A 72,089-nucleotide genomic window follows, 5' to 3' on the forward strand; every position below is an offset into this window, starting at 1 on the left:
CAGAGAGGGGATTTCTGTTGATCCGAGCAAGATCAAGGTTGTGCTTAATTGGTCGCGTCTGACGACGGTTGCTGAGATCCGTAGTTTTCTGGGTTTAGCAGGATATTATCGTCGCTTCATTCTGAACTTCTCATAGCTAGCTTGACCGTTGACGCAGCTTACCCGCAAGGGTGTGGATTTCGAGTGGTCCTCAGAGTGCGAGGAGAATTTTTGTGAGCTTCGATGGCTGTTGACTTCTGCGCCAGTATTGGCATTACCGTCAGGATCTTGGGGGTATGTAGTGTACACAAATGCTTCTCTTCAGGGGTTAGGTTGTGTTCTGACTCAGAATGGGCATGTGATCGCATACGCTTCTAGAAATTTGAAGTTACATGAAGACAATTATCCAGTTCATGATTTGGAGTTGGCAGCTATTGTGTTCGCTTTGAAGATCTGGCGTCATTATCTGTATGACAAGAAATTTGAGATCTTCACCGACCACAAGAGTCTCAAGTACTTGTTCACTCAGGCGGAGTTGAACATGAGGCAGAGACGTTGTATGGACTTGCTTAAGGACTATGATTGCGATATTAAATACCATCCGGGAGCTGCTAATCTCACCGCTGATGCCTTGAGTCGCAAGGTGCGACTATCCGCACTTCAGACTTGTTCGATGTCTAGTGCGATCGAGGATTGCTATTCTTCAGGGTATACCTTCAAGCACAAGAAAGGTATGCAGAGTATCCAGATGTTTGCGATATTATCTGAGCCAGCTTTGTATTCGCGAATTCGGGATGCTCAGATGTCTGAGTCAAAGACCCAGCGTTTGGCTCGTCTAGCCAACGAGGGTAGCACGTCTGGATTTCACTATCAGACAGATGGTTTTTTGTGTTTGTCTGGTAGACTTGTGATTCCGGATGATGAAGAGTTGCGAGAGGAGATCTTATCTCAGGAACATTGCACTAAGTTGAGTATTCATCCGGGGAGCAACAAGATGTACAAGGATCTACGTACTCGTTTTTGGTGGAAGGGGATGAAATGTAGCGTGTATCAGTATGTTTCGAAATGCTTGGTTTGTCAGCAGGTCAAGGCAGAACACCGACGACCTGGAGGTTTGCTTCACAGTCTGCCTATTCCTGAGTGGAAATGGGAGCTTATCACGATGGATTTTGTGACCTATTTGTCGGTATCCTCGAGGAACTGTGATGCTATCTGGGTTGTGGTGGACCGACTCACCAAGTCACCGCATTTCATTGCCTATAGCCGAGAGTACTCTGTGGATCGTATGGCGCGATTGTACATTCAGGAGATTGTTCGACTTCATGGAGTGCCTGTGAGCATTGTCAGCGATCGAGACCCCAGGTTTACTTCAAGGTTCTGTGGGAGTGTTCAGCGTGCGATGGGTACTACTCTCAGTCTGAGTACTGCCTATCATCCGAAGACAGATGGACAGTCAGAGCGTACTATCCGTACTTTGGAGGATATGCTTCGAGAGTGCACTATGGATTTTGGTTCAACTTGGCAGGATCATTTGTCATTGATTGAGTTCGCATACAACAACAGCTATCATAGTAGTATTGGGATGACACCTTTTGAGGCATTGTACAGGCGACGTTGTCATACTCCACTCTTCTGGGAAGAAGTGGGGAGAGACAGGTTGAGGGACTGGAGTTAGTCCAGCAGATAGCAGATGTTGTTGATCAGATCAAGAAATGGATTAAGACTGCACAGGATCGTCAGGCCAGCTATGCTAATACTAAACGGAGGCCTTCGCAGTTTGATGTTGGGGAGAAAGTGTTTCTGAGAGTTTCACCTTTCCGCAGGATTCTCAGATTTGGCCTCAAGGGCAAGTTGTGTAACGCCCTGTTTTTATCTTAAATGAGTTTATTTGAGTTAATCGGAGATTACAGAGTTCACGAGTTGACTTGATTTTGATCAGGGTCCTTTTTGCAAATTTTGGAAATTTCAGGGACTAAAATGCAAATATTGATTTTTATATATTATCTACACTTAGAATTGATTGGAAAAGTCTTCATCTTCTTCCTTAGCCAGTTCCTCTCCATTGTAGGCGCCCAAAACATCTTCCAAGCTTTGTGATTTTGATTTCCAGTCGATCCGTCCGTTAGAAATTATTTCTGAAGGCAGATTAGCGATCACTGCAGCGAGAGCTCCATTATATCGTAAGTTTTTCTACGATCGGATACATTCTAGTTTTTGGATGTTGTTAGAATCGTTCTAAATTCGTGTATGTTTTTTTCGACAGAGTTCTGATCGTTTATTATCTGTCGGTTTTGAAATAGAGCGACGTTCGGAATTGTTATGATTTTTGGAAGCCATTTTCGAAAATGTGGATTTTGAGATTTGTTGGGATTGCCTTGTTGTTGTTGTATTAGCATTGAATTGAGTTGTTATCGGTATTGAACTGCTATCTGCATTTCCGGTTTGTTCAGTTTATAGCCGTTATGTCGTCGGTTTGAGTTTTGGGGATTTCGAACCATTTTTGAGTTGTGATCTTGGCTTGTAAGTTGATCGTGGTTATTGATCATTTATTGGTATCTGAACAGATTCGTTTGGAGCTTGTCAAGCCCAAGATTAACAACATTTGTTCGTTTCAGAGATTTGGACGAAGAACGGTATAGAGAATTACCTTGAGCCTTGTTGTTGTTTAGATTGGTTAGACTTTGATAAAATCTTTTGTTGTAGCTTTCCAGAAGTTGGAACTACTGCCTTGAAAGGTAAAAGCAGTCATCGTAGCGGGATAGCATACTCGAACTGTTGGTTCTCGAGTTTCCCTTTTTAAATCACATATTGCATCGATACTTGTTCTAGCATGTGGAACTTGTATTTTGTTGATTGATTGAGTTTTGTTATGTGGCTTATGTTTATGTTTTTGTTATGCATTCATCTTGAGCCTACTTTGATTTCAGCGGGCAGAACCGCCCTTTTTGTTTAGACGTTTGGGAACTATGATTGAGTGGCCTAGGTTGTAGTATTTCGCCTAGTGCTAGCATACTCATTATGGTTGCTCAAAGTCTAGAGGAGTGGGATACGTGGCACCACCTCGATTGGGAGAGTCGGTGAGTCGTTACGTAATCTCATCCTCGGGATCCCAAAAGCAGAGCAGCACTCCCTTGTTTATCAGAATTGATATCCTGGTTTTAAAAACATGCATATCATTAGCTTCGACTTGAATATGTTGTTTTGATAGCATGTCGTATATTCATTACTTGTTATGTTATTTTTTTACTGGAAATGTCATTCTCACCGGTTTATCCAGCTGTTGCTTTGTTTTGTATGTGTACTTGGCAACAGGTGAGGCAGGACCAAGTCAGCGAAGGCCTGGTTAGCAACAAGAGGGAGAGCTAGTAGTGAGACTCGGTTTAGAAGTCGTGTCGGCATGTCTACCTAGTTGTATTTGAACATGTTTAGATATCGAACTTTGTTATGTTATTGTATTGTTTATGCGATCTGTTTTGAAAGTTTGTCGTTACAAATCCAATACTTTTGAGTGGTTGTGTAACCCTAGAATTTCATGTATTAGTTGGAGAACTTGTGATTGTAATGCATGATAAAATGTTGTTGGTTTTGGACTCAAGTTCTAGCATGATTTCTGCTGTTTTGCTCTGTTTCTGTCACCGCTCGATCCGCAAGATATTGCGGATCGAGCGAGGGCAAGCTGTGCAGTCCTCTGTTTCAAATTTTTGTGGCTCGCTCGATCTGCAAGATCTTGCGGATCGAGCGAGGGCTGGGTTTTCCGGGCAGTAGCTTTGGCAAAAGTTGCTCGCTCGATCCGCAAGATCATGCAGATCGAGCGAGGCACTATTTTCAAAAAAAAAATTCTTTTAATTGCTTTAACCTTTGGTTATTGTTTGTCTTAGTGTTGTTTAATCCCAAGATTAGATGTTTAGAATCGAGGTTTCACATTAAGTGGTATCAGAGAGTTAAGATTCTTGGTTGAACTAGAGTGAGCGGGGTAGATCGAGTCTGCGTGTATTGGCTCCTCGCATGTGTTTGAATTATTTTAACTGTGTACTTAATTCCATGCGAGCATGCTTTATTATTGAGAATTATTGAATTACATGATTATGTGATTTAATTTATAAAGCATGATCTACTTCAGATATAACTGTTTCTGTTATCGACTGGTATCCGGTATTCCAAGCGGTTGTAAGGGCACTGACAGTAGCGATTGAGATATCTTGTGTCCTAACCTTTGATTATCAGATGGGTCCTCGTCGAGTGATAAACAGAAACACACCGCCAGTTATTCCTATGACTGAGCAAGCTAGCACTGAAGTTGATCAGTTGGATGCTTCAGCGACTCCTATGGAAACCTTGCTGAAGAGGTTTCAGTCGTTCAATTCGCCGTTGTTGATGGGTTCAGAAAATCCAGTTGACTGCGAAAGTTGGTTGGATGATATGGATCAGTTGTTTGATTCCATTGACTACACCGATGACCACCGAATCAGGTTAGTAATTCATCAGCTGCGTGGTGGTGCTAAGAGCTGGTGGATCATGACAAAGAAAGCATTTGAGAGTAGAGGTACGGAAGTTACTTGGACTCTTTTTAAATCTGAGTTTTATAAGCGGTTTTTTCCTATCTCGTATCGTAAGGATAAGGGAGCAGATTTTGCAAATTTGAAGCAAGTGAATCTGAACATCGAAGAGTACGTCGCCAAGTTTGATAGTCTATTGCATTTTGTACCACTAATTGCCGGAGATGAAGAAGCTAAGGCAGATCAGTTCATAAATGGGTTGAACCCCGACGTCTTCACGCTGGTTAACACCAACAGGCCTAACAACTTTGCGGATGCCATGAATCACGCAAAGGGAGCAGAAGCAGGCTTGTGGAGGCAAAGAGGTAATCAGATGGCACCTCAGCAGCAGAGGCAGTATCGGAACCAACCGTCTTAGTATCAGAATCAACAATCTCAGCATCAGTACCAGCAGCAGAGGTATGAAGGTGGTAGCAGTGGGGGAAACAGAAAGGATCAGTACAAGGCAAGAGGTAAACAGTTCAAAAGGCAGGGGAACAGTTTGTCTAGTTCCAGTGGTTCCCGACAGTTTGGTTCAGGATAGAGCTCTGGATCATCATCCATGTACTGCAGCAAGTGTGGAGGAAGACACTCACTGGATTAGTGTGTGGGAGTCTTTGGCAATTGTAACACCTGTCAGCAACCGGGACACTTCTCTAAAGTGTGCCCACAGCGTAACAGAGATAGAGCTCAGAGTAGGAGTTCGTCTAGACCTGCAGCTCAGCCTTAGAGGCAGTCTTCTGCAGTTCACTCTTTCCAACCTCAGCAGCAGTAGAACAGACAGGGAGGTAGTACCAGTGAAAATCAGCCTCCGAGACATCAAGCACGAGTCTTTGCTCTGACAGAGGATCAGGCTCAAGCAGCACCTGACGATGTTATAGCAGGTAACTATTCGATTTTCGGTTATTCTGCTCATGTCTTGATAGATACAGGTGCTTCCCATTCCTTTATCTCTGAGAAATTTGTGCTATTGCATGCTTTGCCTACTGAGTTGTTGCCTACAGTAGTAGCTGCTACTTTACCTTTGGGTGGAGGAATTGTTTCTGTCCGATTAGTCAGGAACTGTGAACTGTGTTTTGAAGGAAATTTGTTAGAATTCGACTGTATTGTACTTGGACTGTCAGATTTTGATTGTATTATCGGTATAGATGCTTTAACCAAGTACAGGGCAACAGTCGATTGTTTTCTGAAAGTTGTCAGGTTCAGACCTGAAATGACAAACGAGTGAAAATTCTTTGGTAAGGGTTCTTGATCTAGAATTCCTTTGATTTCAGTGTTATCTATGACTCGTTTGCTACAGAAAGGTGCAGAAGGATTTTTGGTGTATGCAGTTGACGTACTGAAATCTAGCCCAGCTTTGGTAGATTTACCGATGGTTAGAGAATTTGCTGATGTGTTCCCAGAAGATGTTCCAGGTTTGCCACCTATTCGAGAAATCAAATTCAGCATTGACTTAGTGCCAGGTACTCAACCTATCTCAAAAGCTCCGTATCGTATGGCACTTATTGAATTGAGAGTGTTGAAGGAGCAGCTTGAGGATTTGATTTCCAAGGGGTACATCAGACCTAGTGTATCGCCTTTGGGTGCTCCTGTGCTTTTTGTTCGGAATAAGGATGGTTATATGCGGCTCTGTATCAACTGCAGGGTTCTTCTGTCCACTCTAAGATTGATCTGAGGTCAGGTTATAATCAGTTGAGAGTGCGAGAGGAAGACGTTCCTAAAACCGCATTCAGGACGAGGTATGGTCATTTTGAGTTTATAGGCATGCCGTTCGGTTTGACTAACGCTCCAGCGGTTTTTATGGGTTTGATGAACCGTATCTTTCAGCGTTATTTAGATGAGTTTGTCATTATCTTTATCGATGATATTCTTATCTACTCGAAGAACCGTACTGACCATGCAGAGCACTTGAGGACCGTATTGCAGATTTTGCGAGTTGAGCAGTTGTTTGCCAAGCTGTCTAAGTGTGAATTCTGGTTAGATCGAGTTGTCTTTCTTGGTCACATTATTTCTGAAGATGGGATTTCTGTCGATCCCAGCAAGATTGAAGCGGTTATGAATTGGCCTAGACCTACTTCAGTGCCGAAGATCCGAAGCTTCATGGGTTTAGCTAGTTATTACTGTCGTTTCATCAAGGGTTTCTCGTCTATTGCCAAGCCTATTACCCAGCTGACTCAGAAGAATGCGCCTTTTGTCTGGACTGCAGATTGTGAGGCTAGCTTTGTTGATCTGAAGAGGAGACTGACCAGTGCTCCGATTCTTTCTATTCCGAAGGGTACTAGAGGTTTCACAGTCTATTGTGATGCTTCTAACCGAGGCTTGGGTTGTGTTCTTATGCAGCATAAGCATGTGATAGCGTATGCATCGAGGCAGCTGAAACTGCACGAGACTCGTTATCTGGTTCATGATCTTGAACTAGCTGCGATCGTCTTTGCTCTAAAGATCTGGCGTCACTATCTTTATGGTGAGTCTTTCGAGATCTTTTCTGACCATAAGAGCCTTAAGTACTTGTTTTCACAGGCAGAACTGAATATGAGGCAGAGAAGATGGTTAGATCTGTTGAAGGATTTCGACTGTGAAATCAAGTATTATCCGGGAAAGTCAAATGCAGTTGCAGATGCCTTGAGCCGAAAGCCATGTTCTTTATCTCTTTCTACTATTGGTGTTTCTCAGTTGATCGATGATTGTTGCACTTCTGGTTTAGAGTTTGAAACAGATAGGGAGGCTATCAGAGTGTTTGCTATTCAAGCCGAGCCGGAGTTGTTTGTTGCAATCAGAGAAGCACAGAAGTCTGAGCCGAGCATTCAGGTTTCAGTAGAGAAAGTCAGATCGGGACATCAGTCTGAATTCCAGGTTAGAGATGATGTTTTGTTGGTGAATAACCGTATTGTTGTGCCTGATATTCCGGAATTGAGACAGCATATTCTCCGAGAGGCTCATTGCAGTCGGTTTAGCGATCATCCTGGAGGTCGTAAGATGTAAAACGATCTGAAGATTCAGTTTTGGTGGAAGAGAATGAAGAGCGACGTAGCGAGGTTTGTATCTCGGTGTTTGAATTGTCAGCAGGTAAAAGCAGAGCGGAAGCAACCCGGAGGTCTGTTGCACAGTCTATCTGTTCCTGAATGGAAATTGGATCACATTTCCATGGATTTCGTCATGAAGCTACCACGATCCGTTCGAGGATGCGATGCTATTTGGGTAGTGATCGACCAATTGACGAAGTCTGCTTGTTTTATTCCGTACAGGATGACGTATCGTCATGATCAGATGGCTGAGTTGTATGTTAGCAATATTGTGAGATTGCATGGTGTGCCGAAGTCGATCGTTTCAGACAGAGATCCTAGATTCACTTCGCACTTCTGGCATAGTCTTCAGGAGGCACTTGGTACTCGATTGCATCTGAGTACAGCTTATCATCCTCAGACGGATGGACAGTCAGAGCGGACTATCCAGACGTTAGAGGATATGCTGCAAGCGGTAGTGCTAGACTTTGGCACTAGTTGGCAGGATTCTTTGCCTCTTGTGAGTTTTCTTACAACAACAGCTTCCAAGCGAGTATCGGTATGGTGCCTTTTGAGGCATTGTATGGTAAGAAATTCCGATCTCCGTTGTTTTGGGATGACTTGTCCGAGTCACCAGATTTGGGACCGGATATGCTTAGAGATATGGCAGAGCAGGTTAAGATCATTCAGACCAGAATGAAGTCAGCTCAAGATACACAGGCGAAGTATGCGAATGTCAGACGTAGACCTCTGAGTTTCGAGCAGGGAGACCGCGTTTTCCTTAAGATTTCTCCATTCAAAGGCACCGTTAGATTCGGTAAGAGAGGGAATTTATCTTCGAGATTCATCGGGCCATACAAGATTCTCGAGAAGATAGGCGATCTTGCCTACAGGCTTGCACTTCCTCCGTCTTTATCTGGTATTCATGACGTTTTTCACGTCTCTATGCTGCGAAAGTATCATCCAGATACTTCTCATATCCTTCAGCCTGATGAAGCTGAGTTAGACGAGACTCTGAGCTACTTTGAGCGACCGATTCAGATCCTTGATCGGAAAGAGAAACAGCTCAGAACCAAGTTGATCCCGTTGGTGAAAGTGCAGTGGAGCCGTCACGGAGTCGAAGAAGCGACTTGGGAGACAGAGTCTGACATAAGACAGCATTTTCCAAAGATATTCGGATGACGTGAGTTCTTCTTACTGTCTTTAGTTCTTTATTCTATCTTATGAGTTGTGGTTCTCGTTGATTTCGAGGACGAAATCTCTTCTTAGTAGGGGAGAATTGTAACGCCCTATTTTTTATCTTAAATGAGTTTATTTGAGTTAATCGGATATTACAGAGTTCACGAGCCGACTTGATTTTGATCAGGGTCCTTTTTGCAAATTTTGAAAATTTCAGGGACTAAAATGCAAATATTGATTTTTATATATTATCTACACTTAGAATTGATTGGAAAAGTCTTCATCTTCTTCCTTATCCGGTTCCTCTCCATTGTAGGCGCCCAAAACATCTTCCAAGCTTTGTGATTTTGATTTCCAGTCGATCCGTCCGTTAGAAATTATTTCTGAAGGCAGATTAGCAATCACTGCAGCGAGAGCTCCATTATATCGTAAGTTTTTCTACGATCGGATACATTCTAGTTTTTGGATGTTGTTAGAATCGTTCTAAATTCGTGTATGTTGTTCTCGACAGAGTTCTGATCGTTTATTATCTGTCGGTTTTGAAATAGAGCGACGTTCGGAATTGTTATGATTTTTGGAAGCCATTTTCGAAAATGTGGGTTTTGAGATTTGTTGGGATTGCCTTGTTGTTGTTGTATTAGCATTGAATTGAGTTGTTATCGGTATTGAACTGCTGTCTGCGTTTTCGGTTTGTTCAGTTTATAGCCGTTATGCCGTCGGTTTGAGTTTTGGGGATTTCGAACCGTTTTTGAGTTGTGATCTTGGCTTGTAAGTTGATCATGGTTATTGATCATTTATTGGTATCTGAACAGATTCGTTTGGAGCTTGTCAAGCCCAAGATTAACAGCATTTGTTCGTTTCAGAGATTTGGACGAAGAACGGTATAGAGAATTACCTTGAGCCTTGTTGTTGTTTAGATTGGTTAGACTTTGATACAATCTTTTGTTGTAGCTTTTCAGAAGTTGGAAATACTGCCTTGAAAGGTAAAAGCAGTCATCGTAGCGTGATAGCATGCTCGGACTGTTGGTTCTCGAGTTTCCCTTTTTAAATCACATATTGCATCGATACTTGTTCTAGCATGTGGAACTTGTATTTTGTTGATTGATTGAGTTTTGTTAGGTGGCTTATGTTTATGTTTCTGTTATGCATTCATCTTGAGCCTACTTTGATTTCAGCGGGCAGAACCGCCCTTTTTGTTTAGACGTTTGGGAACTATGATTGAGTGGCCTAGGTTGTAGTATTTCGCCTAGTGCTAGCATACTCATTATGGTTGCTCAAAGTCTAGAGGAGTGGGATACGTGGCACCACCTTGATTGGGAGAGTCGGTGAGTCATTACGTAATCTCATCCTCAAGATCCCAAAAGCAGAGCAGCACTCCATTGTTTATCAGAATTGATATCCTGGTTTTAAAGACATGCATATCATTAGTTTCGACTTGAATATGTTGTTTTGATAGCATGTCGTATATTCATTACTTGTTATGTTGTTTTTTTACTGGAAATGTCATTCTCACCGGTTTATCCGGATGTTGCTTTGTTTTGTATGTGTACTTGGCAACAGGTGGGGCAAGACCAAGTCAGCGAAGGCCTGGTTAGCAACAAGAGGGAGAGCTAGTAGTGAGACTCGGTTTAGAAGTCGTGTCGGCATGTCTACCTAGTTGTATTTGAACATGTTTAGATATCGAACTTCGTTATGTTATTGTATTGTTTATGCGAACTGTTTTGAAAGTTTGTCGTTACAAATCCAATACTTTTGAGTGGTTGTGTAACCCTAGAATTTCATGTATTAGTTGGAGAACTTGTGATTGTAATGCATGATAAAATGTTGTTGGTTTTGGACTCAAGTTCTAGCATGATTTCTGCTGTTTTGCTCTGTTTCTGTCACCGCTCGATTCGCAAGATCTTGCGGATCGAGCGAGGGCAAGCTGTGCAGTCCTCTGTTTCAAATTTTTGTGGCTCGCTCGATCTGCAAGATCTTGCGGATCGAGCGAGGGCTGGGTTTTCCGGGCAGTAGCTTTGGCAAAAGTTGCTCGCTCGATCCGCAAGATCATGCGGATCGAGCGAGGCACTATTTTCAAAAAAAAAAAATTTCTTTTAATTGCTTTAACCTTTGGTTATTGTTTGTCTTAGTGTTGTTTAATCCCAAGATTAGATGTTTAGAATCGAGGTCTCACAAGTTGTCTCCCAGATTTATTGGTCCGTTTGAATTCTTGGAGAGCATTGGCGATCTGGCTTATCGTCTAGCCTTGCCACCGTATCTGTCTAGTATTCACGACGTGTTCCACGTATCTCTGTTGCAACAGTATGTGGCGGATCAGTCTCATATTCTGCAGCCATTTGAAGTTCAGGTGGATACGGATTTGAATTATGTAGAGAGACCTATTCGTATCTTGGATCGTAAGTATAAGGTCTTGCGGAATAAAGTTATTCCTCTGGTTTTAGTTCAGTGGCAGCGCAGAGGCACTGAAGAAGCCACTTGGGAGCTGGAAAGAAGGATGCGTTAAGAACATCCTGAGTTATTTTAATTTTGTTTTCGAGTTGTATTCATTTGTAAACTCTGTAAACGTTTAATTTGAATAAAGATGTTTTTGCACGTTGTTTCGCTTTCAGTACTTAAGATCTGATTTCGAGGATGAAATATCTTAAGTGGGGGAGAATGTAGTAGCCCGTAACCAAATCAAGAGATTAAAGAACTAATCTCAATTAGGAACCTTGAGTTCGGATGCTCCGAAGGGAAGATCGGACGATCCGAAGTCAGGATCGGAGGCTCCGAACGTGTTCGGACGCTTCGTCGGCAGGTTCGGACGGCCCGATCGGAGTCCAGTATTATGTCATTGCTTACGTCAGCAAGATGACGTCATTGCTGATGCATTGATGGGACTTCGGACGCTCCGAAGTCGAGTTCGGACGGCCCGAACGTGTTCGGAGGCTCCGAATCCAGTTCGGACGGCCCGAACTTCGTCTATAAATAGAGGTGCCGATATTCATTTTCAGACGAACTAATCATCTCTCTTCTCTCGGTCCCTTAGTCTTCCAGCTTAGATCTAGGGAATTCTAGGCGTCCCATTGGGAATCTGAAAGTGGCGTAGCGATCTAGGCGTCGTAGCGGAGCTGTGGCCTAGTTTTGAGGCAAGCGACAGCAACGGGCTGACGACGGACGCAGGTATAGCTTTTGCTTTCTAAAAATATTTATGAGTATTCAATAGCCTAGTTAAGGCTTTTAGAGCACTATAATGATATTAGTATCATTTGGCAGTGTAGTACAGATTATAGGCGTGGACCTAGAGCTGGTAGAGCTTGCCTAGTATTTAAGGTATGAAAGTACTGTTCGAGATATCCTGACTGAGTATGCATATATTATGTGACTGCATGATTTATATGACATGATTATATGCTGCATACATCTGCATCTTGAGCTATCTCTTTTGAGATGTCTGTTAGTAGGGTTTTACCCTATCCTGTTAGTGGATGGATTTCCATCGATTTGGGTCCGGAGTATCCACTGGTTTTCGGTATGTGAGCCACCTCTTGAAGCGACGGCACAGCGTGCTACATACCAGGGCACGGTCTGTCTTTGTTATCTGATTCTTGGCCTCTAGTCAGTAGGAGGTATACTTGCATGCATGTATACTCATACTCTCGTGCTGAGCATTTTATGATCACGTCTCGTACTTTGTGTATCTGGACACCCTATTTCATGGGGCAGGTTTGCGATTGGATGAGGCGGGTGGATCCAATAGGGGCTAGGCAGTGGATGGCCAGCTGGAGATTCGCCTAGGGTTTTTATTGTATTGGGTTGATACAACAATTAGATTTGGTTAGTTAACTATTTGGGTATTTACAGATTCCTTTTCTTGGGATTGTATATTGTTATTGCTTCCGCAGTTTTATTCTGTTTTACTGTTTAAGTTAATTGCATGCCTAAGTTTTTGATTAGTAGGTGATCTCGGTAAGGGTCACTACAGTGTCCGTGAACGTCGTCCGATCTGCCATCCTTCATGTACGCATTTCACCTGCGAAAATCAAAACAAAAACAGGGAAACCAAAGAACCAATAACAATAGCTAGCGTGAATAACAAAGATTCTGGGGCTCAGACGCTACGACTCTCCGATCCACCGGCAATCCACGGCGAAGACCACAAAGGTTCTCTTACGCCTATACCACGCCCACTGCCCCTACACATAGTAGGAACGCCCGAACGCCCCGAACGCACACGAACGAGAGAGAGTGCAGCAACACGCACAAAGCAAGGAAAAGGAGAGAAGACACCAAGTCACTAAAGAGGAAGCTCACAAAGAAACCTTCACTCTATCTTGCTCTCACCCAATCTCTCGGCCGCCTCACTCTCTCTCGGTGGCTTTCTCACTCAGTAGAAGGAGGCGCTCACTTAGCAGATTAGGAAAAGGAGATTTATATCAAGGTTTCAAATTGGGCTTGGGAAAACAGGGTATTAGTTTGGGCCATAGCCCAACAAGGAGATTTTAGTTGTGGCGAAGAGTTCACAACACAACACAACACAACACAACACAGAGTAAAATGTGGGGTGCAAAAAATGAGATATGGTGCATTAATCTGTTAATCAATATTTGTACTAATTGGCTACTGTTTGTACAATTTGTGTATCAGAGAAGCGAGAAGTGCGAAGGCAACTGAAGTGGGCTTTAGGAGTTTGACAAATTCAAATGTAGACACAAGTTCGGCCCAAAACCTGATATAAATGGGATACCTAGCTAGCTGTGTACTTTTTATGGACAACTACTTAACTAGCCACAGGGCCTAAAATGTTGTTTCTAATAGCATTTCTGATGTGTAAAGAACTTTTACGATTTGGTAGTCTCAAAGTTACTTCCGTCATTTCTCTGGTTCTTAAAAACAAATTAATCATTCACAAGTATCAATTATCTCCCTCATTTTATTCATCTTATGATTTTTATTTTCACTTCTTGGAATTCAAAAGTGAAAACTGTTTACTTTGTTGGGTTTATTTAAATCCGATCGATCATGATTATCATCATACAAATCCAAGGAACATTATAAAATTATATTATTTTCCCTGCAAAGCAAATAATGGAGCTAGCTAGGGCCAAGTGATTTCCAAGTCACGGAACCACAACAAATATATTGTGAAAAGTGACGTACATAAGCAAAGCAAAATGTACATTCCGTAAATGGAAGTAGAATACAAACTTGCATGTATTCAATTTCGATTAAGTTGCTTAACTTTCATTTCACGCACCTGTTAACTCAGTTTTCCATGAATATAGGTGGTTTCGGAAATTTAATTAATTTAAAAATTAGGGTGAGTTTGGATCCAAAAGCTTGTAGTTTAAAAAATCACAAATAAGTTAATTTTTTAAAGTGTTTTTATTTTATTTTATTTTATTTTATTTAAAAAAAAAAACTGAAGCGCTTTCACCATTCGGATAAATTTTGAATAGTGTTTTTTTTTTCAAAAAAACATTTAATAGAAGTACCAAGATTTATGGCTTTTAAGGGCTCGTTTGGATATAGAAGCTGGAAGCTTAAAAAAACGCTTAAATAAATTTAATTTTTCAAGTGTTTTTATGTAAAAAAAAAAACAATTTTAACGTTTGGATAAATGTTAAAAACAGTACTTTTATTAAAATTTTTAAATATTTAGAAGCAAAAGCCCATAAAAGCTAGAAATTTTAGTAAAAAAGCACTTATAACCAAACACAACAATTTTAAAAAAAGTACTTTTTTTAAAAAAAAAATGTTTTTATTCTCTCAACTTCTCAAACCAAACGGGTTCTAAATAAGTGTTTTTTAAAAACTGTTGTTTTAAGTACCTAAATTTTTTAAGAAAAGTTCCTTTGAATATATATATATATATATATATATATATATATATATATATATTTCTTTGATTAGCTTTCGTAACCGAGAACACTCTTGACATACACTTTGTAGGGGTGATTACGGTGCGCTTTGGCGGTTTTTCATAAGAAATTCAAACCGAATTGCCAATTGCGGTTCAGTTATATTTTATTTTTTTGTTGCGGTTTTATATGTAAAATCATTTTCATGGTTTTCGGCGGTTTTAAGCGATTGCGGTCGGTTCGCGGTTTTTTTTAATGATAGGTAAAATGAAAAAAAAAATTATTCAAATTATTAGAATAATGAATGAAAACTATAATAAACAAAATAAAACTAAATAAAATAACAATCAAGCGACAAAATAAAGTTAATAAACTATAATATGTTTAGGCAAGGTTGAAGATTAATATTTGGATAGAGAAGTAGTAAATAGATTATGAAGAAAGAAAGAGGGAAAAAATTTTTGAAGAAGAGTTGGGAGAGAAGAGAATGGAGGCGGCATAAGATCGAATCTATTGTGTATAATGTATATACAATGTGCTATAAATATAACCCTAGCTAAATACCATTATACACGGCGGTGCGGAACGGTTTGGGCCAAAAATTATAACCGAACCATGGCGGCGGGACGGTTTTTATTTTTTTAAAAAAATCGCGGTTATTTCAAAAAATGAGATACGACGATGCGGAGCGGTACGGGTGATCGGTTCGGGCGGTTTTTTTAAAAATGTGATCACCCCTAACACTCTGCATGTCCATAATACATATAATTCATCATAAATTTAAATTATATTTTTTAATATAAGATATTTTTAACATTTTATATTATTTAACTTTAATTATGGAAAGTAACGTGCGTGAACAATTTTCCATATTAGAACTACGGAAAAAACTTCAACAAAATGGGTTTCTTCCTAGATTAGTGGTATAGATTGAAAGATATATACAATTATTATTATTATTATTTATTATTATTATTATTATTATTATTATTATTATTTTACAGAATATACATAAAATAAAATATTTTTCATCCTATGGAGTTTCTTGAATACAACTAATATAATGGTTAATTATGATGACCTGATGATCACAAATGACTATAAAATTACGCCAATTGTTAGTGGTGGTGGAAAGGAGTTGCCCTATCCTTGCTAAACCTTCTTATCTCTATGTAATTTTGTTTCTAACAATCGAAAATGTACAAATGTATAAAAAATTAGAATCACCTGAAATTTTTTGCATGATATTTTCAAAATTATTTCCGGCCGTTATGTATGATTTATACAGAGTTATTTACACTAAATACCCCTGTGAAATATTGAAATATGCACATTTCTCTCATGTGAAATTTTAATTGGCATCTTTAACTTTGACCTTTTATAAAATTAACACACGCGCCCCTTCATATGAGCGATTATTGCGCACGCGCCCCTCATGCGATTGGGTCAATATTTTGATTTTATTTGGCACCAAATACTCCTGTGAAATATTAAAATTACATATTTGACCACTTGAGAGTATAATTTTTAAATTTATTCAACCCATAAGATGCAATTATAAAATATTTATCAAGAATTTATATTTTATGAATTTTATTTTTATTTTAAATTTATTATTATTAATTAATTTTTTTCTAAAAAAATATTATTACTTTATCTTGATAAATCATTTCGTGTTTCCAATTTCTCCATTAAATATGTATTCATAAACAAGGATTTAAATACCTAACGTACCAAAATATTGAACCAACATGATAAGTTCATGCATATTACTTTTTTAATTTAAGAATATATATGTGTGAACCAAAATCTAAATTTTTCGAGAATATGTATTGCACAATTTGCATTAAATAATAAAAAAATAAAGTAGTTATATAATGATAAAATTTACTAATAAAATATATTTTTTGTATAACTAATACTAAGATAAAATAACTAATATTTTTCTTAGTTATTTAATTAAAAATATTATTTTATTCAATTAAATATAAAATTAATAGTAAATTTTATCTATATATAGTCATTTTATTTTTTTATTATTTATTGCAAATTGTGCAATGCATCTTTTCAAAAATTTAGATTTTGGTTCGATATTATATAGTCCTAAATCGAAAAATTAATATGTTTGAACTTATCATTTTAATTAGTTTAATATTTGATACTTTTACGTATTTAAATCATTGTTTATGAATGCATATTTAATGAAAAGATGGAAGTACAAAGTAAATTTGATAAAATAATGATATCAAAATAAAGTAACAATATTTTTTTAGAAACAAATTAATTAATAATAATAAATTTAAAATAAAAAAATTCATAAAATGTTAATGTTTGATAAATATTTTAAAATTGGATCTTATGGATTGAAAAGATTTAAAAATTATACTCTCATGGGTCAAATATACAATTTTAATACTTCACAGAGGTATTTGGTGCCAAAAAAAATCAAAATATTTGTTCAGTCGCATGAAAAATGCGTGTGCAACAATCGCTCATATAAAGGGGCAGGTCAGGGTTAAAGATGCTTATTAAAATTTTAATAGGGGAAAAGTGTGCATTTTCAATATTTTACATGGATATTTGATGCAAATAACTCGATTTTATTACAATTAATATTGATCCATTTTAAGAATTTGTTATAATTTTCTCAAGATACGTAGTTGGCACTCATGCATTTGAACACATGTCCACACCGTCTCCAGTGCATTCCATTAAACCACCTTCTTTTTAAAAAATTTAAAATTAAAAAAAAAACTCAGATAATATTTAGACTACCGCTGATTTTAATGAGTGGTTTGTCTAGTGTACCATTAATCGAACAAAAGGTAATCCAATTCTTTTTATGTTTTGTTTTCCAATTTGAGTGAATTCCTTCGATCGATGTATCTTCCATCCAACAAATTATTTTATTCGATCGATATATCTTCCATCCTCCCCATACGCGCTAGCTAGCTATGATCTATGGTTCATAAATAAATAAATAAATATATATATATATATATATAATGTTTCAGCCAACAAATTGAAGTCATCGCCAATGGCACTCAGCAAACCATGCACACTCCTCATAGGTAACTCTGTCACATTCGATTGCCACCTTCATTTATTTTTATTATTATTAATATCGTTATTTGTTGTCGGGTTATTCATTTTGCTGTTGAGTCCGTCTCCTAACATGCATGTTTTTAATGATGGCTTGAATTCATACATAATGTTTGGTAGAGAGAAACAGACAGGCTTCTGTATAATTTATTTATTTGTTTAATTTGTTTTAGTTTCAAATATATATATATATATATATATATATAATATTGTACTGATACATGATGGAATATATATTTTGTGGTGGGTTTGGTTTTGAAATTAATGAAGTTGAAAGATTAAATTACGTACAGTGATAGCTGGAATGGAGAGATTTGCGTTCAAAGGGGTGGCTTCGAATTTGGTGTGCTACCTGACGGATGTTATGGAAATGAATAATTCATCGGCCGCAAAATATGTGAATAGTTGGGTTGGATTTACGTGGATGCTGCCACTCTTGGTGGCGACGCTGGCCGATTCCTACTGGGACAGATACGCCACTATTTTAGCTTCTTCGCTTCTCTATGCTGCGGTTAGTGCGGTATCAGTGTATATATATATATTTTATTTTTATTTTTTTTTTAATTCTAGAACTATGATGATTGTAGATCATGTAATTCGTTATTGATATTGATTTCTCCTACTAAAGATATGATAAATGGAACCAACACAATAATTATTAAGTGTTAAATGTTTATTAGGGGCTTGTAGCATTAACATCAAGAACATTAACATGGCCTTGGATTCATTCAAACAAACCAGGCTCAGTTTCATCCCTGTCCTTGTCTCTTTATATGATTTCACTCGGACAAGGGGGTTATAACCCTTCCCTGCAAGCTTTCGGAGCAGAGCAAAATGAAGATGAGTTATTTTGTACTAATAACGACGATCAAAATTCAGACAAGAAGAGCTTGTTTTTTCAATGGTGGTATTTTGGAGTTTGCTGTGGCAGCCTACTAGGCGTCGCGGTTATGTCTTACATCCAAGACACGTTTGGCTGGGGACTCGGATTCTCTATTCCTACTCTTGCTATGATGATTTCCATTCTCATGTTTCTTTGTGGCAACCGGTGCTATATGCACAAGCAGGGTAGGATCATGGATGGGAAGCTCGAAGACATTGTCGTTGGAGCTAAAGCTCTTTTCTCAAAGATGATCCGTTGTGGGAGGTGTTTGCCTAGTAAAGAGTACACTTTGGTTGAGTTAGAGTAAGCGATTTTATGAATTATTTTAAAACTTTTATTGCTTCTTTTTCTGGGATTTGCTGATGATAAAGTGCTAATGAGTAGATTTTGCGTTCTTAGACTTCAAGGTAAAGAACTCTGTAATGAAGACTCTGATCAAGAAGTTCAGGGCTTTAAGGAAAAACCAGATGAAAGCATGCAATTACTTGAAGCTGTGAATATAGTTCTGCGACTGCTGCCAGTTTGGTTAATGCTTCTAATGTTTGCTGTGATTTTCCAACAGCCGTCGACCTTTTTCACCAAACAGGGTATGTCAATGAAGAGAAACATCGGAACCGAATTCAAGATTCCCCCTGCTGCCCTGCAGAGTGCAATTACCATGGCTATAATACTTCTGATGCCCTTGTATGATACATACTTCATCCCTCTAGTACGTACATTGACAAGAAACGAAAAAGGGATCACCATATTCCAGAGAATTGGAATCGGGATGGTTTTGTCAGTTGTGGCAATGATAGTTGCTGCTATAACCGAGAAGAGGAGACTCGAGGTCAGTAAAAACAGGGAAACAGAATCTGAAGAGTTGCAATTCAGCATCTTTTGGCTGCTTCCTCAGTATATATTGTTGGGGATATCTGATATATTCACTGTTGTTGGGATGCAAGAGTTTTTCTACTGTGAGGTTCCCGCAAGAATGAGAACTGTGGGTATGGCTCTGAATACAAGTGTTTTCGGAGTAGGAAGTTTCTTGAGTGCACTTCTTATCTCTGTAATTGAGCATTTGACAATTTCTGGAGACGGAAAAAATAGCTGGTTCTCTGATGATATGGCCGAAGCTAGGTTGGATTATTACTACTGGTTCTTGGCACTGTCGAGTGCTATAAGTTTACTAAGTTTTGTGATTTTCTGTAAATTTTTCAGAAAATGAACATGAAATTGACCAGCGAATCTTTGTAGTTGTGGGTGTCTTCGAACAGAAGGATCGTTATATGTTATTACAACATAAGAAGCATGGTACAGGAAAAATACACATCAACCTCGTCTTTAGAACAAAAGGATCTCTAAAGCGACGGATAAATATAGATCATCTACGTGCATATTGTCGCATGCTCCAGGATCAATGTTTTGGCACACTATCTTTGCTTTAACCATACAACTATATTCAGGTGACCGTCCTATTCACACTCCTATACTCCCATCGGCACATTTCAATAATAAAAACTCCTAATGGTGGGGATGCAGATAAAAAACGAGCCAAAAAAAAAAAAAAAACCCGAGCCAAGCTGCCACAAAGATAGCGAATTGCCATGGACATGTAGACTTCAAAAAATTTGTAGAGAGCAAAATAACAATTTAAATACCAATATGAGCGATGAAAGACAGTTCAATTTACATTACTCCGTAACCTCATTAAAATTTAAAACAATCGGAAACACATTGATAATATGTTTAATGTTCCACGAGTATTCCTCTGAATGCTTCTTTTCTAAAACAAAATGCACAAGGACACATGGAAGTATAAATCTAAATAGTGACTTCGAAATTGAATCACCTCAAAGAGGAAGAGGATGACCGTTAACGACTGACTCTGAATTAGCCTTCTGCATCTCTATGCTCCTTGCCTCTTTAATCACCTCTCCGTCGACATCGTCATCCGAATCCAAAGTGAATTGAGACCGACAATCCATATGCATTTCTCCTCCATCTCCAAGTGGTTTATACCGCACAAACTCACGGCTAATCCCATTCTTCTTACAAATAAAGGAGTATACAGTAACAAGCAAAGTCACAAGAATGGCCAGATGACAGTTAAACTGTAATGTGGCTATTGCACGGCCACGATGGTACTCGGGGTGCCCTTTACATTTGATAGTATAATTTCCCCGACTCTTTGCGTGCAATGCACATCCATTTGCTATCAAATTGGAATGAAACGAAAAACCCATTTGCAGAATCCACATTCCTTGTAAAACCAACCCAATGCCACGGCTTAATCGAGGGTAAAGTGAATTAGGGTTCTTCAATTGAATGATAGTGGAAAACAAACATATTGCAATGGGCACCAGAAAAAGATCGTAGTACCGGTTTTCAATCCCACTCGGATCCTTACTCCGGCTATAAAACAGGAAGAACTCTTCTCCAAAAGCAAATGCATAGATTAGATTGAGTAAATCTGAGGGAAATCTAAACGAATCTCTAGCGTTGGTCAAAATTCCTAAACCAGAGTAAAGCAGAAGGACAATGGAAATTGTGATTACTTCGGACTGTAAGGCAAAACCCGTGTTATCTCCAGCCTTTTTAGCGTCGAATAATGAGATCAAAGAGTTAATTGTAACGAGGATAGAAAGAAAGGAGATCGATACGAAAGTTATCGTCGATGAAAACGTTGCCGTCTTCGTCGTGATACCTTGCAGCGGAGAGGGAGACGATTGGGATGAGGATGCCGATGCCGATGCCGATGAAGGGCTCTCTACAAAAGCTTCAGTGGCAGATAAGATCGAATCCCACGCGCCGACAAGAATGAACGCGCCGCCGGTTACTGTATAGGTGAACAATCCCATTCTTGACTTGTCGTCCCTACTGCATATACAGATAGATGTTAATGGAATGACTAAACAAGAACTTGTATGTTATAACTACCACTTTTAGGTGAACAATCCCATTCTGGACTCCTCGTGATAACTTGTATTCTCTTTGCTGGTTATTTTGGTTCGTGTGATGGCATAACTGAAGAATAGATAATTATAATGATAAAACAATGAAAAATGTGAATAATTAATGTAAAGTGACAAAATGTGTGTTGTTTGGTAGCGTTTTAAATTGAAGGATAAATTGTATGTATTCCAATACAATAATAAAAATACCCTTTTTGTATATTGATTTTCCCAACTTATTTTTGTATATATCCCACCTAATGCATATATTTGGAAATTTCATTATATAATACTCAACTACTCAACTAATTATTTAAATAAACATCAATTCATGTATATTAATAAAATAATAATATTACATAAAATTTTATTAATTAATTTACTTATAATATTTTTTCCATAATAACAATAATAAAAAATAATAATTTTATGGTAAAAAAATAACTATAACAAAAAAAAATTAATTATTAATAAATTATCTATTTATTATTCTTAATAATAATATAATATTAATTAATAATAATAATATTGTTAGTATTATTATTTATTATCAACATATTAATAATAATATTAATTGCTAATTACAATTATTACTATTAACTATATTGATTATTATTGAATATGTTGATAATACATAATAATACTAACAATATTATTATTAAGAATAATAAATAGATAAATTATTAATAATAAGAATAATAATATTGGTAATATATTTAATAAAAACCAATAGTTAAAATAAATATATTAATAGTCAATAATAAGATCAATAATATTAAAGTTAAGAAAATTATATAATATATATATATATATTGATTTTAAAAAAATAAAAATAATATTATATATATATACTGATTTAAAAAAACATTATCTTGATATAATAATGTTTAGTATAAATAGTTTCTTATTTTATGATTTAATTCTTATTGTTTCTTATCAAGTAAATAATTAAAAATATTGTTAGTATTATTATTTATTATTATTCTTAATTATAATATTAATTAATTAATAATAATATTGTTAGTATTATTATTTATTATTACACGTTATTCTTGTTATTATATTTCATTTATTTATTTATTATTAATAATAAATTTGTTCCGTATTATGAAATGATCATTTCACAGTAATTTATTTTTATTTATGATTACCATTATTTTCACTCTTATTCTTTATTTAATATTGTTTCATTCTTATTGTTAATACATAAATATTCGTAATTTTTTTATTATTATTAATTTTATTCTTCATATTATTCTTAGTTATATTATTTGAGAAAAAAATTAAAATAAAATAAAATTATGAACAATGTGGTTTATTGGTTAGAGAGAAAAGGGTATAATTGGAATTTTTGAAAGTGATAAAGACATGGATGACTTATACTAGGGTGTGAGAAGAGTTTACTAAACCAACCATAGTATCACTTTATCTTTTGCTCAAATGGATTGGGCTGTATTAGTAAAAATGTTACCAAACAATGGATAACAATATAACTCACCCACAATCTCACTTTATCATGGCTACCAAACACTGCCTAAATGTTAACAAAAAAGAAAAAAGAGTTTTACTCATATCAAAGTATCAACCCATCAACTATAACAAAATAGAATAGAATAGAATATAATAGATAATAAGTTTGAAGTGTTATGATCCAATTTGACTTTCTCCCGAGTCCAAACTCAGTGACTCAATCCATTTGATTCTCATATTATTTAGTTATTTATTTGAACATTTTATCAAGAGCCATAAATTTCTAAAAGCTCATAAGAGATTCAAGCTCATTAAACTCTCCGACTATCTATAAATAGCTCAGATCCTCTTATTTTTCAGGTACACTCTCTATATTCACATGCTCTAGTTCTCTAGAACTTTTATTGGGCAAATACTGACTTGAACGTCGGAGTGTCTTCGCAGGTCAACCTCCGGCACCACTCACTTTGCTTTGTTATGCAGGTAACAGCCCACGAAGTTTTTTATCTGGAACTGTTCAAGTATTAATCTGACCAACCGGATATCCACAAATTACCTAGATTTCTTCAATCGGGTAATATCAATTTTTGGCTACATCAGCTTGGAGCCGTCTGTGGGAACTTGTTCGCTGCATAATTGAGAATGCATATTTCATCCAGTTCGTGGCATCCCTTCAACGCCGAAGCACCGACAAGAGATCTTAAAGTGAAGGCTCCTCATCTCATGACCTCGGTAACAAAGACTCAAAGAAAACCGCATAAAAAACAAATGACAAAAATCCCAAAAGGACTAAGAAAAAGAAAACTCGCAAAGAAGGCGAACCAAGTAGCCTCATGGTTCGTGACCACTCCGAGGAAGACAAAGCCACCAATCCAACCCTAGGATATGGGTCTCGCACAGATATCAACGGAGAATATTCATCAGCAATTCTGCCTGCGTGTCGGAGTACCTCTATCAACGTCATCCTATCTGAAGCATTACCTACGGGAGTCAAAATCTCCAGCCTACATGAGTGTGATGGAACCAGTGACCCTCAAGATCATATTGACAAGTTCTATGCAAAAACAGATTTGTATGAAAAAACAGACGATGTATACTACAAAATATTCCGAACAACTTTATCAATACGAGCACTCTCATTGTTCAATAAGATGTCGTCTGGATCCATCGCCAACTTGGAGCAACTCACCAAACGCTTCGTCCAGTAATTCTCTATTAACAAGAAATACCCAAAAACAGTAGCATACATATTCACAATCATTCAGAAAGAAGGAGAAAGCTTGAGAGAATATGTTCGACAATTTACTCACGAAGTGCACGAACTCCTACACGTGAACCACGATTTGTTGTCTGGAATAATGCAGCAAAACTTGCACCCTGGAAGGTTCTAAGAATCTTGTAGTGACCCGTATCCAATATAAAGTGATTAAGGGATTAATCACAATTAATTAATTTAATTTGGAAGTAAACGTGATTAGAGAATTGGTAATCAAACTCAGAACGTCGAGTAATAGCCGGGGATTTTTCCTAAGTTCGGACGGTCAAAAGTAAGGGATCGGAGGGTCCGAACTAGGGAGGGTTCGGAAGCTAAGATCGGAGGATCGGAAGCTCCGAAGGAGTTCGAACGATCCGATCGGAGTACGGAGGCTCCGAACTGAAACGACTCGATCCTACTACTACTAATTTTTTTTATTAAAATAATAACTAAATATTTAATAATATATATTCATAAAATCGTGTATACATATATATTTATTAAATACATCCATAAATATTTTTAAACTTAAATAAATTTCCATAAAAATATTCTACGTAAAAAAATCTCAATATTTTGCATGCAAGTAAACATCCTTATAATAATCATAAATCCATGCATAAAAATGTCCAACCCACTCTATTAAAATCCTTCACCTAAAATCCATAAACTCATAAATAAATCATAAAACTTGTGCGAAAAATGTAATAATATTCAAAAATCACTGAAATAAAGACTAGAGCGTAGGAAAGGGCTTCGGGCCCCATAGGCTATCATAATCATAGTCGTATGGAAAGGCAATCAGGCCCCAGTATCCCGACCCACAGTCTCATGTCATATGAAAAGGGCTCCGGGCCTAGGCATCTCATTCCCAATCCTGTAGGTTGTCACACACCCACTTCAAGTCCCTTAAAATATTTTTCATGCCCAGCATCACACATATACATATATCATCATGCACATACATAAAAATTCTTCATGATTTTATTTTCATAAAAATATTGTCCGTAAATATATATTTAATTAATTAATAAAATAAATATAAAAATAATATTTTTTTCATAATTAAAAATATTAGTGTAATAATTAAACATATATTTACGGACCATGCATATTTTTAATGGCTTGGTTCAGGCTGCTGTTAACTCAGACTTAGGCCCAATAACTTCTAGACTGGCCCAATGGGCCCAAAACACCAAAAATGGCCCAATAATTTCCATGGGTCCTAGGCCCATAAAAATTAATGAACTTACTTAATTAAATATTTAAGCCCAAATAATTAAAACCCATGTAGCCCAGATAATTAAATTACTTAGACTAAGCCCATTAAACACTCTTAAACTAATAATTAATTTATTAATTTAAAAATAAAATACCCGAGCCCAACTAACACAACGCGGACCCAACTAACTTGACCCGTGACATATTAAACCTGACCCGGATCCGAAAACCCAAGTCCGGCCTGCCAAAACCCAAAAATTCAGAAACCTATGCGAGCAACCCCTTTACCCTCGACCACAGCCACTTCATGGCTTAGGCCGCCAGAATCCGGCCACCACACGATGGAGGGCCACCCCCCAAACCTAGCCCAAATCCAGGCGGTTCCAACGAGACCAACCCCAGCCCCTAACTACACCTAAGGACCCAAAAACAGCCCCTTCTTCCTCACCCTATAATCTGCTCGCGTGCAGAACACTACCCCCGAATTCAGGCCGTTCAGCCGCCCCGATTCGACCACCACTGGCTAGAGCACCACCTGAAATACCTTTCTCTCTGTCTTTCGGTTCTAACCCAACTAGAACTAGGCCTATACTCGCCCTGTGGACCAAGAACGAACCATTTTTCTAAAACTTCTCAATCTGCCACCTGCACAGCCCCAACCTTGATCCTGTTCGACCTGCTCTTTCCCAGCTCCTAACCCTACCTTGGTTCAACTTTAGGGACCCTAACACACCCTAGTATCATGAGCCAGCAGACCCTAGCCGATCCAGATCAGAAAACATGAGCATCATACATGAAAATAAGGAGCAGCTTGTAAACAATTACATAAAATTCATGCAAATAAATTATAGAACGTTAAATAAGAGATTTCATGATAAAATCGGAATATATAACCTAAATGGTGGCAAAGGAGAGAATTCAAACGTGCCTTGTATGTTTTTGAAGCCAAAAACGTGAATATGACGTGTACGGTGATCATCGGGACGAACTGGCTTCAAAACTTCGATTACATCTTCAAAGTGCTCATGTGTGATGTGAGTTTTCTGCTGAAAATGTGAGGGAGCTGGGGTAGATGGCGGCTAAGGTATTCAACGTGAAGAAGAAGATGAATTAAGGCTAATTATATAATATCTACTTATTTAATCATTAATTAAATTTTTAGGAAAATATATATCATGTTTAATATAAAATATAGCTCTTAAAATTAATTTATTTATGAGATATTTTCGTAATATATATTTATATAATTTTAAAAGCCCCTTAAAAGTTTTTAAAATAACTTATTTTAGTGAAAATTGGTTCCATATATTTATATAAACTACTATTTTTTGAAAATAATACCTTAAAATAATATTTTAAGGCTAAAAAAATTCTCATAAAAATATTTGGAATAAAATTTCTATACCTCGTTCATCCACGATCCTGTCTAAGTGATCGAAAAACATTATTTCTAAAAATTCCATAAATAAAATAAATGTGGGTTAAATGCTAAAAATAATATTTAAATCATGCACATAAATAACATAATTCACATAAAGTCATTTAACCCATTTTTCCAAAATTTTTATTTAATTATTTTCCTAGTTATGCATGCGAAATCACCTAAGAAAATTTTGGGCGTTACAACTCACCCCCCCTTAAATTGAATTTCGTCCTCGAAATTAAGTTACGTACCGAATAACTCCGGGTATTGAGTCTTCATGTCGGCCTCGGTCTCCCAAGTAGCTTCCTCATCGGAATGATTCAGCCACTGGAACTTGTCCATCGGAATAGACCGCGTCCTAAGCCTCCTTTCCTCACGAGCTAAGTCTCGAACGGGCCTCTCCTCAAATTCTAGCTCTGGCGTCAGCTGTAGAGGCTCGAAATCCAAAACATGCGACGGATTAGAAACATACCTCCGAAGCATAGATATGCGAAACACGTTGTGGACTGCCGTAAGGCTCGGTGGTAGTACCAAACGGTAGGCCAACGTGTCAATCCTCTCCAAAATCCCGAACGGACCAATATACCTCGGGTTGAGCTTGCCTCTCCTACCAAAACGCATCACGCCCTTCATAGACGAGAACTTCAAAAACACATGATCTCCCACGGCAAACTCAAGGTCTCGTCGATCAGCATAAATCTTCTGACGACTCTGTGCAGTCCTCATCCGCTCTCAAATATGAGTCACAATATCTGTTGTCTGCTGTACCAGCTCAGGTCCTAGAAGAACCCTCTCTCCAACCTCATCCCAATGAATAAGAGATCTACACCAACTCCCGTAGAGAGCCTTGTATCGAGCCATATCTCTAAACGTCTAAAAACTATTGTTATAGGTAAACTCCACTAAAGGCAATATCGACTCCCACGAGCCCTGGAAGTCGATCACACACGCCCTCAACATATCTTCAAGTGTCTAAATCACCCTCTCCATGTGACTATCTGTCTGAGGATGAAATGCAGCACTAAACAGTAACTTAGTCTCCAAAGTTGTATGCAGACTCATCAAAAATGCAGAAGTCAACCTCGGATCTCGGTCTGACATGATGGAAACTGGAATACTGTGAAGTCTGACTATCTCCTTGATATAAAGCTCTGCGAACTGAGACATAGTAAAAGTATCCCTCACTGGCAGAAAATGCGTAGATTTGGTGAGTGGATTGACAATCACCCAAATTGCTGTCGATCCTCTGGCACTCCTCGGCAGTCCAACTACAAAATCCATAGAGATATTCTCCCATTTCCACTCCAGAATGGGAAGTGGTCGTTGTAGCGATCCTACACGGATTCACTACCTAATCAGAGTAATAAAGTGCATGCAATAATATTAAAAGCATGAATAACGGATAACTCAAAATACAACAAATCTGATCGGAAGAATACAACCGACGATAAACCAAAAGTGTATAATACTTATACAACCAAATCGAAATTTCATAGGGTCACAGCCCTACCACTAAATCCATGCTGCCATCGGCACCGACCTCACTCTTGGTGCGAACCTCTGGGACCGTCTAGCCTCAAACCTTCCCTGCCACAAGGTATGCCAAGAACACAAAACACAGGGGCTTTAGCGACAACGCTCAATACGAAATCAATGATATATAAACAAATATGCATCACATAAATGACTTTAAAATCCTGGGTAAAACAGTCTGCTCAGAGCGCCACCGAATATACAACACCTTGCCAGAGAGCGACTCCACGGGGGTACTCGTATATTCACCCTAACACTATAGCGTCAATCCCACCATCGTGGTCACTCCTAGTAATAGCAAAACCAGGGGCTGAGCCTCCCAAAAACCTGATCCGAATCCAAAACAGGACACAAGGCTCACATATAAACTTACAATACCTGACTCGATTCCACGATAAGTTACAAGCACCCTATGGAAACTGTCAATGACTCACATCTAACAAGATGCAGTCCAGTATAAAACATGCATGTGCTAAAGCAGTAAATCACGGAAAACATATAGCACATACGAATGCAACATATAAGCATATATTTCATGCCGTCTTTCTTGGTTAGTACTTACATACCTCTAACACTGCGGATCGAAACCTAGCACACCGGTCTAGATCCCACGTATACAAGTCTGCTCTACTGCGACTACAATGCAAATACCCATGCATCAATATTTAAGCTCTAAAAGCCTTAACTAAGCTATTTCATACTCCTAAATATTTTTAGATAGCCAAAGCTATACATGCGTCCGTCGTCAGCCCTTTGCTGTCGCTTGCCTCAAAACTAGGCCACAGCTCCGCTACAACGCTTGGATCGCTCCGCTACTTTCGGATTCCCAATAGGACGCCTAGATTTCCCTAGATCTAAGTTAGAAGGAAAAATGAGAGAGTGAAGGAATTTGGTGCGCCTAGAAATGAACCTCGGCACCTCTATTTATAGACGGCGATCGGACCGTCCGATCCCTGATTGGAGCGTCCGATGTCCCATTTGCACGTAATCCATGATGTCACCTTGCTGACGTAGAGGATGACATAAGCCCTGGCCCTGATCGGACCGTCTGATGCTGCCGACAGAACGTCCGATCCTGATCGGAGCCTCCGATCTCCACTTCGGAGCGTCCGATTTACTCTGGCCCAATTGTTTACTTTTTTTAATTATTCCTCTTAATTACCTTAATTGGGTGCGGGTTACTATATTCTCCCCCACTTAAGAAATTTCGTCCTCGAAATTTTAAGTCTTGAGGAAAAACAAACGAGTTCCAAACAATGTTCTTTATTACAATTGAAAAATACAAAGTACAAATCTTTCTTACAAAGAAAAGTACAAAACATCAAAACAGTTCTGGATGCTCAGCTCGCATCCAGCTCTCCAGCTCCCAAGTAGCTTCTTTAGTTCTCCTACGCTGCCACTGCACCATCACTAGAGGTATGCGCTTGTTGCAAAGCACCTTGTCCTTCCTATCAAGAATCCTGAGAGGTCTTTCAACATAGGACAGATCCTGATCTAATTGCACCTCAGTCGGATGCAAGATGTGCGACTCATCTGCCACATACTGCCTCAGCAAGGATACGTGAAACACATCATGGATATTGGAAAGATACGGTGGCAAAGCTAGACGATAAGCCACGTCTCCAACTTTCTCAAGAATCTCGAACGGACCGATAAACCTTGGCGATAACTTGCCTTTGAGTCCAAATCTCATCACCTTCCGGAAAGGTGATACTCGCAGGAACACATGCTCTCCTACCTCAAAATGTAACGGTCTGCGGTGATTGTTAGCGTAGCTTGCCTGTCAATCCTTGGCTGCCTTAATTCTCTTACGGATCAACTCCACTGCATCGGTCATCTGCTGGATCATTTGTGGACCTTCGACTTGACGTTCGCCAACTTCGTCCCAAAACAAAGGCGTACGACAGTGGCGTCCATACAAATCCTCGAATGGTGTCATGCCAATGTTGCGATGGTAACTGTTGTTATAAGCAAACTCCACCAACGCCAAATGATCATGCCACGTGGATCCAAAATCCATCACTAATGCTCGAAGCATGTCCTCGAGAGTACGAATAGTCCTCTCACTATGCCCATCGGTCTCCGGGTGTTAAGCTGTACTCAGACTCAGAGTAGTGTCAAGAGCTCGCTGGAAGCTACCCCAAAACCTAGAGGTAAATCTCGGATCTCTGTCGCAGACAAGGCTCAATGGAATCCCATGCAGACGAACAACCTCTTGCACGTATAGACGTGCCATCCGATCAAAAGTAAAGTCCCTATTTTAAGATAAGAAATGCGCAAAATTTGACAATCGATCAACAACAACCCAAATAGCATCACAATTCCTGGAAGACATCGGCAAGTGGGTGATAAAATCCATCGTCACATACTCCCACTTCCACTCAGGAATATCTAAACTCTGAAGCAATCCACCGGGTCGTCGAAATTCTTCCTTGACCTGCTGACACACAAGGCACCAAGACACAAATTTATAAACACTGCGCTTCATCCTTTTCCACCTGAACCTAGTACGTACATCCTTGTACATTTTCATGCTACCTGGATGCACGGAGAATCTACTACAGTGAGCCTGTGACAAAATCTCCTCTCTCAGTGTGGAATCATCAGGAACTACCACACGTCCCGAGAGACACAATAGAACATCATTCTGCAAATGAAAACCAAAAGTATTTCCATCCTGAGTCAATCGGGATAAATTCCGCGTCTTCGGATCAATGGCCTGCGACTCACGTATACGCGTATACAACGCTGGTTTGGAAAGTACTGTCGCAACGCGCACCCCTTGTTGTTTCTTCTTATGTCGGAAAGTAAAACCCAAGTAACAACACTCCTCTACCACTCGTGAAACCGAGCTTGTACGAAGTGAACTCGCATACACTTTGCAGCTAAGAGAATCCGCAACTGGATTGGAAAAGCCTGGACGATACTTGATCTCGCAATCATAGTCCTTCAATAAGTACATCCAGCGTCGCTACCTCATGTTCAACTCTGCCTGAGTGAAAAAATATTTCAAACTCTTATGGTCAGTGAAGATCTCGAACATCTCACCGTACAAATAATGACGCCATATATTAAGAGCAAAGACAATGGCTGCAAGCTCCTAATTGTGTATGGGATAGTTCTCCTCATGAGTCTTCAATTTCCTAGAGGCATAGGCAATCACATGACCTCTCTGCGATAACACACATCCCAAACCCTGGAGAGAATCATCGGTGTGAACTACAAAGCCACCTGATCCAGACGGTAGAGCCAACACTGGAGCTGTAGTAAGACGGTATCGCAACTCGTGAAAACTCTCCTCGCACTCTTAATTTCAAACTAAAGACACATCCTTCTTTGTTAGATGCGTTAATGGCTTAGCAATCTGAGAAAAGTTCTCCATGAATCTACGGTAGTAACCGGCCATCCCAAGAAAACTACGAATCTCTGAGACTGTCGTCGGATGCGACCAATTCAAAATGTCTTCCGTCTTTATAGGATCAATAGAAACTCTGTCTCGTGAAATCACATGACCAAGGAAGATAACTCAGTCAATCCAGAAGTCACACTTGCTCAACTTAGCATACAACTGCCTCTCTCTCAGTATCTGCAATACTGTGCGGAGATGGAAATCGTGCTCGTCCATGCTGCGAGAATATTCAAGGATGTCGTCGATGAACACTACCATGAACTTATCCACAAAGTTTCGAAACACTCTGTTCATAAAATCCATGAAGACAACTGGAGCATTCATCAAAGCAAACGACATCACTAAGAATTCTTAGTGACCATACCGCGTACGAAATGCTGTCTTGGAGATATCCTCCTAACTGATGATATCCCAACCGCAGATCAATCCTCGAGTAAACGGAAGTACCCTGCAATTGATCAAATAGATCATCTATCCACGGAAGAGGATACTTATTCTTCACCATTGCTTGGTTAAGCTGTCGATAGTCTATGCAAAGACGCATCGACCCATCTTTCTTCTTAACAAAAAGGACTGGGGCTCCACATGGAGAAACACTCGGCCGAATGTAGCCCTTAACAAGAAGATCTTAAAGTTGCTTCTATAACTCTCTCATCTCAGAGGGTGCTAATCGGTATGGTGCTCTAGAAATCGGTGCTGTCCCAGGAATTAACTCAATGTCAAACTCAATCTCCCTCCCTGGTGGTAATCCTGGAATCTGTTCAGGAAAAAATTCGGGAAACTCACAGACTATGGGTATTTCTTGGATGTGTGGTCCCTCCAAGGAATCATCGATGGCTTAGAAAGGTTGCCTTCCCCGCCGGACTCTAAAGCATGCCTGGATTTCAGAGCAGAAACCACTGGCATCGGGGGTCGCACTCCCCCACCGTAAAAATACCATGCCTCGCCATCCTCGGGAAGAAACTAAACAAACCGCTGATAACAATCGACTATGGCTCTGTAAGTAGTCAGGAGATCAATCCCAATAATATAGTCGAAATACTCCATGGCTAAAACCATCAGGTTAGCACTAATCTGATTCCTCTCGAAGTAAAAAATGCAACCCACAACTAGACGCTTGGCCAAGACCACTTGACCCATCGGAGTCGATATTGTTAGCAACACGTCTAAAGGGATAAAAAGTAATCTATACCTCTTAGCAAAACGTGCTGAGATGAATGAGTGTGATGCACCAGTGTCAATCAATACATAAGCATAAATACCACACAAACTACTGGTACCTGCGATCATTCGATCACTGTCCGCCTCCGCCTGCTTCTGGTTCAGTGCAAAGACCTGCCCCTGAACACGTGGCCGTAAAAAAGAATGACCTCGAGAAGAAGTCTATCGCGGTGATGGCTGCGACTGCTGGCACTGCTACTGAGAGGGCTGCTGCTGATACTGCTGCTGCGGCTGCTGCACTGACGCCTGAGAGCCTATGGATCCGCTCGCTGCTCCCATCAGAGCAGGGCAGTCCCTCTTCATGTGGCCCTCCTGTCCACACTGAAAACATGCGCTGGTCAATCGAGGACACTGACCTGCAGGATGTCTCTGCCTGCACTGCTGACAAAGGTTCCACTTCTGACCACTAAATCAGTGTACTCCACCGGATCCAGAGGAGGAATAAGAAGAAGTGCCTTCCTCCTTCTTGAAATACTGACCTCTCGGCCCAAAAGAGCTAGTTGGTCTGGAAGAGGAAGAACCCATGGACCTGTTCCTTTAAATACTGTCCTCTGCCTGGTGACAATGTCTCACCAAGTCCTCATAGGTCAGATCGCCACCCACTGCAACCAACTGATGGATCTCAGGACTAAGACCCTGAAGAAAAAGAGTGTACTGCGTCGTAGAGCTACCAGCAAACTGCAAACAATAAGGGAGAATCTCGATGAACTTCTGCTGGTACTCGTCGATAATCATGAACCCCTGCCGCAAGCTCAACAACTTGCTAACCTTTGACTGCATTAAGGATGGAGGAAAATATAGATTCTCGAAAGCCGCCCAAAACTCCGTCCAAGTAGCAACTCCTCTGGCTGCTATGATCGGTGTAGAAATGTTTCTCCACCATTTCTTGGCATTGCCTTCCAGTAGGAAACCCACCGTCTCCATATTCTGCTCCTAAATACACTGATACTGTTGAAAGCAGTTCTCTAAGTGCTCAATCCAGTCCTTGGAAACTCTAGGTGTCTCGCCACCTATCAATGGCTTCGGACTCATCTAAAGGAATCGGTGCATACTGAAACGATCCCGATCCTCACGGTTCCTGCGCCGTTCCTGCCTACAACCATCTCAAACTCCCCATCGACCGCCTCCATTATCTTGACTCTCACCTTAATCTGCCATCTGTTCAATAATAAAGAGTATTTCAATCCACTTTGCTTAATTTCCCCAGTTGCAATGCGCTCTGATACCAATAAATATAGCGACCCTACCCGGATCCACTACCTAATCAGAGTAATAAAGCGCATGCAATAATATTAAAAGTGTGAATAGCGGATAACTCAAAATACAACAAATCTGATCGGCAGAATACAACCGACGATAAACCAAAAGTGTATAATACTTATACAACCAAATCTAAAGTTCATAGGGTCACAACACTACCACTAAATCCCTGCTGCCACCGGCACCGGCCTCACTCCTGGTGCGAACCTCCGGGACCGTCTAGCCTCAAACCTGCCCAGCCAAAAGGTATCCCAAGAACACCAAACACAGGGGCGTGATTGACAACACTAAATACAAAAGCAATTATATATAAAAAAATATGCAGCACATAAATGACTTTAAAATCCTGGGTAAAACAGTCTGCTCAGGGCACCATCGAATATATAGCACCTTGCCAGAGAGCGACTCTGCGGGGGTAATCGTATATTCACCCTACCACTATAGCGTCAATCCCACCGTCGTGGTCTCTCCTAGTGATAGCAAAACCAGGGGCTGAGCCTCGCCAAAACCTAACCCGAATCCAAAACAGGACACAAGGCTCACATGGAAACTGACAATACCTGACTCGAGTCCATGATGAGTTGCAAGCTCCCTATGGAAACTGTCAATGACTCACATCTCACAAGATGTAGTCCAGTATAAAACATGCATGTGCTAAAGCAGTAAATCACGGAAAACATATAGCACATACGAATGCAACATATAAGCATATATTTCATGCCGGCTATCTTGGTTAGTACTTACATACCTCTAACACTGCGGATCAAAACCTAGCACACCGGTCTAGATCCCACGTATACGAGTCTGCTCTACTGCGACTACAATGCAAATACCCATGCATCAATATTTAAGCTCTAAAAGCCTTAACTAAGCTATTTCATACTCCTAAATATTTTAAGGAATCCAAAGCTATACCTGCGTCCGTCTTCAGTCCTTTGCTGTCGCTTGCCTCAAAACTAGGCCACAGCTTTGCTACGACACCTGGATCGCTCTGCTACTTCCGGATTCTCAATAGGATGCCTAGATTTCCCTAGATCTAACTTAGAAGTCTAGAGTAATGAGAGAGAGAAGGAATTTGGTGCGCCTAGAAATCAACCTTGGGACCTTTATTTATAGACGGCGATCAAACCATCTGATCCCCGATCGGAGCGTCCGTACATGATTGGAGCATCCAATCCCGACATTGGAGCGTCCGATGTCCCATCCGCACGTAAGCCATGATGTCACCTTGCTAAGGTAGAGGATGACGTAAGCCTTGGCCCTGATCGGACCGTCCGATGCTGCCAACGGAATGGCCGATCCCAATCGGAGCCTCCGATCTCCACTTCAAAGCTTCCAATTTTCTCTAGCCTAATTGTTTACTTTTGTTAATTATTCCTCTTAATTACCTTAATTGGGTGCGGGTTACTACAGTCGTAGCAACCCCGCTGGTCGTTGGTGCTCTGCCTTGACTTGCTGACAAGTCAAACACCCGGGATGGATGGAATACGGAGATGCGTGTGTCTCTGACATAATGTCTGCTCTCAATTGATTAGAACTCGGCACCCACATACGTCCTCTGTATCGAACAATTCCATCATCAAATGTATAAAGAAGACTTCCCTTCGACTCATCCTTGCGCTTCATGCACTGCAACTGCTCATCAGTGGTCTGCCCTTCCCGAATCCGATCCTGAAGAGTCGGCTGTACTATCAATGCAGATAAACTCGGTGCATGCCCACTGGAGTAAATCTTTAAATCAAACCTCTAAATCTCAGTCTGTAGAGGTTTCTGAACTGACACACATGATAACATTGAAGTCTTCCGGCTCAAAGAATCGGCCACTACATTAGATTTACCCCGGGTGATAGCTAATGTCACAATCATAATCCTTAACTAATTCCAACCACTGGCGCTGTCTCATATTCAACTCCTTCTGAGTGAAGAAGTGCTTGAGACTTTTGTGATCAGTGAAAATTTTTCACTTCTCACCATACAAGTAATGTCTCCAAATCTTGAGCGCAAACACAAAAGCTGCAAGCTCTAAATCATGCATCGGATAGTTCTGCTCATGAGTCTTCAACTGTCTCGACTCATAGGTGATCACCTTACCACGCCTAAGCCCATCTTAGACGTATCTGTATACACTACAAACTCCTCATGATCCACTGGCATCGCCAACACTGGTGCAGAAGTAAGTGCCTCCTTAAGCTGATCAAAGCTCCTCTGACACTCGGGACTCCAAAAATACTTGGCGTTCTTCTTGGTTAGTGATGTCAAGGGTACTGCTATTGAAGAGAAACCCTTGATGAACTTCCAATATTAATCGGCTAAACCCAAGAAACTGGGTATCTCAGAAGAATTCTTCGGAATCCCCCAACTCTGAACAGCCTCAACATTCGATGGATCCCCTGCTATGCCCTCCTTAGAAACAATGTGGCCCAAGAATGCCACCTGATTGAGCCAAAACTCATACTTTCTGAATTTTGCATACAAATTCTGCTCTCTCAAAGTCTGCAAAGCTGTCTGCAAGTGCTGTATATGCTCCTCCAAGATCCTTGAATATATCAGTATATCGTCGATGAAGACTGTAGTAACCCGTAACCCAATTAAGTGATTAAGGGAATTATTAGCAAAAAGTAAGAAAATTGGTCCAGCGCAGATCGGACGCTCAGAAGTAGAGTTCGGAGGCTCCGATCAGGATCGGACGATCCGTCGGTAGGTTCGGACGGTCCGATCATGGCAAGGGCATACATCATCAATTAGGTCAGCAAGGTGACGTCATGGCTAATGCATTGATGGGACTTCGGACGATCCGAAGTCGGGATCGGACGCTCCAATCGTGTTCGGAGGCTCCGAATGTCGTCTATAAATAGAGGAGCCAAGATTCATTTTCACTCGCACATTTCCTCTATTCTCTCTCGATTCCTTAGCCTTCTAACTTAGATTTAGGGAATTCTAGGCGTCCTTTCGGGATTTCGGAAGTGGGATAACGATCCAGGCATCGTAGCAGAGCTGTGGCCTAGTTTTGAGGCAAGCGGCAGCAAAGGGCTGACAACGGATGCAGGTATAGATTTGGCTTCCTAAAAATATTTAAGAGTATGTAATAGCTTAGTTAAGACTTTTAGAGCTTACAAATTGATGCATGGGTATTTGCATTGTAGACACCTTAGTGTGGATTGGTAGGCATGGGATCTAGACCAGTGGTGCTAGGATTTGCCTGCAGTGTTAAGGTACGTAAGTACTGACCGAGATAACCGGCATGATATATATGCTTATATATTGCTTGAGTATGTGCTATAAGTTCTCCATGATTTACTGCTTTAGCACATGCATGTTTTATACTGGACTACATCTTGAGAGATGTGAGTCATTGACAGTTTCCACAGGGAGCTTGTAACTCATCATGGACTCGAGTCAGGTATTGTCAGTTTCCATGTGAGCCTTGTGTTCTGTTTTGGATTCGGGTTAGGTTTTAGGGAGGCTCAGCCGCTGATTTTGCTACACTAGGAGAGACCACGACGATGGTGTAGACACTATAGTTGATAGGGTGAATATACGAGTACCCCCGCGGAGTCGCTCTCTGGCAAGGTGCTATATATTCGGTGGCGCCCTGAGCAGACTATTTTACCAGGATTTTAAAGTCATTTATGTGCTGCATATTAGTATATATCTCTTGCTACTCGCAAACTGGAGAACAAAAGTTGCACTTAAGTCATTAAAAATGAGAACGCTGTCGGGCTTTAAAATATTGAACTACTGCTGAGCCGAACTGACTAGAGTGGTAAGGAATGAAAGAGTGGGTGCCCGGTGAGCCAACTTGTGGCTAAGGGCTTTGATGACTCTTTGTATAAACAATCTTTTGTTTAATATAATTTACACTTTTATTAATGGCAATGACTTTATCTTTCTTCATATTGTTATATTGTGATATACTATTGTTGTTTTGATAAAGACCTTGAATATACTATAGTGTATGTAAGATGTGGTAGAACATGGAGATGTTTATGATGAAACACATCTTATAGTCACTGTATGTTCTAAACTGTTCCTAGTCGATTGAGCCGTCCGATAATAAGGATAAGGATCGCTCGAGTTTGAGACTAGCATTTGCGATGCGGAGTACCACGTTTCATTGGTAAGGAACATAGAGATGTTCAAAGCATGCAAATGGATATTCATATGATGAATGATCGAACTACCCTATCCGGACTTTCCAAGTGGTTATCACTTATCGAGTGGATAAAGTCCGCGGTTTTGGTTGTACACCATTAGTCCTTACTACTTGAGACATCATTGAGACTCTATATGCTAGTACTATGCTTTGACTCGTTTACCGACTCTATTGGGGTCATCAGGTGTCGGGATTGGGTACAGTTACAACACATGTAGGAGTCGATGCTTTGTTGTCAAGGATTCACCACATACTTGCGAGTGTGGATATCCTATGCGATCTGAGGAGATATTAGTGTGACGAATCTCTGGCCAGAGTACATGATGTGATTTAAGAAATGGTTTCTTAGTAGCACATGCGATGTCACTATTTGATCTTCAAGATGCATTGCATAGTTATCGAATCTCGAGCGACTCTCGATATACCAATGGTTGTTGATTCGATCGGGATATTTGGATGAAGGGACCGTACTGTACGCTAACCAAAATCTACTGGTTCTTGTAGGCACTATCAGTGATACCTAGGGAATCATGGGGCGATGTTGCTAGGCGCTCATACCATGATTCGATGGGCAAGTCGGAAATTGTTGTTCCGAGTCACAAGGAGTTGTGAGCCCACGGCTAGCTGTATCCCTGAACCATTGAGGGTCACACAGTGTAATGGATTTTTAATCCCCGTTGAGATAGTTAAATTTAAAGAGTTAAATTTAATGAACGAAGAAGTTGGACTTCTTATTTAAGAGTAGAGGAGTGAGATTTCCTAAAATGACATAGTGATGGGCATTTTTGGAAATTACTGAATTCGGATTCAGAAAAATTTATCTTGACTTTAAAAGGTGCAGAAATGGTTTCTGTGCACATTGGTAAAATCGGTTTATCAATCGGAGTCACGATGAATTTTATATTAATTTTTGAACATGCGGGCTTTGCTTGTCGGGCCTGAACTTATTACTAATGGGCCCTAAGCTGTTAGTGGCCTACATTATAAATAAGTTATTGCAGTACAGAAATTACACATAACAAGGCACAAAATTTTCGAAAACCCTAAGCTATTTTTCTTAAAGTGGCCGCCCCCTCTCCCTCTCTCTACTCGAGAAAAATTCCAGCCTGTGATTTTGAATTACAGTCTGGTTTAACGGATCAAATTCGTTAATCTCTTCGTAGAAAACTTCTGATAGATTTTCTAGTGCAATCTATCAGAGGGATTAAATCTCTATTCGTGGACCTGATAGAAGAACTGTTCGTCCATCGGTTCCAGGGAGATACAACAAGAGCAGAGAAATCTGTTGGTGTCCAGAATCTCGATTCGAGATTAAAGGTAAAAATTATATAATCGTTATTTGAATTTTTACACACACAATTTAATCGTAAAGATGTGATACCCAATATGGAATCGTTCCATATAATAAAAATTTTTAAACTTCCGCTACACCGGGTATCAATCTTGTTTGATCTGAACGCCGCGTTCTCCAACTGTGGTATCAGAGCCAGGTTGCTCAGATCAAGCGATTAAATAAATCGATTGTACAAAATTTTTTTTTTTTAAGCCTCGGTTTTTGAAACAAAATAAATATTTTAAAATAAAAATATTTTTTTTTTCGGGCAAAAACCCGGGCAGCGATTGGATCGCTACCCGGGAGGGGCAGCGATGGTCGCTGCCCCGGGCAGCGCAGGGCGCTGCACAGGGCGGCGCACGGCGCTGCCCATGGGCAGCGATGTGATCGCTGCCCAGGGCAGCGATCGTCGCTGCCCGGCCCGGGAACGTCCCGGGGGGTCCGCGGGAAAAATTATTTTTAATTTTAAATTAAATTTTAATATGTTAAAATTCTATTTTTGGTCCGATTGAAAATTGTTTTGATTGGTCCACGAGGCATCGGATCGAATTGTTCGAGTCCGAAAATTTTAAAATTGATTTTTGGATAAATTTGAATTTTTGAAAATTTAAATATTTTATCCGTTAAATTGAATTTTGAAATTAATTATTTTTGGTACAATTGATGATAAGATATGATCTTATGGATATATTGAGTAAAATATGATTTTATGTATAAAATTGGATTTTATAGATAAAATATGATTTTATTTGATAAAAAGATAAAATATGATTTTGTATGTAAAATAAGATTTTATGTATGAAATATGATTTTATCCTTTTAAATTTAAATTGCCATTGCATGTTATCCAATAAATTAATTTTGAATTAAATGTTATTGGATAAGGATGATCGATTGCCATGACCAATTTTGTAGGTGTATGTTAGGAATTTACATTTGTTTTATTGTTGTTGGTTTTATTAATGGGCCTGGTTTATGGCCCAATATGAATGTCATATGTAATAAAAGTGGGCTTGGTTTATGGCCCGTTCCCACCCCTTAAAAATGTATCCCTACTTGTCATTGTTATTTATTATAAATACATTAGATTTAGTGGGAGATCAAGATTTGAAGATGGAGGTGGGCCCAGCAGACAATAAAGACAGAAGAAATGTAAATTGGAAGCAAATGTAATAGGATTGCATTGCATACTGCATATTACCTAGGATTGGACTAAGACTCGTGATTGGCAACCACGGGTCGATTAGAAATGGAATCGATCATCCTATATAATATGTGATATTATGGTTGTATGCATGTTTTATACTAAATTGTGTGAATCCGACAAGCATACAAAATTTTAAAAATGATGAGACAAATTTTTATAATTAAAAATCCCTCATTTTAAATATGATTTAAAATTGATATCAAGATAAATAAAGGAAATTTAAATTTGTTTAAATGTTCCTACCTTCCATCAACGATCAATGTATGAGATGCTACCCGCGGATACGGTCCGGCTCATATTATTGGGGGGGCCCGTTCGTCGAAAAGCTGTACATTGGATCGACACATGTTGTAAGTTGGGTGGAACTCCCATGGGATCGGCTCATATTATTTGGGGATCCACATGGCGACCGTCCATCACAACTTAATATTGATGGATCATCTTGACATGTCACAATAATCGGCGTCATATTATTGGGCCCTTATTGGACATGAGGTAAAAACGTGGAGGTTGCTTTGGAAGCAATTGGGCTCTACCTTTTGAAAATTATGGTTGGCTGATATTATTCGGGACTATAAGTTTGTCAATTGGACTCCATGTTCTCACTAAGGAAAATAGTTTCCCGTTTTCACTAGAGGGTAGTGAAATCGTTAAAATAGTGGGAGTGAGATTCATAAAATAAATTTCGCCTATTTTATGTCTTAGTAAATTGCTTAAACAATCACTGATATTTGTCTGTTTCTTTTCAGTATTTCATACAATGAATTCGCGTAATCCACTTTTCTCGATCCTCGAACAAAATAAGTTGACTGGCGCAAACTATACGGAATGGTTCCGTAAGTTGAAGATTGTCTTGACTTCGGAGAAGATGCTCTACGTGTTAGAGAAATCTCCTCCGAAGGAAGCACCAGCTGACGTAAGTCCGGAGGAGTTAGCCAAACTTGATACATGGTGGGACCATGATATCAAGACCAAATGCTATATGCAAGCCTCGATGTCTGATGAACTCCAGAGGCGATTTGAGGACACCGTGAATGCTGCTGACATTCACGTTCAACTCAAGGAACTTTTTGGGGCTCAATCGAGGGCTGAAAGGTTCGCTACTGTAAAGGAGCTAATGACGTGTCGCATGCGTGAAGGGACTTCGGTCCGTGATCATGGGGTACGAGTGATTTGGCTCATACAGAAGTTGGTAACCCTTGATTTGGTGTTGGAGCATGAACTCAACGTGGACTTACTACTTCTGTCTCTTCCTTCTTCGTTTGACGGATTTGTGGTAAATTTCAATATGAACAAGATAGAGGCCTCCCTTGAAGAGATGGTCAATATTCTTGTGACATATGAATCCACATTAAAGAAGGATAAACCGGCTTTCTTGGTGGGCTCCTCTTCTTCTGCTAAGAAGGGGCCAAGTACGAAGGGTAAGAAACGTTCTGCCCCACCCAAGAAAGTCGAACCCGAGAAGAAGTACAAGACAAAGGCTTCAAACATGGAAAAATCCAAGGATGTTTGCCATTACTGCAAGAAGCCCGGTCATTGGAAGCGTAACTGCAAGGAATATCTAGAGCAGTTGCGAACTGCAAAGGGTATGTTCTATATTGAAATAAATGTTTCACTTAATACTACTTCTTGGGTATTGGATACCGGATGTGGATCTCACATTTGCAATGATTTGCAGGTGATGACAAGAAGTCGCAGGCTTAGGATGGGTGAGACCCAGCTGAGGCTCGGAAATGGTTCCAGAGTTGAAGCAAAAGCCGTGGGAGATGTTTATTTAATTTTGCAGAACGGTTTTAAGTTACTTTTAAGAGATGTTTTATTTGTTCCAGATTTAATTAAAAACATTATTTCTGTTTCTATGCTTGATAGAGATGGTTATTCTTGCAATTTTGTGAATGGGATTTGCAATATTTACAAGAATGAATGTTTAATTGGAAATGGACAACTTGAAAACGATCTATACAACTTAAAACTAAAAGACGTTCCAATAAATTATGTTGATAAACCGGCAACAACAAACAAAAGGAAAATCGATAGCCAAAACCCGGCAAACCTTTGGCACGCTAGGCTAGGTCATATTTCCTCAAGAAGGATGAACAAGCTAGTGGGAGAGGGCATGTTTGATATGTCTGATATTAACTCTCTACCTACTTGTGAATCCTGCCTAAAAGGAAAAATGACTAAATCTCCTTTTAAGGGGAAACCTGAGCGTAGTCAAAATCTGTTGGATTTGATCCATACAGATGTTTGTGGTCCATTTAGAGTTGGGACTCAATATGGCCACACCTACTTCATTACCTTTACTGATGATTATTCAAGGTATGGGTATTTATATTTAATGAAATATAAGTCTGAAGCATTTGAAAAGTTCAAAGAATTCAAGGCTGAAGTAGAAAACAAGCTAGGTAAAAGTATTAAATCAATTCGATCGGATCGAGGTGGAGAATACTTGAGTACCGAGTTTTTGGACTATCTGAAAGAGAATGGAATTCTCTCTCAGTGGACTCCTCCTATGACACCACAGCTGAATGGTGTATCGGAGCGTCGTAATCGAACTTTGTTGGACATGGTTCGATCCATGATGAGCTTCACTGAGCTTCCACCTTCGTTTTGGGGCTATGCACTTGAAACGGCGGTATTGTTGTTGAACAACGTCCACACTAAAGCAGTGGACAAAACACCATACGAGTTATGGAATGGCAAAGCTCCTAAGTATTCGTACTTGAGGATTTGGGGATGTCCTGCTTACGTGAAGCGGACAGTGGGAGATAAGTTGGATAGTCGATCCAGCTTATTTTATTTTGTAGGGTATCCGAAGAATTCAATCGGATATTATTTCTATTATCCTGCTGAAACAAAGGTGTTTGTTTCAAGGAATGCCACCTTCTTGGAGAAGGAGTTCTTATTGGATAAGAAAGGCGAGATGATGGAACTCGAAGAAATTCGAGAAGAACCCGAAATACAAAATAACGATCCTACACCTCAGGAACCATTGCTGGACACGCCTATACCTAGAAGATCCGAGAGGACTTCTAGACCTCCTATTCGATATGGTCTTCTTCTTGAAGGGGATCAAAATGAACCCGATGTTGGATGTGATCCAAGAAACTTCAAGGAAGCAATTTCTGATGCGGTTTCAAATTTATGGCTTGAAGCTATGCAGTCGGAAATAGATTCGATGCATACAAACCAAGTTTGGTCTTTAGTAGATCCTCCCGATGGAATTGTTCCAATAGGGTGTAAATGGATCTACAAGAAAAAGCTTGGGCCTGATGGTAAGGTATTGACCTACAAGGCGCGATTGGTGGCAAAAGGTTATACTCAAAGACAAGGAGTTGACTATGATGAAACCTTTTCACCAGTTGCAATGTTCAAGTCCATAAGAATCCTTATTGCCATAGCTGCATGGTATGACTATGAGATATGGCAAATGGATGTGAAGACTGCTTTTTTTAATGGAGACATTAAGGAAGAAATCTATATGAAGCAGCCTGAGGGGTTCACATCCATGGGAAGCGAGCATAAGGTATGCAAGCTTCAGAGATCAATTTATGGTCTAAAACAAGCATCAAGAAGTTGGAACCAAAAATTTGATGAAACAATAAAAGATTTTGGTTTCATCAAGAATCCGGAGGAACCATGCGTGTACAAGAAAGTAGTTAAGGATGCTGTGACATTCTTAGTACTTTATGTTGATGACATCCTACTCATTGGGAATGATGTAGGGATGTTGCAGTCAACAAAGATATGGTTATCAGGTAGATTCTCGATGAAGGATTTGGGTGAGGCATCCTATATTCTTGGGATACAGATCTATAGAGATAGATCTAAGAGAATGATAGGACTCACTCAATCAACCTACATCGACACCATATTGAAACGGTTTTCAATGGATGGGTCCAAGAGAGGACATCTACCCATGTGTCATGGAGTTTCTCTATCCAAGTCTATGTGTCCCAAGACTGATGAAGAGATAGAGAAAATGACACATGTACCATATGCGTCAGCCATAGGTAGTATCATGTATGGGATGATATCTACCAGACCGGATGTAGCATTTGCTCTGAGTGTCACGAGCAGATATCAAGCTAATCCCGTTCAAATGCATTGGAAAGCCGTGAAGGACATTCTTAAGTACTTACGAAGGACTAAGAATATGTTCATGGTATATGGAGGAAGAGAACTAAAATTGGAAGGCTATACCGACTCTAGCTTCCAAAGTGACGTGGATGACTCGAAGTCAACCTCTGGATTTGTGTTCATGCTCAATGGCGGTGTTGTCTCTTGGAAGAGTTCCAAGCAGGACACCACAGCGGATTCCACCACTGAAGCTGAATACATTGCAGCATCAGCTGCTGCTAAAGAGGCCGTTTGGATGAGGAATTTCGTCCAAGAGTTGGGCGTCATTCCTGAAGTTGTTGGTCCAGTCCCGGTGTACTGTGACAACACGGGTGCCGTTGCTCAGGCAAAGGAACCAAGGTCTCATCAAAGATCCAAACACGTACTGAGGAAATACCACATCATCCGGGAGATTGTGGAAAGAGGAGACATTACTGTCGAAAGAGTGGCCTCTGCAGACAATATCGCTGATCCACTTACTAAGCCCTTGCCAGGACCATTATTTGACAAACATCGCGAAGCAATGGGTCTACGTAGTATGACTAGTTGGCTATAGGGCAAGTGGGAGATTGAAAGAGTGGGTGCCCGGTGAGCCAACTTGTGGCTAAGGGCTTTGATGACTCTTTGTATAAACAATCTTTTGTTTAATATAATTTACACTTTTATTAATGGCAATGACTTTATCTTTCTTCATATTGTTATATTGTGATATACTATTGTTGTTTTGATAAAGACCTTGAATATACTATAGTGTATGTAAGATGTGGTAGAACATGGAGATGTTTATGATGAAACACATCTTATAGTCACTGTATGTTCTAAACTGTTCCTAGTCGATTGAGCCGTCCGATAATAAGGATAAGGATCGCTCGAGTTTGAGACTAGCATTTGCGATGCGGAGTACCACGTTTCATTGGTAAGGAACATAGAGATGTTCAAAGCATGCAAATGGATATTCATATGATGAATGATCGAACTACCCTATCCGGACTTTCCAAGTGGTTATCACTTATCGAGTGGATAAAGTCCGCGGTTTTGGTTGTACACCATTAGTCCTTACTACTTGAGACATCATTGAGACTCTATATGCTAGTACTATGCTTTGACTCGTTTACCGACTCTATTGGGGTCATCAGGTGTCGGGATTGGGTACAGTTACAACACATGTAGGAGTCGATGCTTTGTTGTCAAGGATTCACCACATACTTGCGAGTGTGGATATCCTATGCGATCTGAGGAGATATTAGTGTGACGAATCTCTGGCCAGAGTACATGATGTGATTTAAGAAATGGTTTCTTAGTAGCACATGCGATGTCACTATTTGATCTTCAAGATGCATTGCATAGTTATCGAATCTCGAGCGACTCTCGATATACCAATGGTTGTTGATTCGATCGGGATATTTGGATGAAAGGACCGTACTGTATGCTAACCAAAATCTACTGGTTCTTGTAGGCACTATCAGTGATACCTAGGGAATCATGGGGCGATGTTGCTAGGCGCTCATACCATGATTCGATGGGCAAGTCGGAAATTGTTGTTCCGAGTCACAAGGAGTTGTGAGCCCACGGCTAGCTGTATCCCTGAACCATTGAGGGTCACACAGTGTAATGGATTTTTAATCCCCGTTGAGATAGTTAAATTTAAAGAGTTAAATTTAATGAACGAAGAAGTTGGACTTCTTATTTAAGAGTAGAGGAGTGAGATTTCCTAAAATGACATAGTGATGGGCATTTTTGGAAATCACTGAATTCGGATTCAGAAAAATTTATCTTGACTTTAAAAGGTGCAGAAATGGTTTCTGTGCACATTGGTAAAATCGGTTTATCAATCGGAGTCACGATGAATTTTATATTAATTTCTGAACATGCGGGCTTTGCTTGTCGGGCCTGAACTTATGACTAATGGGCCCTAAGCTGTTAGTGGCCTACATTATAAATAAGTTATTGCAGTACAGAAATTACACATAACAAGGCACAAAATTTTCGAAAACCCTAAGCTATTTTTCTTAAAGTGGCCGCCCCCTCTCCCTCTCTCTACTCGAGAAAAATTCCAGCCTGTGATTTTGAATTACAGTCTGGTTTAACGGATCAAATTCGTTAATCTCTTCGTAGAAAACTTCTGATAGATTTTCTAGTGCAATCTATCAGAGGGATTAAATCTCTATTCGTGGACCTGATAGAAGAACTGTTCGTCCATCGGTTCCAGGGAGATACAACAAGAGCAGAGAAATCTGTTGGTGTCCAGAATCTCGATTCGAGATTAAAGGTAAAAATTATATAATCGTTATTTGAATTTTTACACACACAATTTAATCATAAAGATGTGATACCCAATATGGAATCGTTCCATATAATAAAAATTTTTAAACTTCCGCTGCACCGGGTATCAATCTTGTTTGATCTGAACGCCGCGTTCTCCAACAAGGAAAACCCAACACTTGATCCTATCTGAGTATCTGTGCAATATATCAGTGTTATCAAAACCTCCCCAAATGCTCTTCTGGATCTGAACTACCATCATACTCCCTTATCGCAGTACGTCGCAAATTGATGAGGAGATCTTCATCTAAGATGCCCTGAGAGAAATGGCTCTCCCTGTTCATCGAACCAGGTCGGCCTCCCATCTGCCGACCTAAATCATGTCCATTTGGTTTTGGCTGACCTCCTTGTGGTGGTGGCTAGTTCCAGTTAAGGTTCTTATGGAATTTATAAAAGTCTATAAAAATATAATTTGGATACCACTAGATTTCTATGGAATTTATAAAAGTCAAGGCTGAATATCACTAGATTTTTAAAATCCATAAAAGTAATGGAATAGGGGTGTATTCGTTTCAGAGATTTACTGATTTTTTTTAAATTACAGACTTTTGTGGGGTTGATAGATTTATGCAGACTTTTATAGAATCTCACAAACTTTTAATGACTTCACAGAATCTTGCAGATGTGTTTTTCATGACTTTTATTGACATTTGTAAACTTTTTTGTAGAACCATATGAATTTTGTAATTCATGATTTTGATTTTGATTTATTTATTTATTAGATTTATTAATCGAGTGTCAATAACTTATGTTTATATAACTTATGTTTATATTTCTTTAAAATATTTTTATCTATTATATAAATAATTTTTACTTATCAATTTGGTTTACAAAAATCGATAAGTAATATTAAATTTATTGCAATTAAGAAATTAATATAAACTAGAAAATTTGAATATATTTATCTTTATATAGTATCCTTATTTGTATAATATATATATATATATATATATATATATATATATTCATGTTAATAAATTTTTAAAAATATTTTAATATATCAAGTCAATATATATCAATCATATACATATTATTATTATTATTATTATTATTATTATTATTATTATTATTATTATTATTATTCTTATTATTCTTATTATTATATATACATATGTATATTAAAGTGAATAAAATGTAAATTTTTAGTTATAATAAAAATTAATCTACAAATTAAAAAAAATACAAAATAATTAAAACATCAAATATTATATAATAAATAATGAATTAATCATAAAAAATAATTATTGTTATTTTCAATTTATGATCAATAAAATATTGTAAGTTTTTGACATGTAGTATAATAAGTTTTTATTTAAAAATCTAATCAATATGATTTTAAATCTCGTGAGATTTTGTAATTAAAATTCAAAAAATTATGAATGATAAAATTTTTATTTAATTTTAGTGGGGGCGGGGGTGTATTGGTTCTTAGAAATAGAAAAAATATGTTTGTATATATATTATTTTTAATCTAACTAATATTTATGAGGCTAGTGCATAGACTATATTTAATGAAAATGAAAAAAGTGTGTGAAAATGTCCATCCAAATCTTTAGGTTGAACCAAAGATAATTATTGACATTTTATTATTGTACCTTGGGCTTTAATTATTGTACTTAGAATTTCATTAAGTTTTTAAAAATTTATGACATTTTGAATTTCTCTAAACTTTTGTATAGTTTTAAAAGTCAAGTTTGAATACCACATGACTTTTTAAAATTCTATAAATTTTCATCGAGCCTGTTTGGATTTCAGACTTTTTTTTATATAAGAAAGTGTTTTTTTAAACTCTAATTTTGGACATTGGAAAAAACTCTAAATTTGACTTAAAAAAGTGCTTTTTTAAGCACTTAAATGACCATCCAAATACTTTATAAACTAAAAAAAAACACTATTTTTTTTTTAAAAAAATATTTTTATGGTCTGGTTTTTTATACCAAATTGGGTCAACTTGAATACCACTAAACTTTTATGGAATATATAAATGTCTAGATTGAATACCTCACTTTTAAACTCCACAAAATTAATTAAAAGTCTAGAAGCAATACACCCCCTAAATTTCCATGATTAAATACACCTCAGTGTTTATGTTACACTGGAAAATAAAATTGTACATATCAAAATTTATGAGGATAAAAAATGCAAATATGACCATTAATAGGACTAAATTGGCTACTATCGGGATATAAAATCAAAAAAATCTTAATTAAATCTGACAAGGCAGAAATATATTGGCTGATTTAATTAAACACAATATAATATATCACATTTCATAATATTAAATAAATAAATATTTGGTTATTATAGCCTCATAAAAAGAAAGAATTAGGTGGTTATGGTACAGTGATTTCAGATTTTTAACTAAGAAATAAATTTGCAAATAAAGTCAATTAAAATAAAATGCAACAAGAATTTTAAAGATGAATTCAAATATGATAAAAATCCGATCAATGACACACGTAAGTATCTAACAAGTCATGTAACAAGACTCCAATTTGGAACTCAGATTTAAATCTTAAATTACGGTGAATTCTCCTAACTTGTTTAAAAGTCTATTTCTAGAACAATTAAACCTATTCAAATGTTGACGGATCAATCGTTCATAATTCAAATAAACTTCGAATGCATTTAGAATTATGAGAACTCAGTTTGCACCTAAAACCGCACAATGAAATCAAATACTATTTTTAGTCAATTTAACTTCGTGTTGATTAATTAAGTGATCTAAATTAATTCCTCTTCTGTCGACTTGGAATTGATTAACATGCATGCAAACAAATGGCCAGATCATTCACAAAACAAATTTAAATCCAAAAATCAATAATATAAAACTAAATCTGAAAAATTCTAAATAACAATTAAGTTTTCTACATGAACTTGTTCGGCCCAATCATGTGGTCTTGATCGAAAATAAAAGACTACTCAAGGTTTAGCATAATTCCAAATCAAAGTCTTCAGAAACTAAATTGAAAAAGGAAAGAAGAAGAAGAAGAAGAAGAAGAAGAAAATAACTAGATGAATGGTTTGTAGCCGCCTCCTTGCTTGTATATCACGTCCGGAACCCTCATCTGATGGTAAAATATTCTATTTATATGTTCCAAATCTCCACAAGATAGGATCCTTCTCGACTAAGATTTTTCCAAAAATAAAACTCCGCCCGTCTTTCTCGCTCGAGCGCATGAATGCGCGCTCGAGCGAGAGATCCTCTGTCCGCATAAAATTTTCTGCACGCTTTTCTCGCTCGGGCGCATGAATGCGCGCTCGAGCGAGACTTCTTCTGGAATTTTTCTTCTTTATCAGCAATGCTTGCTCGGGCGCATGAATGCGCGCTCGAGCGAGATCCTCTCTGCCTCAAATTGACATTTTTCTTCTATTTTTCCAACTTTTCTGTAAATAAACAAAGGGAGATGAAGTGAAAACACCATGCATGAAATATGATTAAAACACACAAAAACATAAGTATCACAACACAAATGCATGCAAATAAACAACATAATGATACTAAAAATATGCATTCAAAACACGCTTATCAACCGCCTTCTCCTTCTCAACTCCAGCTTTAGGTTCATTGGCCCCAAATTCTTTTCCACTACTCAACTCTATGGCCTTAAAGTGTTCTAATGGATTCACCTCAGTATTACTCGGGAACTGACCTTTGTTTTGATATTTCAATGCATTTTCCAGCTGTCCAATTTGTGTCTCCAAATATTTCATAGTAGCACTCATATTGCTCATATGAATCTCCAAGCTATTAAGATGAGATTCTGTCATTGTCATTCGTTTTCCAAACTCCGCAACAAAATTACTAACCACGTCCTCCTAGGATGGCCTCCCTTCTCCCTTATTTGTATTAAATCCCGGAGGGGGATTCAATACATTCTTATTATTTGCATAAGAGAAATTTTCATGGTTACGCAAATCAAGATTATAACAATTTTTCAAATTGTTACCTCGATATCCTCCATAGCCTCTATTGTTAATGTATCAGGCCTCGTCAGGATTTTTTAACTCTACAAAAGTTACAGCCTTACCTTCAAAATTTCTAGTGCTCATATTCGTTATCTATGCAGTCAATGCCAAGACTTGAGCAGATAAAGAAGTGAGAGTATCCACTGCATAAACTCCTGCTGATTTTGGGATACCAACTCGTTTAGTCGGCCACTAAAAGCAGTTGATAGAAATTTGTTCCAGCATCTCATACGCCTGAGTAGGATCCTTTGCAAATATTGTACCACCGGCTTCTGAATCCACATACATCCTCGTAGGCGCATTCAGTCCATTATACAAAAAATTCAATCTGCTCCCAATCATAAAAGTTATGATTTGGAATCTCTTGAGCAAATCCTTGTAACGCTCCCATGCCTCGTACAACTTCTCAGAATCATTCTGCCTAAAATTGATGATTTCGATATTCATTTGGGTGGACTTGGCAAGTGGAAAATATTTCTCCAGAAATTTCACTGCCATGCATTCCCAAGTAGTAATGCCTCCCAATTACAGTGATTGCAACCAACATCTAGCCTGATCCCTAAGAAAAAAAAGAAACAAACGCAGTCTAATTATATCTTCAGAAACTCAATTAATTTTTACCGTGTTTGTTATCTCCAAGAACTTCCTTAAGTGCAGGTGAGGATCGACAGTAGTACTTCCATTGAACTGGTTCTGCTAAACCATGTTTATCAAAGCAGGCTTAAGCTCGAAATTTTTGGCATTAATGGTTCCACGAGCTATTCCAGAGTAGTGAGCCTGAACTACGGGCCTGAAGTGATCTCTAATTGGCACCAAGAGAAGTGGATTATTCTCAGCCATCTTTGTCAACTCTTCTCTTCTTGATTTACGTAATGCTCTAGCGGTTCTTTCGATCTCAGGATCAAAAAATAGAAAATCAACGCTTTGAGATCTTTGCATATATTGCACACCAAATAAACCAAAACGAATCAGGGACTAACAAAAATTACATAGAAAACTCTAAATTATAATCTAGACAAATTTTTAACTAATAACTTCAATAAAAATACTCCCCGGCAACGACGCCAAAAACTTGTTACGTAATTTATTGCTCGCAAGCGTAGAGTTGTCAAGTTTTAATATGAAGTGAATAGAGTATCGTTCTCATGAGGAGTATTCTTGAAAATTATATTAGTGCTTGTAATTAAAATAGGCTAATTTTTATCTAGAAAATTAATAATGAGATTTGTTTTTGAACTTAAATAAATAAACCAGCCAAACTAGTAAACAAATCACACACTTGAGAAAAATATCACTAAGAGAAAAATATCTAAAGGAATTGATTTCACTTAGTTTCGATAAAAACTACTTCTAATTAATTTATGATCGTGAATTTCTTTCATCTAATAACCAAGAACACTTAAGTATTTTTATTTCTCTCTCCCGAGCAACAAATAGAATGTATCAAATAAACTTTGATTCCAATATCCTTATTAAATTTCTAAGCTTAATTATATATGATAAACGATGTTCTTACACAAGCTCTGTTAAAGTTACACACCCTCCCGAGTTATATAAACATTAACAGTGTATTTTCTAATGGTCCTATTCAAAATTCCCTTTCCCGAGTGCCAGATTAAAAATAAATATAAGAATTCAATTATTGATCAGGTAATTGAAAGACAATCAATTATAGAAAACACAATTAAATTTAAGAGAATTCAATCCAATAAATTAAAGAGATGTAGAAGTCGTCTCCACTAAGCTACATCATCCTCTAGAATTAAAAACTTAGTTCATGATGAAATCTAAACAAACACAAATCATGTTTAGAAATTTATACATCAATGTTCAGAATTTAAGAAGCTAAGAGAAGGAAAACTAAGCTGAAGTAGCGTCCGCGTCCTTCGTCTTCATAGTTTTCTCTTCACTTCCAACTTTCTTCACGATGTGCATCAGCTTTTTCTCTCCTTCCTCTCTCTCGTCTGTTTCTGTGTTGTTTCTTCCCTCTTGTTTTCTCTTGTGTGATGCGTACGTGATGTGCGGCTCGCCTCATCTTTATTATGTTCTTGAAGTCCCTTTTATATGTGCTTGAAGTCTGCCGAATAAATCCCGACAAATCAAAAGTTTAAAGGAAACGAAATTCTTCATTTTTTTTTTCACAAAGCAGCACAGGTGCGCCACAAAATCAATGCGGGTGCACTGTTTTTTATGTTTTTTCGTTCATTTTCCAGGTTTAGCAGCGCAGGGGCGCTACTTATTTGGTGCGGGAGCGCTAGTGCAGCGCATCCAGCGCGCATCATTCTTGAAAAAATCATCTGGAGTTCTAGCCATTGGATCGAGCTGAAATTTTGATAGCAGCTTTAAAACATCTTAAATTCATTCTGAACGGTGGAGATCGGATTTGGATCTCTCTAGCATCTCTGATAAGTTTTGAAAATTTGTTGCTCCGTAATTCCTTCTTTCATCTCTTCTCATTACTTAACTTCCAATCTTTTCAAATCACAAAAACAACAACAAATACACATAAAATCCACTAGATACATCACAAAATCCATGTCAAATCATACATAAATTAAGTTCATAAATTTAACTTATTATCGGCCTCTCATTTGCCAACCTAACCTCCTGATTTCCTCCCACATCATGTCCATTTGGTTGGGATGACCTCCTTGTGGTGGTGGCCAGTTCCAGTTAAGGGTATTTTCTACTTTGCGGGCGATCAGCTGAGTAAGCTAATCTAAATTCAGGATGGCCATATTTCCTCCTCTCCACAGACGACCCAACATTTACACGTGTCATCTCAGAATTTCCCATAGAAGATGCCATTTTATGTTGTTGAGATACATGATCCCTTGGCAAAGCTAAGAGATCTATTCCGATTTGGAAACAGCCTGCAACCAATATCAAGAGTGTTAGGAGGGGCCGGAAGATGTTTTCGGTGTATCTCCTCCGACGCTCAAGTCAGATGCAAAGACATCAAAATATATTGAGTGATGTGTGTGCACTCGATGATGTGAAACCCTTAACAATGAGATCAAACCTCATATTTATAGGAGAGGACTCCTGATTTGATGCTGCCCTCCTTTAATTAGAAACCGCGATCATAGGTATTGTTATATCGTGAATCTCGACAGGGGGTCATTCCAAAATCTCCCTCAAGATGGAAAGTTGAATCTCCGAAATGATTTAGTTGTTATTTGGCTGAGCCCGAGATATAGCAGGACTTCCACAAAAGCCGACCTGTCACTTGGCCAACCTGTCATGGGAGCCGATATATCATTTGACCGACCTGTCACTTAGCCGACCTATCATGGGAGCCCCCACGCAGGACTAGCCGACCTGGGATTCATGGCCAGGTGTGAGACCCCGTTTCTAATCATCTAATCTCGAACAATTAAACACAATCAATCACGAAGAGCCGCGGAAGAATCAAATCAAAAAAATTTTTTTTTTTAAAAGAGAGCCTCGCGCCCGCGCGAGATATCATCTCGCGCGTGCGCAGGCAAAAGGTCTAGAGGTTTTCGGAACTGCTCGCGCCCGCGCGTGCGCGGGCAAAGCTTCCAGAGCCCCTCCAGGCTAGCCGCGCGCGCGCGAGGTCCAGCCTCGCCCGCGCGCAGGCCAAACGGACAGAAACCTGGAAACACTGAAATCCAACCAAGAGCATTTCCGATCAATTCTAAACTCAAGAACACATATGTATCAACATTTAGAACATACAATATTCTAAGTTCTGCCCAAAAAAATACAATAAGAAGTTTGACGATAGGGTCATTCGACAAATCAAATAAATTCGATTTTTCTATACATAATTCAAGACATGAAATATCATCAACCCTATAAAGCAAGATTGCTAAAAGGACAAACTTCTACACGGTGTCTCACTCTATCACTTCCAACTCGATCTAGCCATGCTACTTGTGACTCGATCCTGCCCCACCTGCCATCAAGTACACATACAAACAAAATGACAGCCGGATAATCCGGTGAGAATATAATTCCCAGTAAAAGAGACAAATAAAGCAATTTCAAATAATATAACAATTCATGCTATATAAAACAACGAGCCAATTAATTCAAAAAGGCATATCAGCTATCAATTCGAAATGCATTAAAATTTAATGCATGACTTCAAAACTCGGGATTATCTAATCGGATAATCGAATATCAATCGATACTCGGTTGGGATCCCAGGGTCAAGTTTTCACGAACAACTCACCGACACACCCATTCGGGGTGGATGTCGCTCAACTCAGACCCCTAGACTTCAGAGCAACTATAAGAAGCATTCTAGCAATTGGAAAAACTCGAAATCCAAAGCCACTTCAATATAGCTCCCTAAATCGTCTAAATTCAAAACGAATCGAAACATCGGCTCAAGATGTATGCAAATGAAACTAAACTCATTCCATTTAAAATCAAATAATTCGAAAAGCATACGAGTATGTGATTTCTTTCGGGCACTCGAATTAATTCCAATTCGAGTTAATCGTCCCGTTCATTCAATCGTCGTCTTTTTACCTTTCAAGTTCGTCGAGGATTCAATCTGAAAATAACAACGAACTCAATAAATAATCAATTGAATCAAAACAATCAAAGCAAAGAAACTCAATCAATATCGAATCAAAACCAGTCGAGCCATCTCAAGAAGTTCAATATTATACCGTTCTTCAATTCTGAATCGATTCAACTCCCAAGTTCGATCCAAATCAAAAACTTCAATCCCAATCTGAATATGAAGATTATACAGATTCGATGTCAATTCATCAACTCAAACAATTTCGGAAATCAAACCAAAACAAACAATCGATAATCCAAAACTCAATTTCGACGGCATAACGGCTATAAACGGTCAAACCAAAAATCCTCAACGTCATAAAACCATTCCAAACAACTCATATCATCTTCCAATCCATCAAAAACACAACAAAATCCAAAAAAATCCAAAGACCCATTTTCGAATTTAAGCCTAAAAATTCATATAAAATCCAAACTTCGTTCTTTTTCCAAACCGACTTCGAATACACGATCTATGCTAGCTCAAGCACAACATACCCAAAAATTATCAAATTCTGACAACCCAAAAAAATTCAAAGTTCGTGGATCGTAGCAAAGCTTACGTTAAAACGATGCCCTCGTTGCGGTGATCGCGAATCTCAACTCAAATCTGAAATATGACGGTCGGATCGAGTGAATCGAACGAAGCAAATGCTTGAGAAATCCTTCATGGCTTTCTCTCGGTTTGTGCGTGAGGGAGAGGGGAGGAAGAAGTGATGGGTGATGGAGGGAGGTAGGGTAGAATAAAAGAGATAAGTCAAGGCTTTGACTTGGTCCAAACCCATCAATTGCAACTCGGTCCCTGAAACTCCAAATTAAATCAATTCCATCTCGGCTCAACTAATATCCATCAATTCAATTCTAATAATTAATAAATTCCACTAATCCCAAAATGATTAATTTCAGGGCCTTACAATTCTCCCCCTCTAAGAATCGATTTCGTCCCCGAAATCAATGCAGTTCCATCTCAGAAAAACAAGATACCGTTCGAAGACTGCTATAATAATTCTTCTCTCAAAATAACTCTGAAATCGCGGTTCTAAACAATTCCGCTTCTCGTATCGTTTCTTCAAATCCGTATCGGCTCATCTGTACAAACTCATCTGAATCGGTCGTCTCAAACAAAACTGGCGACTCATCAATTTCCGTCTCAACATCAAAGAAAATCTCTTCTAGAATCTCAAAGGAACCCGTGAGTTCGTCAAGACAGTCCTCTTTCTCATCATAACTGCCACAGCCTCTAAACGGAGGAATCTTCTGAATTACTCAGCCTCCCTGAAAATAAGTACAGAGATCTGCGTCGGAATCCGAATACTTCGTTCGTCCTTCTTCTCAAGTCGTCTACATCCTAGATAGGAATTCTCCATTCGTCTATCAAACCTCGAATCAAAACTGATCCCAAGTCAGGGAACTCGGAAAATCATCCCAATTCGATTGAGATTCTCATTGCTTCTCGTACAACTCATTTACAATAATTGATACAGATAAACTCGTCTGATAGCGGTTGTACAGAAACTTTGCAAAAGATGGAAAATCCATCCAGCTAGTGCCAAAATCAAGCACTACAGCTCAGCATATCCTCTTAAAGTCTATATCACTTTTTCTTGGCTGTCCGTCGTTCTGAGGACAATAAACTGAACCCAATAATAATCCAATAACAAAGTCTCTTAAAGACTGAGTTCAAGGTGAGAGTTAACTCAAAATCTCATTCTGAGAGGACAGACCTTGACAAGTTAACTATCTGAAAATTCTCCTGACAACAATTCCAAACATATTGTCGTGTCTGAAATCCATTCCGTACGGAAACAGAAGCCGACTACAGTCATATCTCGATTATAGTCAGATAGCATCTCCAAATCAAACAGTTCTATACCTCCGTGACCACATGTCAAATGCTCCCAATTCCATTCTGCACGGATAAAACGGCAAAAGAGTAAAACAATCTGAAATTCTTTCTGACCAACTTCTCAACATCGGGTCGAGTCAGGACTTCATTCCGTACGGAATACAAAAGCAGATTTCTGTAATCGTTCTAATAAAGTTCAGCTGGCTTCCAGACTGATCGATAGCTTCAGAAAGGTATCCATCGTAAAGTAATCTTCTTTTCATTCTGACAATGAACTGTACCACAGATAGCCGGTTCCTTCTCTCAATCAGCTATCAACTGTGGACAGACTTAGCAATTACGAAAACATACTTCGGACATCATTCTTATTTGTCCCTACAAAGGTCGGTTTCTCAATCCTCTGAATATCTTTCGGTCGTCTAAAAAAATACTGAAGAACCGCAAAGTGCCAATCTCCAGATACTCGGTCTCTATCAAAATCTCCGGCACAAAACAAAAATACTCACAACTGAGATATCGTCACTGTTCTGAAATTCAATCTATGCCCAGTTCTGACTCTTCTTCACTAAATTCTCCAATTCGAATCTGTTTTCTGCGCTATTTCCGTCTTCTAAATCAATTCTGGTTCAGTTCGGATAAAAGAATTCTGATAAACTTCATATCTGTTCCAGACTCCAAATCAGAAGTGCAACACTCATCGGTCGACGAAGTCAAGGATAGTAGATAAAATAAGAATAGATTCATCGGCTCAAAGAGAATCACGGCAATAGATAAAATAATAATAGATAATTCTGCTCAAACCTCAATCATTGCATCGTGTCACTTCGGATCATACTGGAATTCACCATCAGAATCTTCATCATATCCAATCTGTACCTCAATCTTAAAATCAGTTCGGTTGCGAAACTCATATTTTGACTTCTCAATTCAACAAAAAGACTTCGAAAATTTCACTGGAGATAAAGATGCCCGATCTAACAGCAATAAGATCATTGTCAATTCAATATCACGAAAAGGATGTTGATCCTCGAACTGCTCCATTTTCTACCATGACTGAGCTATCACAGATTCCTCTGAATAAGAATACCTCCAGAATCTGGATAAGAAGATGCAATGCACTGAAGATTATCAGTACAGAGGAAATAAGAAATACTGGAGTTCGGATCGATCTCTTCTTCATGTCAAACAAACTGATCTCATAAGATTCGATTCAGATTCAAGTAAATTATCTGGAGTTAGATGAGAAATCGACTCCATGGCGATAAGAATCTCTCGAAACCCTGCTATAGAACTCAAAATCTTCAATTCTCAGGTACATATGTCGGTTTGGCTTCAATCAAAACAGCTTCGATCTTGCACTGATCACAGAAATTCCAGCTCTAGAATTAAATGATCGAGGAAAGGACATCTCGATACAATCAAAATTCAGACTTCAATAGTAAAGCATGCCTCGACTGGGCACAAAATTCTGTAAGACCATTCTCCAATACTCTGTATGATCATCATTATTCTTCGAACAGAAACGAAAAGATTGATAAGAATTTCTAATTCCATCTAAATATCTCTGATATATTCAGTTCAAAAGATCTACAATACTGTAGACGAGTTTCTCTTCAAACGGTACGACTATACTCCAAAGAAGTCATACCTCGATCCAAGTCCAGTCTTCAATATTACTTCCCATCAAACTCTCAACTGATGATGTCTGATCTCTAGCCATTGCTGAATCTAACCTCATGACTCAGAGGTAATCCAGAAATCTCATCTGGATGATAACAGCAACTCTCTAACCACTGGTTTATCAACCAAATCAGGCTAGTTTCTAGGAAATCAGTTGAACAAGAGAATTCCTCCGCAAAATTCTGAAATCAGAAGGTCATTCGGCAGATTAACTAACAAGGAATCCTGGAATCGAGAATCCTTACCGGAGGATTTCCGTTCGTCTATTGACTCGGATCGGAATTTGTCGACTTCCTGAAACAAATCCACCGTAGTCTTGTACTGGATAAAGCAACTAACAACCAATCAAATCAAAATCTGATAACTGAAGTACGGTACTGCTCAGTTATAATCAAACCAAAATCTCAATCAAATCGGAATCTGAAGTACAATACTGTTCGGTTCCAACTTATCCCATCAATTCAAAGAATTGCGACTACGAATAATCAAAATTCAACAAACTGAGATGCATCAATAAATATCGATAAGAAGAAAGATGAGGTGCGTAACCGATCATATCAGAATAAGAATACAAACTATACTCTACTATTTTCTGCGTCATCATCGGTGAAATCTAAGTCTGATCCTCGATAAGAGTACAACTAGAATCTGTTGCCTAGAAGATTGATTCGCCATATGATTGAGTTCTCCAAGATTCTGTTATTGCGGCCGAAAGGAGAAACTGAAACGGCTTGCATCTCTGTCAGAACTGACTACAAAAGGAATTCCTCTTCGAAGATCTCTCGATAATATTATGATGACGAACTCTGGCATAGTGTTCGGCTGATGACAGAACTGACAGCGTCTTCCCATGACAAGGCACTGCACAATGATTTCCCAAACTGCTTCCGCTTCGATTAAAGATGATTTCTAAGTCCCTTTAATTCTGATCAAACGGTGAAAAGGAATCTGTCGAAGAGATTCGGATGGAGGCGGATTCCAAAAAATGATCGAACCTTGATTCCCTAAAGCTCTCTTCTCCAATTATACCAACTTTTATCAATTCTCTAAGTTGGTACCACACTAACCGAATTCTCCGGTCATCTGTGTAGTTCAGAGAATCACCCAACTTATCGATCTCTTCTATTCAACTTCTACATCAGATAACATTCTCGGTACTCTTCAAAATTGGTAATACAAACGACTAAAACCTCCTCGGTAGTACTCCCATCGGTGTAAGTGTGACATCTATCAGTGCAATAGTGGTACGATCTAGATCAGTCAAAGGAGTTATTGTTGGTTGTCGTCTGCTAAAGTTCTTCAGGAGAAAATTCTGATAATCAGTAAGAAATGGACACAAAATCTCCATCTCAAAATTCGGTGTTCCACATCTCTTTTCGATAAGTTCGTTCAACTACAAATCACTGAATTTCGGTTCTCAATCAAATTCTAATTCTCATCGCAAACAATCTCTGATCTGCTAGCTCAAGCAGATGATGGAACTCGGATCCAAAATTAAAATACAGTTCATATTTCAAGTAATTCATGCTTTAAATTTTAAATCACAAAATCATGAAATTTCAAGTAATTTACAAATAATAAAGCATGATTTCGATCAAATCAAGTAATCGTGATTCGAAAATTAAATCATAACCCATGTAATTCAATTAATTCAAGAATCAATAAATCATGCTCGCAAGTATTTAAATAATCATTTAAATAAATCAATCACATGCGAGAATTCAATTCATGCGGACTCGATCTACCCCGCTCACTCTAGTTTAATTCCAAGAATCTTATCTCTCTGATACCACTTAATGTGAGACCCCGTTTGTAATCATCTAATCTCGAATAATTAAACACAATCAATCACGAAGAGTCGCGAAAGAATCGAATCAAAAAAAAAAAATTTAAAAGAGAGCCTCGCGCCCGCGCGAGATATCGTCTCGCGCGTGCGCAGGCAAAAGGTCCAGAGGTTCGCAGAACTGCTCGCGCCCGCGCGAGGGGAGTGCTCGCGCACGCGCGGGCAAAGCTTCCAGAGCCCCTCCAGTCTAGCCGCGCGCGCGCGAGGTCCAGCCTCGCCCGTGCGCAGGCCAAACGGACAGAAACCTGGAAACACTGAAATCCAACCAAGAGCATTTCCGATCAATTCTAAACTCAAGAACACATATGTATCAACATTTAGAACATACAATATTCTAAGTTCTGCTCAAAAAAATACAATAAGAAGTTTGACGATAGGGTCATTCGACAAATCAAATAAATTCGATTTTTCTATACATAATTCAAGACATGAAATATCATCAACCCTATAAAGCAAGATTGCTAAAAGGACAAACTTCTACACGGTGTCTCACTCTATCACTTCCAACTCGATCTAGCCATGCTACTTGTGACTCGATCCTGCCCCACCTGCCATCAAGTACACATACAAACAAAATGACAGCCGGATAATCCGGTGAGAATATAATTCCCAGTAAAAGAGACAAATAAAGCAATTTTAAATAATATAACAATTCATGCTATATAAAACAACGAGCCAATTAATTCAAAAAGGCATATCAGCTATCAATTCGAAATGCATTAAAATGTAATGCATGACTTCAAAATTCGGGATTATCTAATCGGATAATCGAATATCAATCGGTACTCGGTTGGGATCTCAGGGTCAAGTTTTCACGAACAACTCACCGACACACCCATTTGGGGTGGATGTCGCTCAACTCAGACCCCTAGACTTCAGAGCAACTATAAGAAGCATTCTAGCAATTGGAAAAATTCGAAATCCAAAGCCACTTCAATATAGCTCCCTAAATCGTCTAAATTCAAAACAAATCGAATCTTAGGCTCAAGATGTATGCAAATGAAACTAAACTCATTCCATTTAAAATCAAATAATTCGAAATGCATACGAGTATGTGATTTCTTTCTGGCACTCGAATTAATTCCAATTCGAGTTAATCGTCCCGTTCATTCAATCGTCGTCTTTTTACCTTTCAAGTTCGTCGAGGATTCAATCTGAAAATAACAACGAACTCAATAAATAATCAATCGAATCAAAACAATCGAAGCAAAGAAACTCAATCAATATCGAATCAAAACCAGTTGAGCCATCTCAAGAAGTTCAATACTATACCGTTCTTCAATTCTGAATCGATTCAACTCCCAAGTTCGATCCAAATCAAAAACTTCAATCCCAATCTGAAAATGAAGATTATACAGATTCGATGTCAATTCATCAACTCAAACAATTCCGGAAATCAAACCGAAACAAACAACCGATAATCCAAAACTCAATTTCGACGGCATAACTGTTGGAAAAAACTGGCGTTCAGATCAATCACGATTGATACCCGGTGCAGCGGAAGTTTAAAAATTTTATCATGGAACAATTCCATGGTGTGGGTATCAACCATTCAACGATTAAATTATTGTGTGTGTAAAATTCAAATAACAATTAATTAAATTTTACCTTCAATCTCGAAGCGAGATTATTGACACCAACAGAATTAATCTGCTCTTGTTGTCTCTCCCTGGAACCGATGAACTCCTTCAATCAGGTCCACGAATGAGGTTTTAATCCCTCTGATAGATTGCACTAGAAAATCTATCAGAAGTTTTTCTGCGAAGAGATTAAACGAATCTGATTCGTTATTCCTGACTGCAATTCAAAATCACAGACCGGAATTTCTCGGGCAGAGATAGAGAGTGTTCGGCCGATTGCTTTTGAGAGAGGCTAGGGTTCGAAATTTATCTCTCAAAAATAATGAGCTATTGTCTCTAATTTCTGTACTGCAATAACTTATTTATAATGCAGGCCACTAACACCTTAGGGCCCATTAGTCATAAGTTAGGGCCCGACAAGCAAAGCCCGCACGTTCAGAAATTAATATAAAATTCATCGTGACTCCGATTGATGAACCGATTTCACCAATGTGCACAGAAACCATTTCTGCACATTTTAAAGTCAAAATAAATTTTCCTGAATCCGAATTCAGTGGTTTCCTAAAATGTCCATCCCTATGTCATTTTAGGAAATCCTACTCCCTTACTCTTATTTAAGAAGTCCAACTCCTTAGTTCATTAAATTTAACTCTTTAAATTTAACTATCTCAACGGGGATTAAAACTCCATTACACTGTGTGACCCTCAATGGTTCAGGGATACAGCTAGCCGTGGGCTCACAACTCCTTGTGACTCGGAACAACATTTTCCGACTTGCCCAACGAATCATGGTAAAGCGCCTAGCAACATCGCCCCATGATTCCCTAGGTATCACTGATAGTGCCTACAAGAACCAGTAGATTTTGGTTAGCGTACAGTACGGTCCCTTCATCCAAATATCCCGATCGAATCAACAACCATTGGTATATCGAGAGTCGCTCAAGATTCGATAACTATGCAATACATCTTGAAGATCAAATTAGTGACATCGCATGTGCTACTAAGAAACCATTTCTTAAATCACATCAAGTACTCTGGCCAGAGATTTGTCACACTAATATCTCCTCAGATCGCATAGGATATCCACACTCGCAAGTATGTGGTGAATCCTTGACAACAATGCATCGACTCCTATATGTGTCGTAACTGTACCCAATCCCGACACCTGATGACCCCCATAGAGTCGGTAAACGAGTCAAAGCACAGCACTAGCATATAGAGTCTCCATGATGTTTCAAGTCGTAAGGACTAATGGTGTACAACCAAAACCGCGGACTTTATCCACTCGATAAGTGATAACCACTTGGAAAGTCCGGATAGGGTAGTTCGATTATTCATCCTATGAATATCCATTTGCATGCTTCGAACATCTCCATGTTCCCTACCAATGAAACGTGGTACTCCGCATCGCAAATGCTAGTCTCAAACTCGAGCGATCCTTATCCTTATTATCGGACGGCTCAATCGACTAGGAACAGTTTAGAATATACAGTGACTATAAGATGTATTTCATGATAGACATCTCCATGTTCTACCACATCTTACATACACTATGGTATATTCAAGGTCTTTATTAAAACAACAATAGTATATCACAATATAACAATATGAAGTAATATAAAGTCATTGCCATTAATAAAAGTGTAAATAATATTAAACAAAAGATTGTTTATACAAAGAGTCATCAAAGCCCATAGCCACACAGTTGGCTCACTGGGCACCCACTCTTACAATCTCCCACTTGCCCTATAGCCAACTAGTCATACTACGTAGACCCATTGCTTCGCGATGTTTGTCAAACAATGGTCCTGGCAAAGGCTTAGTAAGCGGATCAGCGATATTTTCTGCAGAGGCCACTCGTTCGACAATGATGTCTCCTCTTTCCACAATCTCCCGGATTATGTGGTATTTCCTCAGTACGTGTTTGGATCTTTGATGAGACCTTGGTTCCTTTGCTTGAGCAACGGCACCCGTGTTGTCACAGTACACCGGGACTGGACCAACAAATTCAGGAATAACGCCCAACTCTTGGACGAACTTCCTCATCCAAACGGCCTCTTTAGCAGCAGCTGATGCTACAATGTATTCAGCCTCAGTGGTGGAATCCGCTGTGGTGTCCTGCTTGGAACTCTTCCAAGAGACAGCACCGCCATTGAGCATGAACACAAATCCAGAGGTTGACTTCGAGTCATCCACATCACTTTGGAAGCTAGAGTCGGTATAGCCTTCCAATTTGAGATCTCGTCCTCCATACACCATGAACATATTCTTAGTCCTTCGTAAGTACTTAAGAATGTCCTTCACGGCTTTCCAATGCATTTGACCAGGATTAGACTGATATCTGCTCGTGACACTCAGAGCAAATGCTACATCCGGTCTGGTAGATATCATCCCATACATGATACTACCTATAGCTGACGCATATGGTACATGTGTCATATTCTCTATCTCTGCATTAGTCTTGGGACACATAGACTTGGATAAAGAAACTCCATGACACATGGGTAGATGTCCTCTCTTGGACCCATCCATTGAAAACCGTTTCAATATGGTGTCGATGTAGGTTGATTGAGTGAGTCCTATCATTCTCTTAGATCTATCTCTATAGATCTGTATCCCAAGAATGTAGGATGCCTCACCCAAATCCTTCATCGAGAATCTACCTGATAACCATATCTTTGTTGACTGTAACATCCCTACATCATTCCCAATGAGTAGGATGTCATCAACATAAAGTACTAAGAATGTCACAGCATCCTTAACTACTTTCTTGTACACACATGGTTCCTCCGGGTTCTTGATGAAACCAAAATCTTTTATTGTTTCATCAAATTTCTGGTTCCAACTTCTTGATGCTTGTTTTAGACCATAAATTGATCTCTGAAGCTTGCATATCTTATGCTCGCTTCCCATGGATGTGAACCCCTCAGGCTGCTTCATATAGATTTCTTCCTTAATGTCTCCATTAAGAAAAGCAGTCTTCACATCCATTTGCCATATCTCATAGTCATACCATGCAGCTATGGCAATAAGGATTCTTATGGACTTGAACATTGCAAGTGGTGAAAAGGTTTCATCATAGTCAACTCCTTGCCTTTGAGTATAACCTTTCGCCACCAATCGCGCCTTGTAGGTCAATACCTTACCATCAGGCCCAAGCTTTCTTTTGTAGATCCATTTACACCCTATTGGAACAATTCCATCGGGAGGATCTACTAAAGACCAAACTTGGTTTGTATGCATTGAATCCAATTCAGACTGCATAGCTTCAAGCCATAAATTTGAATCCGCATCAGAAATTGCTTCCTTGAAGTTTCTTGGATCACATCCAATGTCGGGTTCATCTTGATCCCCTTCAAGAAGAAGACCATATCGAACAGGAGGTCTAGAAGTCCTCTCGGATCTTCTAGGTTCAGGCGTGTCCAGTAATGGTTCCTGAGGCGTAGGATCGTTATTTTGTATTTCGGGTTCTTCTCGAACTTCTTCGAGTTCCATCATCTCGCCTTTCTTATCAAATAAGAACTCCTTCTCCAAGAAGGTGGCATTCCTAGAAACAAACACCTTTGTTTCAGCAGGATAATAGAAATAATATCCGATTGAATTCTTCGGATACCCTACAAAATAACATAAGCTGGATCTACTATCCAACTTATCTCCCACTGTCCGCTTCACGTAAGCAGGACATCCCCAAATCCTCAAGTACGAATACTTAGGAGCTTTGCCATTCCATAACTCGTATGGTGTTTTGTCCACTGCTTTAGTGTGGACGTTGTTCAACAACAATACCGCCGTTTCAAGCGCATAGCCCCAAAACGAAGGTGGAAGCTCAGTGAAGCTCATCATGGATCGAACCATGTCCAACAAAGTTCGATTACGACGCTCCGATACACCATTCAGCTGTGGTGTCATAGGAGGAGTCCACTGAGAGAGAATCCCATTCTCTTTTAGATAGTCCAAAAACTCGGTACTTAAGTATTCTCCACCTCGATCCGATCGAAGTGCTTTAATACTTTTACCTAGCTTGTTTTCTACTTCAGCCTTGAATTCTTTGAACTTTTCAAATGCTTCAGACTTATATTTCATTAAATATAAATACCCATACCTTGAATAATCGTCAGTAAAGGTAATGAAGTAGGTGTGGCCATATTGAGTCCCAACTCTAAATGGTCCACAAACATCTGTATGGATCAAATCCAACAGATTTTGACTACGTTCAGGCTTCCCCTTAAAAGGAGATTTAGTCATTTTCCCTTTTAGACATGATTCACAAGTAGGTAGAGAGTTAATATCAGACATATCAAACATGCCCTCTCCCACTAGCTTGTTCATCCTCCTTGAGGAAATATGACCTAGCCTAGCATGCCAAAGGTTCGCCGGGTTTTGACTATCGATTTTTCTTTTGTTTGTTGTCGCCGGTTTATCAATATAATTTATTGGAACGTCTTTTAGTTTTAAGTTGTATAGATCGTTTTCAAGTTGTCCATTTCCAATCAAACATTCATTCTTGTAAATATTGCAAATCTCATTCACAAAATTGCAAGAATAACCATCTCTATCTAGCATAGAAACAGAAATAATGTTTTTAATTAAATCCGGAACAAATAAAACATCTCTTAATAATAACTTAAAACCGTTCTGCAAAATTAAACAAACGTCTCCTACGGCTGTAGCTTCAACTCTGGAACCATTCCCGAGCCTCAGCTGGGTCTCACCCATTCTAAGCCTCCGACTTCTTGTCATCACCTGCAAATCATTGCAAATGTGAGATCCACATCCGGTATCCAATACCCAAGAAGTAGTGTTAAGCGAAACGTTAATTTCAATATAGAACATACCCTTTGCAGTTCGCAACTGCTTGAGGTATTCCTTGCAGTTACGTTTCCAATGACCGGGTTTCTTGCAGTGATGGCAAACTTGTTTAGACTTGTCCAATTTTGCATGTAACATTTGGCCTTGAGATCATGGTCCAACCATTTCTCTAGTTCGGCCAACCTTTCGGCAGTTACATCAGCCGGGGCTGTTTTCGGAGAAGCCTTTTCTAACACTTTAGAAAATCTTTTCCGAACTTAGGACAATCTTAACTTATGGAATCATTCTGTATTGTTTGCGCCAATAAGTTTGTTTTGTTGGAGAATAGAAACATGTGGATTACTGAGATGAAACAGACAATTATCGATGATTGTTTAAGCAATTTACTAAGACATAAAATAGGCGAATTTAATTTTATGAATCTCACTCCCACTATTTTAACGATTTCACCACCCTCTGGTGAAAACGGGAAACTTTTTCCTTAGTGAGAACATGGAGTCCAATTGACAAACTTATGGTCCCGAATAATATCAGCCAACCATAATTCTCAAGAGGTAGAGCCCAATTGCTTCCAAAGCAACCCCCATGTGTTTACCTCATGTCCAATAAGGGCCCAATAATATGACGCCGTTTAAAGTGACATGTCAAGATGACCCATCAATATTAAGTTGTGATGGACGGTCGCCATGTGGATCCCCCAATAATATGAGCCGATCCCATGGGAGTTCCACCCAACTTACAACATTTGTCGATCCAATGTACAGCTTTCCGACGGACGGGCCCCCCCAATAATATGAGCCGAACCGTATCCGCGGGTAGCATCACATACATTGACCGTTGATGGAAGGTAGGAACATTTAAACAAATTTAAATTTCCTTTATTTATCTTGATATCAATTTTAAATCATATTTAAAATGAGGGATTTTTAATTATAAAAATATTTGTCTCATCATATTTTAATTTATTGCATGCTTGCCGGATTCACGCAATTATGTCTAAACATGCATACAATCATAATATCAAATATTATATAGGATGATCGATTCCATTTCTAATTGACCCGTGGTTGCCAATCACGGGTCTTAGTCCAATCCTAGGTAATATGCAGTATGCAATGCAATCCTATTACATGTGCTTCCAATTTACATCTCTTCAGTCTTTATTGTCTGCTGGGCCCACCGTCTTCAAATCTTGATCTCCCACTAAATCTAATGTATTTACAATAAATAACAATGACAAGCAGGGGATACATTTTTAGGGGTGGGAACGGGCCATAAACCAAGCCCACTTTTATTACATATGACATTCATATCGGGCCATAAACCAGGCCCATTAATAAAACCAACAACAATAAAACAAAATGTAAATTCCTAACATACACCTACAAAATTGGTCATGGCAATCGATCATCCTTATCCAATAACATTTAATTCAAAATTAATTTATTGGATAACATGCAGTGGCAATTCAAATTTAAACAAGATAAAATCATATTTTATATATATAATCTCATTTTACATATAAAATCATATTTTATCTCTATATCAAATAAAATCATATTTTATCTATAAAATCCAATTTTACAGATAAAATCATATTTTACTTAATATATCATAAGATCAAATCTTATCATCAATTGTACCAAAATAATTGATTTCAAAATTCAATTTAAGGATAAAATATTAAAATTTTCCAAAAATTCAAATTTATCCAAAAATCAATTTTAAAATTTACGGACTCGAACAATTCGATCCGAAATCTCGTGAACCAATCAAAAACAATTTTTGACCAGACCAAAAATAAAATTTTAACACATTAAAATTAATTTTAAATAAAAAAATTTAATTTTTCCCGCGGGCCGCCCGGGACACTCCCGGGCCGGCCCGCACCCGTGGGCGCGGGCCGGGGCAGCCCGGCTGCCCCTTTAAGGCAGCACTCTCGCTGCCCTGGCGGCGCCTGGCGCCGCCCCTGGGCGGCGCCGTGCGCCGTCCTGGGCGGCGCCGAACGCCGCCCCTGGGCGGCGCCGAGCGCCGCCTCTGGGCAACGCCGAGCGCTGCCCTGCGCAGCGCCCAGCGCTGCGCTGGGCAGCGCACAGCGCTGCCCTGGGCGGCGACGGTCGCCGTCCTGGGCGGCGCCGTGCGCCGCCCGGGGCAGCAACAATTGCTGCCCCACCGGGCAGCGATCCAATCGCTGCCCGGGTTTTGCCCCGAAAAAAAAAAAAAATTTTTTTATTTAAAAATATTTATTTTGTTTTCCAAAAACCGAGATTCAAAAATTTTGTACAATCGATTAATTTAATCGTTTGATCTGAGCAACCTGGCTCTGATACCACTGTTGGAAAAAACTGGCGTTCAGATCAATCACGATTGATACCCGGTGCAGCGGAAGTTTAAAAATTTTATCATGGAACAATTCCATGGTGTGGGTATCAACCATTCAACGATTAAATTATTGTGTGTGTAAAATTCAAATAACAATTAATTAAATTTTACCTTCAATCTCGAAGCGAGATTATTGACACCAACAGAATTGATCTGCTCTTGTTGTCTCTCCCTGGAACCGATGAACTCCTTCAATCAGGTCCACGAATGAGGTTTTAATCCCTCTGATAGATTGCACTAGAAAATCTATCAGAAGTTTTTCTGCGAAGAGATTAAACGAATCTGATTCGTTATTCCTGACTGCAATTCAAAATCACAGACCGGAATTTCTCGGGCAGAGATAGAGAGTGTTCGGCCGATTGCTTTTGAGAGAGGCTAGGGTTCGAAATTTATCTCTCAAAAATAATGAGCTATTGTCTCTAATTTCTGTACTGCAATAACTTATTTATAATGCAGGCCACTAACACCTTAGGGCCCATTAGTCATAAGTTAGGGCCCGACAAGCAAAGCCCGCACGTTCAGAAATTAATATAAAATTCATCGTGACTCCGATTGATGAACCGATTTCACCAATGTGCACAGAAACCATTTCTGCACATTTTAAAGTCAAAATAAATTTTCCTGAATCCGAATTCAGTGGTTTCCTAAAATGTCCATCCCTATGTCATTTTAGGAAATCCTACTCCCTTACTCTTATTTAAGAAGTCCAACTCCTTAGTTCATTAAATTTAACTCTTTAAATTTAACTATCTCAACGGGGATTAAAACTCCATTACACTGTGTGACCCTCAATGGTTCAGGGATACAGCTAGCCGTGGGCTCACAACTCCTTGTGACTCGGAACAACATTTTCCGACTTGCCCAACGAATCATGGTAAAGCGCCTAGCAACATCGCCCCATGATTCCCTAGGTATCACTGATAGTGCCTACAAGAACCAGTAGATTTTGGTTAGCGTACAGTACGGTCCCTTCATCCAAATATCCCGATCGAATCAACAACCATTGGTATATCGAGAGTCGCTCAAGATTCGATAACTATGCAATACATCTTGAAGATCAAATTAGTGACATCGCATGTGCTACTAAGAAACCATTTCTTAAATCACATCAAGTACTCTGGCCAGAGATTTGTCACACTAATATCTCCTCAGATCGCATAGGATATCCACACTCGCAAGTATGTGGTGAATCCTTGACAACAATGCATCGACTCCTATATGTGTCGTAACTGTACCCAATCCCGACACCTGATGACCCCCATAGAGTCGGTAAACGAGTCAAAGCACAGCACTAGCATATAGAGTCTCCATGATGTTTCAAGTCGTAAGGACTAATGGTGTACAACCAAAACCGCGGACTTTATCCACTCGATAAGTGATAACCACTTGGAAAGTCCGGATAGGGTAGTTCGATTATTCATCCTATGAATATCCATTTGCATGCTTCGAACATCTCCATGTTCCCTACCAATGAAACGTGGTACTCCGCATCGCAAATGCTAGTCTCAAACTCGAGCGATCCTTATCCTTATTATCGGACGGCTCAATCGACTAGGAACAGTTTAGAATATACAGTGACTATAAGATGTATTTCATGATAGACATCTCCATGTTCTACCACATCTTACATACACTATGGTATATTCAAGGTCTTTATTAAAACAACAATAGTATATCACAATATAACAATATGAAGTAATATAAAGTCATTGCCATTAATAAAAGTGTAAATAATATTAAACAAAAGATTGTTTATACAAAGAGTCATCAAAGCCCATAGCCACACAGTTGGCTCACTGGGCACCCACTCTTACAATAACGACTATAAACGGTCAAACCAAAAATCCTCAACGTCATCAAACCATTCCAAACAACTCATATCATCTTCCAATCCCAAAAACAAAACAAAATCCAACAAAATCCAAAGACCCATTTTTGAATTTAAGCCTAAAAATTCATATAAAATCCAAACTTCGTTCTTTTTCCAAACCGACTTCGAATACACGATCTATGCTAGCTCAAGCACAACATACCCAAAAATTATCAAATTCTGACAACCCAAAAA

The 72,089-nt window shown here is 38.9% G+C and overlaps 2 protein-coding genes across 2 annotated transcripts; one reads left to right on the forward strand and one right to left on the reverse strand.

Annotated features, from left to right (window-relative positions):
• The first annotated feature begins 17,487 nt into the window (after positions 1-17,487).
• LOC140892586 (protein NRT1/ PTR FAMILY 5.8-like) lies at positions 17,488-19,750 on the forward strand. The gene is made up of 4 exons (XM_073301530.1): positions 17,488-17,606; positions 17,931-18,148; positions 18,318-18,823; positions 18,920-19,750. Exons 1-4 carry the CDS (start codon positions 17,573-17,575, stop codon positions 19,725-19,727), a joined length of 1,566 nt encoding a protein of 521 aa, XP_073157631.1. The 5' UTR covers positions 17,488-17,572; the 3' UTR covers positions 19,728-19,750.
• Positions 19,751-20,165: 415 nt separating this feature from the next.
• Positions 20,166-21,476, reverse strand: LOC140892497 (uncharacterized). Its single transcript, XM_073301417.1, has one exon. It carries the CDS (start codon positions 21,358-21,360, stop codon positions 20,353-20,355), a length of 1,008 nt encoding a protein of 335 aa, XP_073157518.1. The 5' UTR covers positions 21,361-21,476; the 3' UTR covers positions 20,166-20,352.
• Between the last annotated feature and the right edge of the window lie 50,613 nt (positions 21,477-72,089).

Source organism: Henckelia pumila, chromosome 3 (genome assembly GCF_033568475.1).
Source record: "Henckelia pumila isolate YLH828 chromosome 3, ASM3356847v2, whole genome shotgun sequence".
Lineage (NCBI taxonomy): Eukaryota > Viridiplantae > Streptophyta > Magnoliopsida > Lamiales > Gesneriaceae > Henckelia > Henckelia pumila.

Bases quoted from the DNA above. Each gene is read 5' to 3' on its own strand.
- LOC140892586 (XM_073301530.1), top strand. From the start codon at position 17,573: ATGGCACTCAGCAAACCATGCACACTCCTCATAG. The intron at 17,607-17,930 runs GTAACTCTGTCA...AATTACGTACAG, and splicing joins ACCATGCACACTCCTCATAG to TGATAGCTGGAATGGAGAGA. The intron at 18,149-18,317 runs GTTAGTGCGGTA...AATGTTTATTAG, and splicing joins CTTCGCTTCTCTATGCTGCG to GGGCTTGTAGCATTAACATC.
- LOC140892497 (XM_073301417.1), bottom strand. From the start codon at position 21,360: ATGGGATTGTTCACCTATACAGTAACCGGCGGCGCGTTCATTCTTGTC.